Here is a 72,089-nt window from a genome sequence, read left to right on the forward strand (position 1 = left end):
GTCCATCCAGCACTGCTGTGATTGGTTCATCCAGCACCGCTCAGCCAATCATAGCTGTCATAGAGGCGGGATTTTTGAACTGAATTGTCCCTTCAGCACCATCCCTCTCCTTCAGCATCACCCTTCTCTTTCAGCATTGCCCGCTGTCCCTACAGCGCCACCCACTCTCCTTCAGCGCCGCCCGCTCTCCTTTCAGCACTGCCCGCTGTTTCTTCAGTACCCCCCCTCTCTTTCAGCATCACCCTGCTGTCCCTTCAGCACCACCCGCTCTCCTTCAGCACCAGCCTGCTGTCCCTTCAGCACCGCCCGCTGTTTCTTCAGGACTTCCCCGTCACTTTCAGCGTCACCCTGCTGTCCCTTCAGCACCACCACTCTCTTTTAGCACTGCCCTGCTGTCCTTTCAGCACGACATGCTCTCCTTCAGCACCGCCCTGCTATCCCTTGAGCGCCGCCCGCTGTCCCTTCAGCACCGCTCCTCTCTTTCAGCATCACCCTGCTGTCACTTCAGCGTCACCCTGCTGTCCGTTCGGCATCGCCCTGCTGTCCCTTCAGCACCGCCCCTCTCTTTCAGTGTCGCCCTGCTGTCCCTTCAGCGTTGCCTTGCTGTCCCTTCGACACCGTCCCACTGTCTCTTCTGCGCCACCCCGCTGTCTCTTCAGTGCTGCCCCGCTGTCTATTAGTACCACCCACTGCCCTTCAGTAGCGACCGTCCCTCGTCAGCACCGGCGGCTGTTATTCAGTATCGGCCACTCTGCTTCAGTACCGCCCACTCGCACTCACCTAGCAATGGTTCACTGTCCCCAAGCACGAGCCGATAGACTTAACATAGGAAGTTTAGGCTGCCCTCATAGGTCACTCACTGTACCAATCTCAAATTTTAGGATTTTACGGCGCTTGTGAGGATGTCAAAGTGTGGTGCAGGAAAAAACCTGTAGGCTTATTTATATTAGATGTGCAGGAGAGAGTATATGAAGGAGATTACTCAAAGTTCTATGCTGAAATGCTGAAATATCATGTGAGAATAAATGTTTGCATTAAATGGTATGTCTGAGTGAATCTAGTCAGGAGGTCTAGGTACTACACTCTACTTAAATCCAATTACTCCAGTGTTAGTCATGTGTCTTATCTGTTCCAGGGGACACAGCCTCATTATCACACAGTAAGCTCGGTTGGGGGTATTGACTTACCACCACCATTAAGCTACCACCCACTATGAGTAAGAGGAAAGTGAGGTAAATGCCACTTGTCCTTAATTCAAAATCTGCCAGTCAGCCTTTTCTATCTGTGTGTTAGCTTACAGTGATGTATCTCAATTTCAGGCTTTGTGGAGAAGAATTATGATGGGCCCCATAGCGGTTCTAGTGAATCCTGAGTTCTGCTCCACCTAGCAGTAATGTTCTAGTGACTGGCCAGTCCATTTCTCTACATGCTGTCATGTATTACAGTTGCACACCAGAAGTGAGATCCCAGGTAGTCTGAGAACACCGGAATGAATTAACTCTGAGTAGTAACCAAAGGGGGGAAACTTAGTGTAACAGTTCTGCCTTACACTCTCCTAGACTGAGATAGTTCTACAGTGATAGTGGGATAAAACGCTGAGGAATTCCGATCCCGGATTTGTACTTTGTTTTAAGGAGATGCAGAGGTTGGCTTTTCTTAAGTAGGGGGAGGACTGTAGTGGCCCAGAGTTTGGGGTCCCCTCCAGCACCTTAGAATACATGTTTTATGTCTGTCTTGTGTTATCATCTTGTTTGTGGAATGCATCAGATATGTGTATTAGCACCTGCAGGCATGAAAGTGTTGGTGTCTGATCATGTCTGCAAAATGTATCAATTTGTGTGTGTCAAATGTATGCACGTGATGCAGAGAGATATAGGTCTGTAAGAGTGTCGGTAGGAGAGAAGTTGGGGTCAGTAGTAGTGAGTAGGAGGTGGTAGAAGTCAGAAAGAGTCTGCTAATGGGAGTCGAGTGACCAAAAGTCAGAAGTCAGTTGGTGAGTGGAGAGATAAAAGAAGCCGAGCAATGGTCTGCCGCTTATGTTTGGGCCCAGCCATTCTAGGGACCCTCCACATGGCCGCTGACCTTGAAGAGAGTGAAAGCCCAGACATGGTGGAAATGCGTGGGTGTACAGCGCAGGTACCACATGTATCCGGAGAAATAGAAACCGCTTCTTAGTGAGGGAAAAAGTGAGTGTATGAGACTAGAGAGAGAGTTTTGCCGGTTGAAAGATCCGACACATAACTTAGACTGTGGATTATAACAATGCCCCGAGAATCCTCACTGCTTCAACACTATATATTGTTTATGCGCAAAGACTGTTTGATTGACCCTAATTTCAAGAGTTTAAGCAAACAGACAGGACCGAACATACCGGGTTCTCGTTAAAAAAAAATACACTGTGTGTGGACTACTTTATTACATCTGAAAGATCCGCCGCAGAGGACGGAACATTGGCATCACGAGTGACAAAGAGAACGTAAGGTAACCACGGTTACTCATTGTGATCTCCCCCAGGGTTAACGAGGTTGGTTTCCTAGCCACCTATAGAGAGGAGACGGTAGAGCCCCGTGACAAGGTTATCCCTCTACCCTGCTGTACCCTCGGCTGAGGGCCTACTACTCGGATGCTGCACTATCAGTGTAATTTATTGTTTTTTGCTTATGATGAAGGGGGGCGGTAAAAGAAATTCTGCACAGGGTGCGGTCAAACCTTAGGCTTCTCTTCCCTCTCTCTGGCAGTCACAGTGATATAAGTCCCCTCCTCCTCCTTTCTGTAGATGTTTCTGCTTTGCCTCTGTGATCACCTGAAATTCTCTTTCTCCATTGCTCTAAGCCTTAGAGTCTAAGGGAAGTCAACAATTTTTGACCTTCTACAGTGATGCAACTCCTACCATCATGTCTCCATGCACACCACCCCAGCTTTGTATAACACAGTGCCCTTATAATATATCTTCTTCCCAGAATATTAATGACAATTAGAAAAAAATAAAAATTGTGTCTTCTAATATCCATTACTACAGGGAACACTGGTTCTCATTGAAGAGATACAGCTGGTGCAGTGTTCCATGGGAAAAAAATATGCAAATTACCCAAATTACCTTATATCAGCCAAACCAGAGACTCCCCCAGAAATAAAAATTCCCATGTGCAGACAGCTATTTCAGGTTTTTTTTTATCTTCATCAGTACACATCAGGCTATTGTTTGCATGGATGAGGTCCCTTAGCTACAGCAAGGTACTGCTTCTCATTGAAGAGACGCAGCTGGTGTATGGAGATGTATTTTCAGGCAATGCTCCATGGGAAAAAAATGTATGCAAATTAGTTGTCCTCCAAAAGAAAGAAAACTACCAAACCGGAGACACCTCATATACTTCATAGTAATGGACAGAGCACCAACAGTTGGTTTCCAGGGACATGGGCCCCATGGGCGCTATGCTAATTAATGCATTGAAAGGCGGCTCGCTGGTTGTGTGACTCATATAACATGCAGGGGATGCGCAGCACTCTGCTCTACTGGTCTGGGAAAATTAATTTTATAATAATTGCTCCAAAAGCTCCAGCGTTCTACACCTTTTTTTTTTCTGATGCGTGATTGACTTCTTCGACGAGGAAATAATTTTGGCCTTTCATTTGGAAAAAAGTAATTAACTGCATGGGTATGCTTAGTTGAGAAAGTCATTACAATCTCTTACTGATGCAAATGAGGTTGTTTGGGCAGACGCTCGGAGCTGGATCACTGTGCCACATACAGTTTCCATTTCCTCGGGTCCAGGAAAATATATGATGGCAAATAAAAGCTGTTTATGCCTAATTTACAGCTCATGAGTGAACGGCTGCACCGATTCCAAAAAAGGTAGAACAACGGTGATTATTAACAATAGACAGCTATGGCCGGGTCTGAGAATGAACAGTCAGTGATATCCTGTACTGTGTCCACGACGATGGACAGGAGGTAGGAAATGAGCTGACAAGGAGAAGAAAAGCAACTACATACAATACCAGCAATGCACCCCATAACTATGTGAGGGGAGTCGTATAGAGCAAACTACAATAAACAAGTGTAACGTTTTAGGAAGTATTATATTAATTATATTCCAGTACATAGGGGGCGGTATTATAGTAGTTATATTCTTGTACATAGGAGGCAGTATTATAGTAGTTATATTCCTGTACATAGAGGGCAGTATTATAGTAGTTATATTCTTGTACATAGGGGGCAGTATTATAGTAGTTATATTCTTGTACATAGGAGGCAGTATTATAGTAGTTATATTCTTGTACAAAGAGGCAGTATTATAGTAGTTATATTCTTGTACAAAGGGAGCAGTATTATAGTAGTTATATTCTTGTACATAGGGGGCAGTATTATAGTAGTTATATTCTTGTACATAAGGGGCAGTATTATAGTAGTTATATTCTTGTACATAGGAGCAGTATTATAGTAGTTATATTCTTGTACAAAGAGGCTCTATTATAGTAGTTATATTCTTGTACATAGGAGGCAGTATTATAGTAGTTATATTATTGTACACAGAGGGCAGTATAATAGTAGTTATATTCTTGTACATAGGAGGCAGTATTATAGTAGTTATATTCTTGTACATAGGGGACAGTATTATAGTAGTTATATTCTTGTACATAGGGGACAGTATTATAGTAGTTATATTCTTGTACATAGGAGGCAGTATTATAGTAGTTATATTCTTGTACATAGGGGCAGTATTATAGTAGTTATATTCTTGTACATAGGGGGCAGTATTATAGTAGTTATATTCTTGTACATAGGAGGCAGTATTATAGTAGTTATATTCTTGTACAAAGAGGCAGTATTATAGTAGTTATATTCTTGTACATTGCAGTCTGTATTATAGTAGTTATATTCCTGTACATAGGGGGCAGTATTATAGTAGTTCTATTCTTGTACATAGGGGGCAGTATTATAGTAGTTATATTCTTGTACATAGGATGCAGTATTATAGTAGTTATATTCTTGTACATAGGGGCAGTATTATAATAGTTATATTCTTGTACATAGGGGGCAGTATTATAGTAGTTATATTCTTGTACGTAGGGGCAGTATTATAGTAGTTATATTCTTGTACATAGGGGCAGTATTATAGTAGTTATATTATTGTACATAGGGGGCAGTATTATAGTAGTTATATTCTTGTACATAGGAGGCAGTATTATAGTAGTTATACTCTTGTACATAGGGGGCAGTATTATAGTAGTTATATTCTTGTACATAGGAGGCAGTATTATAGTAGTTATATTCTTGTACATAGGGGCAGTATTATAGTAGTTATATTATTGTACATAGAGGGCAGTATTATAGTAGTTATATTCTTGTACATAGGGGGCAGTATTATAGTAGTTATATTCTTGTACATAGGGGGCAGTATTATAGTAGTTATATTCTTGTACATAGGGGGCAGTATTATAGTAGTTATATTCTTGTACATAGGAGGCAGTATTATAGTAGTTATACTCTTGTACATTAGGGGCAGTATTATAGTAGTTATATTCTTGTACATAGGAGACAGTATTATAGTAGTTATATTCTTGTACATAGGAGGCAGTATTATAGTAGTTATCTTCTTGTACATAGGGGGCAGTATTATAATAGTTATATTCTTGTACGTAGGGGCAGTATCATAGTGGTTATATTCCTGGACAAACGAGCAGTATTATAGTAGTTATATTCTTGTACATAGGGAGCAGTATTATAGTAGTTATATTCTTGTACATAGGAGGCAGTATTATAGTAGTTATACTCTTGTACATAGGGGGCAGTATTATAGTAGTTATATTCTTGTACATAGGAGGCAGTATTATAGTAGTTATATTCTTGTACATAGGGGCAGTATTATAGTAGTTATATTATTGTACATAGGGGGCAGTATTATAGTAGTTATATTCTTGTACATAGGAGGCAGTATTATAGTAGTTATACTCTTGTACATAGGGGGCAGTATTATAGTAGTTATATTCTTGTACATAGGAGACAGTATTATAGTAGTTATATTCTTGTACATAGGAGGCAGTATTATAGTAGTTATCTTCTTGTACATAGGGGGCAATATTATAATAGTTATATTCTTGTACGTAGGGGCAGTATCATAGTGGTTATATTCCTGGACAAACGAGCAGTATTATAGTAGTTCTATTCTTGTACATAGGGAGCAGTATTATAGTAGTTATATTCTTGTACATAGGGGGCAGTATTATAGTAGTTATATAATTGTATATAGGGAGCAGTATTATAGTAGTTATATTCTTGTACATAGGGATCAGTATTATAGTAGTTATATTCTTGCACATAGGAGCAGTATTATAGTAGTTATATTCTTGTACATAGGGGACAGTATTATAGTAGTTATACTCTTGTACATAGGGGTCAGTATTATAGTAGTTATATTCTTGTACACAGTGGGTACTAATTTAGTAGTTATATTCTTGTACATAGGAGCAGTATTATGGTAGTTATATTCTTGTACATAGGGGGCAGTATTATTGTAGTTATATTCTTGTACATAGGGGACAGTATTATAGTAGTTCTATTCTTGTACATACGAGCAGTATTATAGTAGTTATATTCTTGTACATAGGAGTTAGTATTATAGTACTTATATTCTTGTACATAGGGTGCAGTATTATAGTAGTTATATTCTTGTACATACGAGCAGTATTATAGTAGTTATATTCTTGTACATAGGGAGCAGTATTATAGTAGTTATAGTCTTGTACATAGGGAGCAGTATTATAGTAGTTATAGTCTTGTACATAGGGAGGAGTATTATAGTAGTTATATTCTTGTACATAGGGGCAGTATTATAGTAGTTATATTCTTGTACATACGAGCAGTATTATAGTAGTTATATTCTTGTACATAGGAGTTAGTATTATAGTACTTATATTCTTGTACATAGGAGGCAGTATTATAGTAGTTATAGTCTTGTACATAGGGAGGAGTATTATAGTAGTTATATTCTTGTACATAGGGGCAGTATTATAGTAGTTATATTCTTGTACATACGAGCAGTATTATAGTAGTTATATTCTTGTACATAGGAGTTAGTATTATAGTACTTATATTCTTGTACATAGGAGGCAGTATTATAGTAGTTATAGTCTTGTACATAGGGAGGTGTATTATAGTAGTTATATTCTTGTACATAGAGAGCAGTGTTATAGTAGTTATATTCTTGTACATAGGGGGCACTATTATAGTAGTTATATTCTTGTACATAGGAGGCAGTATTATAGTAGATACATAGGAGTGTGAAGGTATGTGTATATATTGCCATATGTTTTTTATGCTTTTATACCTGTATGCAATGCTAAAATGAGAAAAAAACTTAATATGTAGCCTTAAAAATCATATCAGATATGCCAAGGCTGAGAGAGATGTGTCCAGAAATTCAGAGATGATACAGAACCGGATACGAAGGCCGCGTGCTTGGCTATTTTTGCAGTATCTAGATAACGACTGTTTAACTACGTATCTGACTAGCACTGCCTCAGGCGGAAATGCGGACTGCACATATATGGTTATGCGGTGGATTTGAGCCAATGAGACCATTACACATTCCTAGTGACATGACCAAAGAGTATAAGACCCCATGTAATCTGTAATAAAGTGCGCATTTGGCAGTATTATAGTAGTTATATTCTTGTACATAGGGGGCTGTATTATAGTAGATATATTCTTGTACATAGGGGGCAGTATTATAATAGTTATATTCTTGTGCATAGGGGGCAGTATAATAGTAGTTATATTCTTGTACATAGGAGGCAGTATTATAGTAGTTATATTCTTGTGCATAGGGGGCAGTATAATAGTAGTTATATTCTTGTACATAGGGGACAGTATTATAGTAGTTATATTCGTGTACATAGGGGACAGAATTATAGTAGTTATATTCTTGTATATAGGGGGCTGTATTATAGTAGATATATTCTTGTACATAGGGGGCAGTATTATAATAGTTATATTCTTGTGCATAGGGGGCAGTATTATAGTAGATATATTCTTGTACATAGGGGGCAGTATTATAATAGTTATATTCTTGTGCATAGGGGGCAGTATAATAGTAGTTATATTCTTGTACATAGGGGACAGTATTATAGTAGTTATATTCTTGTACATAAGGGGCAGTATTATAGTAGTTATATTCTTGTACATAGGAGCAGTATTATAGTAGTTCTATACTTGTACATAGGGGGCAGTATTATAGTAGTTATATTTTTGTACATAGCAGGAAAGTATTATCGTAGTTATATTCTTGTATATAGGAGGCAGTATTATAGTAGTTATATTCTTGTACATAGGGGCAGTATTATAGTAGTTATATTCTTGTACATAGGGGCAGTATTATAGTAGTTATATTCTTGTACATAGGGGCAGTATTATAGTAGTTATATTTATGTACATAGGAGACAGTATTATAGTAATTATATTCTTGTACATAGGGGGTAGTATTATAGTAGTTACATTCTTGTACATAGGAGGCAGTATTATAGTGGTTATATTCTTGTACATAGGGGGCAGTATTATAGTAGTTATATTCTTGTACATAGGGGGCAGTATTATAGTGGTTATATTCTTGTACATAGGTGCAGTATTATAGTAATTATATTCTTGTACATAGGAGGCAGTATTATAGTAGGTTTATTCTTGTACATTGGAGCAGTATTATAGTAGTTATATTCTTGTACATAGGGGGCAGTATTATGGTAGTTATATTCTTGTACATAGGAGGCAGTATTATAGTAGTTATATTCTTGTACATAGGGGGCAGTATTATAGTAGTGATATTCTTGTACATAGGGGGCAGTATTATAGTAGTGATATTCTTGAACTTAGTGGGCAATATTATTTTTGTATAAAGGGGCAAACTCTATAATGCTCAGAGGAATCTTCACTCTTCTCCTGAAGTCCGTGTTAGTCAGCAGATGGTGTCACGGATCTGTCTGGGTAGTACAAAAATCATATTAAGATAAATGTTCATTGTGGTAAGGATCTGTTCAGTGGCTAAGGGTGTATCTGAAGGGGCCTGAAATGTTCAGCACTGAGATCTCGTCCTGATGAATATGCTTCTGACTCTGTACGATAATCACAGGGTTTTACAATGTGACAATTACGATGAGCCAGAATTGAGGTACCGACTTGTTATTTCATATTCACCCTCTGTTTTACAATGTATTTAAAGCTTAGTTGGGCTCAACACTTCAGCGCTGCCTGATAACGGGCTGCAGGGTATTAAGGGATCAGTCAATTACTGTTATTAAACTTTAATCTGTGTGGCAATGGTCTATTGAACGGATTTCTCTGTAAATTTGAGATTGTTAAAGTCGTTTTCGGTGCCTCAATTTCATTATTTATTTTTACCACACAGAATTAATCGTTTCCCCCCAAAACATGCATGATAGACTTGTCAATATGTTTAATAGGGTAGAGAGATAAATGGCTGCCAAACCCTTTTGATGCCTCTTATCTTTCAAAAAGTCAAGGGATCAGACAAGTTTAAATCCAATCCTTGTGTCCAACTACCCAATTCACATAATATCGCCCTCTGACAAACCGCTACTGCATAATCCTAAATTTATGCTAATTAGTGAAACATTCTGCAACTTTTCAATAGCCTTTTTTTAAAAAAAAAAAATTCCTCACTATTTCCAAGATCTTTGGTACATGCAAAAGCTTTGAGCCCGTCCTATTACTTCTGAAGGCTCTCTCACACAAGTGTGTTTTGCAGCGCATCTCCCACACATACTTGCTGCATGCCGACAATCCCAATACACTATCTTGGCGTGTATTCTCATGTTATACGCACCAGTATAATACGTGCTGCAATCTATTTTGTGTTTGCAATCTGCGCGCTGTGTATGATAGGGATAATTGAAAGTGAATGTGAGGTCGGTACTGCGTAGTATGTGGTAGCATCCGCTCGTGTGAGAGCCCTTCCTGCTGAAGATTTGTTACATAAGGGTTATAATAATGTTACTCCAGATAAACGCTACAATCCCTGATGCTTAGTACATAACTGCTAATGTGTACAATGCAAATGTACAGCTCCTGCTCCTTCCCCATAAAGCTCTAGCGTCTGGGCCGCTCTGAACTACAGTCCAATGGGAGACTTTGAAGTGCTGCGAGCGCCAAAGTTTAGGTTTATCCCTGCCACCGGAAATGTGCATGGTGCGCTGGAGGAAGGCTTCCGCCTCCTCTCACAATCACGCCTTCATACAACATCCAACCACAGCTTTCATTGTTGGCGTAGTCAGCCGGATGTTTCAAACCCCTCGTGGGCTGTGTATGGACTCCGCTGGGTTACCAAGGAATGCAACCAAATATTTACAGGAAAATGTAAGAAGGCGGAAAGAAATCCTCCGGGATGAAACTCTAGTAGTAAGCCCTGCCGGTGACATGGCATCAGGACAGGATATCAGGTGCTGCAAACGCCAAATTGTATGCCTATCCCTGTGATCAGAGATGCACATGGAACATTGGAGGAAGACCTCTACCTCTGTCTGTCACCATCATGCCATCATACAAAATGCATATTACCAAGAGGAGCAGGCATGGCATGTATGTCTTCTCACTCACCTTCTAGGTGTCTCCTTAAGTAGTGATCTTACCTCTCCCGACCCACATCACAGGCCTCTCACTAGCCAAGCCAGGATCCTACTGCCCACTGATGAGGGGCAAAAACCCCGAAACAGCTGTCTATGTATGGATTCTGGCTTGGCTTTCAATTCCCAATCATTGCTCCACAGACCGATATAAAGAGTAAAGCATTGATTTGATGGTATGCTGCCATCCAATAGGTGGCGCTGCAGAGGAATTATTTCATCTTCCTTATTTGCATATTACCCAGAAGAGCATGGATGGCCTTGTAAGTCTCCTCACTCACTTTCTTGGTGCTCTCCCTAAGGACAGATGTTACCTCTCCCGACAAAATCCACCAACATTGTACATAATTGAGACTGTTTTAGCCCTGGACCTAGTGGTTTCCATCTCAGGATGATGGTCCCTTTTACGTTTCTGTCACCATGCTGGGTGGGGCATCTGTTAAAGGAATGCCCTGCAAGATGTACAGGGGGTGGACAAAAATATGGAAAAACCATACAAATTGCATAGGATTTTAATGATAATCACTGAGGTGCTCCTTTGACCTCTGCTTGGCTGAGAGCTTTCCTGAAAAATTTGTGTTTATTTCACCTCTTGCCTTGCTCTGGGTGGTTTTGGGAGCCAGCTGATAACAGCAGCTGAGTGGCTCAATGGATCTTTGTTGTTCTGGCAGATGTTCACATGTGTGTCATATTAGATCCACTTAAAGTCGGTCGCTACACGTCTTATTGAAATATGATTCATAATTCCATGCAATTTAAGACATACATTTTGTATGCTGTTTCCATATTTTTGTCCACCCCTATACTTGTGTCAGGTATAAATGGCGGTGTGTGGCATACAGGCCAACTCATTCAGCCGGGTGCAGAAGATCAGCCCTAATGCCTACCCCGTTCCCCTGAAAATAAGACATACCCTGAAAATAAGCCCTAGCATGATTTTCCAGAATTTTTGAGGATGCAAAATGATTTTTCAGGCTTTTTGAGGATGCTTGAAATATAAGCGCTACTCCAAAATTAAGCCCTGCTAACAATTAATTAAAAAAGTCAATTTAAATAGTGTCCAGGCAGCTATACATGTAAAAAAGTTTATCTTTTTTGAACAAAAAATAATATAAGACACTGTCTTATTTTGGGGGAAACACGGTAGAAGGAGGGCTGTTTCTGAGGGTATATTGGGGAGGTATCACATTTTCTCTGGTACATTGGGCGAATTCTAATGGTAGCAATCATACTCCCTAGTTCATCTCTGATAGGACATTATGCAGATGCCCTCCTCTATAGAGAACTCTGCTTGCTGAAAACTTCCCTTTAATTCAATTCTAAATCTATGCAACTTTCCTGCCAAGTTCTCTGTTTGTGTCCCACGCCAAGGTCAGCGTAACGCAGTCCGCTCCCCTCCGATAAACACATCTGATTGCCTGGTATTACGTCCCTGGTAACAGCGAGCCTCTGACAAGTGCTCTTAGGCAATCGCTGCTGACACATTGAGCGACTGCAGATCAGACATGGAAAATAATGAACAATAGGAGAGATTAACAGCTTGTTGTGGATTGGAGGGGTCTCCATATGAATGCGAGGCCATCATTTGTAATGTGCTAATGGAAACTCGTATACACGAGAAGGCGGCGGAACTGGACGGGAGTCAGCGGAGTCATTACATCGCTCATTACAGTCAATGGGATACAATTCTGGGAGGACAGAGTGGGAGTTAATGGCTGCAGTGAGTGCGGTATTACAAAGACTGCAAAATTGTCACCATGATTCCTCGACTCCGTCGTCTTGGTCACTTTTTGGCATCTCCTCCGTTCATCGGGAGTTGGAAAGATGCATAAAGCGACAGCTTGTGGTGAGGAGTTTCGGTAATGGTTCGCAACAAGCAGGAGGTCCTGATGGATCTCTCTGGAAGTCCCCTAAAGGGGCAAAAATTTTCAAAAAAGTTAAAAAAAAAAAAAGTTTAAAAATTATAAAAAAAATAAAAATAAAAACCCTTTTCTCCGTTTACTTTGTAAAAAATTAAAAACAAAATGACACATGTGGTAGCCCTGTGTTCGTAATGACCCAGAGAAGGACGTTAGTACATTATGTAAGCCCTAATGACACGGCTCCTTTCCCCCTACCCAACTTTTCGTCTTTTCCTCCCCCTTTTAAAAAAAATCATAACTCCTTTATTTATCTATCGACGTCGCTGTATGAGGGCTTGTTGTTTTTTGCGGAACGAGTTGTACTTTTCAATGGTGCTATTTAATGTACCATATAATGGACTGAAAAAATTTTACCAAAATTGCAAGTGGAGTAAAATGAAAAAAAAATGACATTCTGCCATCTTTCAGTGCGTTTTGTTTCTACGGCGCCCAAACTGCAACAGAAATGACATGATAACTTTATTGTATGGGTCACTACGATTACTACAATACCAAACTTGTGTAGTCTTTTTTTTGCTGTAGTACTTGTATTTTTTTCAAAGATATTTAATTAAAAAAAAAAAATTTCTGCTGCATCTTCTGCGCGCAATAACTTTTTTATTTTTCCGTCGACGTACTTGAGCGAGGGCTCATTTTTTGCGGGATGTCCCGTAGCTTACATTAGTGAAGAAAAAAGAAAAAAATGATACAGCTCACCGTTAGATGTTCACATGTAATGATCAAATGTCCTTGTAGAGTAATCCACAGGTGCGCGGATGTAACAGGCCGAGTCCAGTCCCGGAGTAGAGCTGAATAGTACGAAGGTTTGATCCAGCACCAATGGGTTTTTTTAATAAAAAAATCACTTCTTTATTGGGTACATATTTAAAAAATTCCCATGCGCATTAAAAAAACCCACTGGTGCTGGATCAAACCTTCGTACTTTTCAGCTTACATTAGTACCATTTCGGAATACATACAACTTTTGATGGATTTTTATTGCATTTTTCCTGAGAGACAGGGTGCCTGAAAAAATGCATTTCTGTCGTTCTTCCTTTTTTTTTTGGACGACTTTTACCATATGGGGTAAATAATGCACTAATTTGACAGATAGGACTTTTACGGACGCAGCGATACTAAATCTGTATTTTTCTATAATGATTTAGATTTTTTTTATTATAGATATGGCAAAAGGAGGGGGATTTAAACTTTTAAGACTTTCTTTTTTTAAACTGTGAAGTCGCAAAAAAGAAAAAAAAACTATTACAATTTGGTATTGGCATAATCGTACCGGCCTGTAGAATTACTTTAATATATTATATATACTGCACAGAGAATGCAGTGAAAAATAAAAATAAAAAACATGCCAGAATTACAGATTTTGTTAATCTTGCTACTAGAAAAAATGGAATAAAAATTTTAGATTTTCCAAAAAATTAGATAAATGAAGACTAGAGTTCATCCTGCAAAAAACAAGGCCTTCTAGGGCTCTGGCAATGGAAAAATAAAATGAATACGGCTCTTGGAATGTGGCGACACAAAAGCAAACTTTTAAGAAAAACAAATGTTTTAAATGTACAAAAATAGCAAAACATAAAAAAAAAACTGTATAAACTCGGTATCGTCGGAATCGTGTGACTCAGAGAATAATGATATCGCACTATTTATTCTGCACGCTGAACGCCGTAAAAATGAAATCCAAAAAACAAATGGCAGGATTTCTTTTTTTTCCCCCAGTCTCCCTACAAATTTTTTATACAAAAGTTATGCAATACATTATTTATACCCAAAAATGAAGCCAGCAAAAAGTACAACTTGTCCCGCAAAAAACAAGCCCTCACATGGCTGTGTCAATGGAAAAATGAAAAAGTTATGGCTCTTGGAACGTGACTGGAAAATTAGTTGAAATTAAATGATTTGCCCCTTTTAAAAAACCTGCTATGGTGGGTCTGACAGGGTGAAAAAAAACCCACCACTGAAGGAGTTAAAAGGCAATAATGATTCCCCGACCCAGCCCAACTCCATCAAGAGGCATTTTTGAGTAGGAAATTACATACTGTGACCTCCTTTAAGGTAGAGCTCTGTAGCGAGACCACTCTTACATTAGACCTCCATAGTGTGACCGCTCTTACAGTAGAACTCCATAGTATGACCGCTCTTAGAGTAGATCTCCATAGTATGACCGCTCTTACAGTAGATCTCCATAGTGTGACCGCTCTTAGAGTAGATCTCCATAGTATGACAGCTCTTACAGTGCATCTCCATAGTGTGACCGCTCTTACAGTAGATCTCCATAGTGTGACCGCTCTTACAGTGCATCTCCATAATGTGACTGCTCTTACAGTAGATCTCCATAGTATGACCGCTCTTACAGTGCATCTCCATAGTGTGACCGCTCTTACAGTAGATCTCCATAGTGTGACCGCTCTTACAGTAGATCTCCATAGTGTGCCCGCTCTTACAGTAGAGGCTCCATAGTGTGACCGCTCTTACAGTGGAGGCTCCATAGTGTGACCGCTCTTACAGTAGAGCTCCATAGTATGACAGCTCTTACAGTAGATGCTCCATAGTGTGACCGCTCTTACAGTAGAGCTCCATAGTATGACAGCTCTCACACTAAAGTGCTCCCTAGTGTGACTGGTATTACAATAGACGCACCATAATGTGACTGCTCTTACAGTAGAGAGCTCCATAGTGTTACCGCTCTTACAGTGGAGACTCCATAGTGTTACAGTAAAGGCTTCATAGTGTGACCACTCTTACAGTAGAGTCTCCATAGTGTGACCGCTCTTACAGTAGAGTCTCCATAGTGTGACCACTCTTACAGTAGAGCTCCATAGTATGACCACTCTTACAGTAGAGCTCCATAGTATGACAGCTCTCACAGTAAAGTGCTCCCTACTGTGACTGCTATTTTAATAGACGCACCATAATGTGACTGCTCTTACAGTAGATGCTCCATAGTGTGACTGCTCTTACAGTAGATCTCCATAGTGTGACTGCTCTTACAGTAGAGCTCCATAGTGTGACCGCTCTTACAGTAGAGGCTCTATAGTGTGACCGCTCTTACAGTAGAGCTCCATAGTGTGACCGCTCTTACAGTAGAGGCTCTATAGTGTGACCGCTCTTACAGTAGAGGCTCCATAGTGTGACCGCTCTTACAGTAGAGCTCCATAATGTGGCTGCTCTTACAGTAGAGGCTCCATAGTGTGACCACTCTAACAGTAGAGGCTCCATAGTGTGACCGCTCTTACAGTAGAGGCTCCATAGTGTGACCGCTCTTACAGTAGGGCTCCATAGTGTGACTGCTCTTACAGTAGAGGCTCCATAGTGTGACCGCTCTTACAGTAGAGCTCCATAGTGTGACCGCTCTTACAGTAGAGGCTCCATAGTGTGACCGCTCTTACAGTGGAGGCTCCATAGTGTGACCGCTCTTACAGTAGAGGCTCCATAGTGTGACCGCTCTTACAGTAGAGGCTCCATAGTGTGACCGCTCTTACAGTAGAGAGCTCCATAGTGTGACCGCTCTTACAGTAGAGCTCCATAGTGTGACCACTCCTATAGTAGAGGCTCTATAGTGTGATCGCTCTTACAGTAGAGGCTCCATAGTGTGACCGCTCTTACAGTAGAGCTCCATAGTGTGACCGCTCTTACAGTAGAGCTCCATAGTGTGACCGCTCTTACAGTAGAGGCTCCATAGTGTGACCGCTCTTACAGTAGAGGCTCCATAGTGTGACCGCTCTTACAGTAGAGCTCCATAGTATGACAGCTCTCACACTAAAGTGCTCCCTAGTGTGACTGGTATTACAATAGACGCACCATAATGTGACTGCTCTTACAGTAGAGAGCTCCATAGTGTGACCGCTCTTACAGTGGAGACTCCATAGTGTTACCGCTCTTACAGTGGAGACTCCATAGTGTTACAGTAAAGGCTTCATAGTGTGACCACTCTTAGAGTGGAGCTCCATAGTGTGACCACTCTTACAGTAGAGCTCCATAGTATGACCACTCTTACAGTAGAGCTCCATAGTATGACAGCTCTCACAGTAAAGTGCTCCCTACTGTGACTGCTATTTTAATAGACGCACCATAATGTGACTGCTCTTACAGTAGATGCTCCATAGTGTGACCGCTGTTACAGTAGAGCTCCATAGTGTGACCGCTCTTACAGTAGAGCTCCATAGTGTGACCGCTCTTACAGTAGATGCTCCATAGTGTGACCGCTCTTATTATAGAGACTCTATAGTGTGACCGCTCTTATAGTAGAAACTCCATAGTGTAGCCGCTATTACAGTGGAGGTTACATTGTGTGGCCGCTCTTACAGTAAAGGCTCCATAGTGTGACCGCTCTTACAGTAGAGGTTCCATAGTGTGACCGCTCTTACAGTAGAGGCTCCATAGTGTGACCGCTCTGACAGTAGAGCTCCATAGTGTGACCGCTCTTACAGTAGAGGCTCCATAGTGTGACCGCTCTTACAATAGATCTCCATAGTGTGACCACTCTTATAATAGAGACTCCATAGTGTGACCGCTCTTACAGTAGAGGCTGCATAGTGTGACTGCTCTTACAGTAGAGCTCCATAGTGTGACCGCTCTTACAGTAGAGGCTATGTAGTGTGACCGCTCTTACAGTAGAGGCTCCATAGTGTGACCGCTCTTACAGTAGATGCTCCATAGTGTGACCGCTCTTATTATAGAGACTCTATAGTGTGACCGCTCTTATAGTAGAAACTCCATAGTGTAGCCGCTATTACAGTGGAGGTTACATTGTGTGGCCGCTCTTACAGTAAAGGCTCCATAGTGTGACCGCTCTTACAGTAGAGGTTCCATAGTGTGACCACTCTTACAGTAGAGGCTCCATAGTGTGGCCGCTCTTACAGTAAAGGCTCCATAGTGTGACCGCTCTTACAGTAGAGGTTCCATAGTGTGACCGCTCTTACAGTAGAGGCTCCATAGTGTGACCGCTCTTACAGTAGAGGCTATGTAGTGTGACCGCTCTGACAGTAGAGCTCCATAGTGTGACCGCTCTTACAGTAGAGGCTATGTAGTGTGACCGCTCTTACAGTAGAGGCTCCATAGTGTGACCGCTCTTACAATAGATCTCCATAGTGTGACCACTCTTATAATAGAGACTCTATAGTGTGACCGCTCTTACAGTAGAGGCTGCATAGTGTGACCGCTCTTACAGTAGAGGCTCCATAGTGTGACTGCTCTTACAGTAGAGCTCCATAGTGTGACCGCTCTTACAGTAGAGGCTATGTAGTGTGACCGCTCTTACAGTAGATGCTCCATAGTGTGACCTCTCTTACAGTAGATGCTCCATAGTGTGACCGCTCTTACAGTAGAGGCTCCATAGTGTGACCGCTCTTACAGTAGAGCTCCATAGTGTGACCGCTCTTACAGTAGAGGCTCCATAGTGTGACCGCTCTTACAGTTGAGGCTGCATAGTGTGACCGCTCTTACAGTAGAGGCTCCATAGTGTGACTGCTATTATAGTAGAAACTCCATAGTGTGACTGCTCTTATAGTAGAAACTCCATAGTGTGACTGCTCTTATAGTAGAAACTCCATAGTGTAGCCGCTATTACAGTGGAGGTTACATTGTGTGGCCGCTCTTACAGTAAAGGCTCCATAATGTGACCACTCTTACAGTAGAGGCTCTATAGTGTGACCGCTCTTACAGTAGAGGCTATGTAGTGTGACCGCTCTTACAGTAGAGGCTCTATAGTGTGACCGCTCTTACAGTGGAGGTTCCATAGTATGACCGCTCTTACAGTAGAGCTCCATAGTGTGACCGCTCTTACAGTAGAGTTCAATAGTGTGACCTCTCTTACAGTAGAGCTCCATAGTGTGGCCGCTCTCAAAGTAGATGCTCCATAGTGTAACCGCTCTTACAGTAGAGGCTCCATAGTGTGACCACTCCTATAGTAGAGGCTCCATAGTGTGACCGCTCTTACAGTAGATGCTCCATAGTGTGACCGCTCTTACAGTAGAGCTCTATAGTATGACCGCTTTTACAGTGGAGGCTCCATAGTGTGACCGCTCTTACAGTAGAGGCTCCATAGTGTGACCGCTCTTACAGTAGAGGCTCCATAGTGTGACCGCTCTTACAGTAGAGGCTCCATAGTGTGACCGCTCTTACAGTAGAGCTCTATAGTATGACCGCTTTTACAGTGGAGGCTCCATAGTGTGGCCGCTCTTACAGTAAAGGCTCCATAGTGTGGCTGATCTTACAGTAGAGCTCCATAGTGTGACCGCTCTTACAGTAGATGCTCCATAGTGTGACAGTTCTTACAGTAGAGGCCCCATAGTGTGACCGCTCTTACAGTAGATGCTCCATAGTGTGACAGTTCTTATAGTAGAGAGCTCCATAATGTGACCCCTCTTACAGTGGAGGTTCCACAGTGGGACCGCTCTTACAGTGAAGGTTCCATAGTGGGACCGCTCTTACAGTGAAGGTTCCATAGTGTGACCGCTCTTACAGTGAAGGTTCCATAGTGGGACCTCTCTTACAGTGAAGGTTCCATAGTGTGACCGCTCTTACAGTAGAGAGCTCCATAATGTGACCCCTCTTACAGTGAAGGTTCCATAGTGTGACTGCTCTTACAGTGAAGGTTCCATAGTGGGACCGCTCTTACAGTGAAGGTTCCATAGTGTGACCGCTCTTACAGTGAAGGTTCCATAGTGGGACCGCTCTTACAGTGAAGGTTCCATAGTGTGACCGCTCTTACAGTAGAGACTCCATAGTGTGGCCGCTCACATTTCACAGTGTTATCCTAAGGGTAACCTGACACTACAATTAGACCATTGAACCCTGTAGCTACTGATACGTGACACTCAGCTTCACCCTCTAAGCTTTGATTGATGAACAGATCATCTTCATGACACAAGTCGCAGCGTCTTACATTCATGAAAAACAAAATGATTTACAAAGTGTTCAATTTTTGAAAATGTCCCAGCTTTAATCAGCGGAGGCCTGGTAATGCCACAACAACAGCAGACAGCCGGACAATTCATCAAGGGTTTGGAGCTGATGACAGCAGCGGAGATAAGTCATTAAGGAGGGAGTTTGAGAAATTGCTGGTGAATGGGTTCTGAGGTTCGGAGTCAAATGACGGTAATGAGAGGGAAAAAAATTAACAGAAATGATAAAATGGGAAAGTGACGGCTAAAAAATGTGGAGTGGAGTTCAGAGCGAGACTCGGGCCGGAGAGGTGACTCCATGATGAATCACTACCACACTGAGGGGAAGTCATTCACTTGGAAAATGACTACTTTCATACTTCATGGGGATGTCTCAGAACTGTCATCATGGAGAGGGTCTCCTTTTATTACTTGCGGCTTTTATAATTTGCCTCAAAATCATCAAGAAAAAAAAACGGATGTGAGCAGCGAGACGGTGGAAGCATTCATCAGCCAAGGTAGCTGGACCAGCACTGTGGCTGCTGCTGAGGTTATAGATACAGTTTTACAGAAAGCTACATTTTATTAATTCTTGTATAATTGCATTTATATATTATTATTAATACTACGGTAAAGTGCTCCGTGCAAATAAATGCCCGTGAGCTAGAAAACTGTTGTCATCTCTATAATTTTTCTCGAGATATAACATAAAAAATGCAGAAGGATTTGCAAGATGATAATCCACCCAGTGCAGGAGATATAGAAGTGGCTGCAGGGTGATAATCCACCCAGGGCAGGAGATATACTGTAGAAGTGTCTGCAGGGTGATAATCCTCCCAGTGCAGGAGATATAGAAGTGTCTGCAGGGTGATAATCCACCCAGTGCAGGAGATATAGAAGTGGCTGCAGGGTGATAATTCTCCCACTGCAGGAGATAGAGGGGTATCTGCAGGGTGATAATCCTCCCAGTGCAGGAGACATAAAAGTGTCTGCAGGGTGCTAATCCACCAGTGCAGGAGATATAGAAGTGTCTGCAGGGTGATCATCTACCCAGGGCAGGAGATATAGTAGTGGCTGCAGGGTGATAATCCTGCCAGTGCAGGAGACATAGAAGTGTCTGCAGGGTGATAATTTTCCCAGTGCAGGAGACATAGAAGTATCTACAGGGTGATAATCCTCCCAGTGCAGGAGATATAGAAGTGTCTGTAGGGTGATAATCCTCCCAGGGCAAGAGACATAGGAGTGTCTGTAGGGTGGTAATCCTCCCAGGGCAGGAGACATAGAAGTGTCTGCAGGGTGATAATCTTCCCAGTGCAGGAGACATAGAAGTATCTACAGGGTGATAATCCTCCCAGTGCAGGAGATATAGAAGTGTCTGTAGGGTGATAATCCTCCCAGGGCAAGAGACATAGAAGTGTCTGTAGGGTGATAATCCTCCCAGTGCAGGAGATATAGAAGTGTCTGTAGGGTGATAATCCTCCCAGTGCAAGAGACATAGAAGTGTCTGTAGGGTGATAATCCTCCCAGTGCAGGAGATATAGAAGTGTCTGACGGGTGATAATCCTCCCAGTGCAGGAGACATAGAAGTGTCGGTATTAGTATATCTTGACGCCACCAGGAAGTGCTGGTGGACCCAAGATTGACAGAGGGGTGATGCCCCCTGTAGTTGATTGGCTGCACATCTGGTTGGGCTGTAGGCCCTGGCAGCCCACAAAGGAAGTTTTCTTTAGACGAGCATACAGCGGCCGCCGCTACAGTCACGCTGCCCAAGTTTAAAGGCTGTTCCCCGGCAACGTGATACCAGAAAGGGCCCCCCCACCCCCGCGATGTAATTGTAAAATAGCGTCTGTAAGCAGAGGCAAGGCGGCCCGCTTCCCCCCATGTAATATTGTGCTCTCAGATGGCAGCAGGTAGTGCACAGCGGTGGGGGTTGGTGGTGGGGAAACAGTGTTGGCTGCCGCCGGCAGACTGCAGCAGTACTGCAGGGATAGCAGATAGCTGTGGCACACCATCTGGAGCGTTAGCGGCGGCGGGACATGGGCAGCAAGTCTGCGCGGGGGACCGGTCGTGACGGAACTTACAGGTGCGGTAGCAGCCACCGGGCGTCCGTGACAAAACACACTGCTGGCGGCTGGGACTGAAGCCTCATCCTCCGCTAGGCTAGGAGGCTTCGCAGAGAAGTGCTGCCGGAACGATCGGTGAGTCACGTGTGCAGTGTGTGCATTGCTTTTAGGGTGACGGTTCCTTTTCTTCTTAGGCTAAGCCCAAGTGGAGAAGGAACCCTCAGCCTAAACCAGCAAGGCAGGCTGAAAGCAATGGAGACGCTGCTAGGACCTTTGCTTTTTTACCCTATCAGGAGCTAGGGGTGTGAGAGGGGCGTTCCTCCTGTGAAACCCCTAGTTTCTGGTGGCGTGAAGATACCAGAAGTGTCTGCAGGGTGATTATCCTCCCAGTGCAGGAGACATAGAAGTGGCTGCAGGGTAATAATCCTCCCAGGGCAGAAGATATAGAAGTGTCTGCAGGGTGATGATCCTCCCAGTGCAGGAGACATAGGAGTGGCTGTAGGGTGATAATCCTCCCAGTGCAGGAGACATAGAAGTGGCTGCAGGGTGATAATCCTCCCAGTGCAGGAGACATACGAGTGGCTGCAGGGTGATAATCTTCCCAGTGCAGGAGATATAGAAGTGTCTGCAGGGTGATAATCCTCTCAGTGCAGGAGATATAGAAGTGTCTGCAGGGTGATAATCCTCCCAGTGCAGGAGATATAGAAGTGTCTGCAGGGTGATGATCCTCCCATTGCAGGAGACATAGAAGTGTCTGCGGGGTGATGATCCTCCTAATGCAGGAGACATAGGAGTGGCTGCAGGGTGATAATCTTCCCAGTGCAGGAGATATAGAAGTGGCTGCAGGGTGATAATCTCCAAGTTTATAGTTTTCATAGATTTTAGTATTTTTATTCTTTTGGGGTTTTATTTGTTACAAGATGTAATACAGGCGGGCATAAGGCTCTAGTACACTGTTGTATCGCCTCTAACTTGGATACAAGATGTGATACAGTTGGGCATGGAGGCTCTAGTACCCTTTTGGGCCATCTCTAGCTTTGATACAAGATATGGTAATGGTGAGTATGGAGGCATACAGGCTCTTTATGGTATCCTGCGGCATACGGCTGCACATTTTCTTTAATTGAGTCTCTCGATTGTGCAAACTCGTAGTCTGTTAAAGTTAGCATCCCAGATGGTCCCATGCATGTTTTATTGGTTATAAATCTGCTGACTGGGCAGCCACCGAAATGTGACAATGTTGTGGGGGCTTCCTGTGACCCCTTGTGTGTGCGGCTGAGCATTATCCTGCTGCCTCTTGGAAACCACCATTAGAGGAACACATGTGGCTGCAGGATGTCCTGAACATATTGTTGAGCTGTCATTGTCCTTCGTACCACTACTAGGGGTGACCGACTGTTGTATGCGATGACCCCCCAGACCACCACACCAGCAGGGGGCAGTGTGCTGCTCTACAGCAAAGGCAGGATTGAGGCGCTCACCCTGAGGTCTCCAGACACGAACACGGCCGTCGTCAGCGCCCAAACTAAACCTGGATTATTCACTGAAGACAAACCGGTTCCGCTCCGTAATGTCCAGTTCCATCGTTCCCGAAACCACTGCAAACGGAGGCGACAGTGGATGTCAGAGGCCGTACATGTAATGGGCACTGTGAGCACAAATGTCCTTAAGCCAAGTGCCTGGAAATGGTTCTAATGGACACAGAAGCCTGTAACAATGGCGCCACCTGTCTCTGGATGGCAGACAATGAAACAGTAGGAGCTGCTAGTGCTTGTCGGACGATCTGGTGATTCTCTCTACTGGTGGTCTGTCAGGGGTCCTGAGCCTGGCTGCCTTATGTGCTCTCACACATTCACTGGTCCGAACATCACCTAAGAGTCTCGTCAGAACAGCCCGGTGGAGGACAATTCGCTGATTCGACTATCTAGCTTCTCACCTCCCAATAATGCGCCCCTCTCAGACTCTGGTAACGGGGTGAAATCTCTTCTCTGCGTCGTAGAGGCGTCTAGTGGTCAACAACCTCTACACAAGCGGAAGAAGAGGTCACTACACACAAGGAGCCTCCGAGAGCCTCTTATAGGCCAAGGAGGAAGCACTTTTAGGGCCTCCGGTGACAAGACCGTCCATCTAATCACCACAACTCTCATCATTTGTATATCTGCCTGAGATTTAACTGCATGCCAAGGTTTGCAGCAAAATGACAACTCCTTCTAGATGCTGGAATTTTTTTGTAATAGAGTATGTATACTAGGGGGACAACTGGAAAAGGGATGATTTAAAAAAAATCACTGCAGTGGGACTTTAAGAATTGTTCCACCTTCTTTTGCCATCCTCAATCAGATTGCGTAAAAAAAATTGAACACCCATTCACACATTGTATCACTGGGTAATTCGGGGGTTTTATCTTTCTCTACAAAGTCGCAGGAAGGTCCTGAGACGATTGATTCTCAATAACCTGTTACCTAGTTTTGCAACATTGTAAACCACCTGAATCCTGTACTAAATCTGTTCCATTAAATGTAGTACAATATGTTACTTACAGAAAACTAATTTTCCCCCAAGTTCCCATTTTCTTCTTCTTCAGACCTAGATCAGCCCTTACAAAAGATGCGAGGGAAACAAACGAGCCATCTATTGGCTTTTCCCATCTCATGTGTCATTACTTCAATACGTCGTCCTGTGTACCGCTCCTCTAATACATTGTCCAAAGAGCATTACCGTCCCCATAATAAAACGGGACTATCGATTCTCCATCCCCGCTAAGTGCATCTTGTAACTGTTTATTAGATAGACAGTGGGCAGGAGATCAGCGTCAGATAAACGGCTTTATAAAAGTCAGAACAACCAGGATCCCGAACAATTCTTATTTGTTTTACAGACAGCTCTGTCTTATGAGGATAAAGAGGATGAAACTTGTGAAGTAATAACAGGTCTGTTTTGACTGATGGCCCAACTCATGTTTCATGGCTCTTTAAGGTGTCAGACATTGACCAGTAGGTGGGGATGCTGAGACAGTTTTCTTCCTTTGGGAGCAGAACTGTTTTCACATATCCAGTAGCTTCGGCATCACTAAAAATGTAATTGTCACGTCTGGTACTACCAATTTACGGAATCAAAGTCAACTCATGGTAGCAAAACCAAAAGTTATTAAGTACAGAAGACTGCAAGCATCAGAGTGCCAGAATTGTCCGACCTGGACTGGTCTCTGAAGTGGAGCTTCTGCCCTGAAAAGGACAACCCCACTATAAGAGAGAGACCAGTACCAAACCTATCTGGCTACTACAGCACTACCACTAAATCCCTAAAGTTAATAAAGCAGACTGAAACTAGAGTCCTAACACAGCCTATGGCCAGCACACAATCAGTAAAACCAGCTTGAAGTGTCTCATCTAGCACCAGAATTAATCTGATTGACTGGCTGAGCTATCAATCATCCCAGCCAGTCCAATAGCAAAACAAAACTAATAAATTAACTGACTGACTGGTGGCGCTATCAATCATCTCAGACAGCCCAGTAGCTAAACAATAGAGGGAATGATTAACCCACCACTGCCCAGACTGTGTGACACATACCTGTGCCAGCAGGTGCAATACGAATTGGAAGTCATGGCACAATTGTCGCTGTGACAAAAATGTTTTACAGAAGGTGCTGAACATATCATCTATGAATTTACAGCTCAGTGCTAATTTACACTTACAAACGCTTTCATGCAACTTGCATGAAACAGTGATCTTAAAATTGCAAGTTATTCCCTATCCACGGGATAGGTCCTGTGTCCCACGTCTTCATCACTGTAGGTTTACTGCACCCCCACAGTGAGGAGGAGACTGAATGGAGCACTGGTTACACAAGCACATCGCAGCTCTATTCGCTGTCAGTGGGACTGCGGAGGTACCTAAGCGGCACCCCCACTGTAATAGGAGAGCGGGACACAGGAGTCCCATTCTTGAGATCAGTGAGGGTTACTTGGTTTCTCCTGCTGAGAACAATCACACAATGCTGTAAATCAAGTTATTACAATGTACCTGTCATATTAATGATTGCCACTTCTGTACAATAGAAAATTCTAATGAGGGCTCAGTAGTCATGTGGGCGTGTCCAGACCCTGAAGTTTCCTGAAGGGTTCTTTGAAACCACTCTCCTCTTGCCTTTGATTGTCTGATATGTTATTCACATTTCCCTCCCGATATTGCCTATGCGGACTGGGTGCTGGAGGTTGTCAGGTGCGTCCACAGATCTTGCTCAATATTTATGCTTCTACACTAGAATCTCATGGGCCACAAATGAAATTTCTACCCAGGCCTTCAATTTATTTCCTGGAATGCCATCTTAAACATAGGATTCCCATCTTATACCCAGGTTTCCATTTATACCAAGGTCACCATTTTATTACCTAGTCTCCCAGTTTATAACCAGGTCTATCTTCTTACACCTAGGATTCTAGGATTTCCATCTTATTCTTAGGCCTCCTATCTTATACTCAAGCTTTCCATCTCATACCCAGGACTCCCATCTTATAGCCAGGGCTTTCATCTTATATCCAGGCCTTCCATTTATACCCGGATTTCTATCTTATATCTAGGTCTGTCACTTTATTCCCTAGTCCCCTAGTTTATAACCAGGCCTACCATGTTATACACAGGCCTCCAATCTTACACCTCAGCCTCACATTTTACACCTAGGCTTCCTATTTTATACTTAGGCCTCCTATCTTATACCCAGGCCTCCCATCTTATATCCAGACCTTTCATTTTATCAGCCGGTCTACCACCTTATATCTATGTCTCCCATGTTAGAGCCAAGTCTCCAATTTTATTCCCAGGTCTCATATCTTATCAGCCGGCCTACCATCTTATACTCAGGACTCCCATCTTACACCTTGGTCTCCCACTTTATTTCTAGGTTCCCAATCTTATACTTAGGCCACCTATTTTATACTTAAGCTTCACATCTAATACCCAAGTCTCCCATTTTATACTCAGGTCTCCCATCTTATACCCAGGACTACCATCTTATACCCAGGACTTCCATTTTATACCCAGGTCTGCCTTTTTTTACTCAGTTCTCCCATTTTATATCCAGGACTCCCATCTTATACCCAGGAATTTCATCTTATACCCAGGACTTTCATCTTATTGCCAGGAGTTCCAAATTTACTCAGGTCTCCCATCTCATTTCCAAGTCTGTCATTTTATTCCCTAGTTTCTCTGTTTATACCCAGGCCTACCATCTAATACTCAGGACTTCCATCTTATGCCCAGGCCTTCTATGTTATATACAGACCATCTGTTTTATCAGCCAGCCTACCATCTTATACCTATGTTACCCATTTTAAAGCCAAGCCTTCCATCTTATGCCCAGGTCTCCTATCTTATCAGCCGGCCTACAATATTATACTCAGTTCTCCAATTTTATTCCCTAGTTTCCCAGTTTATACCCAGGCCTACAATCTTATATACAGTCCCTCCATCTTACACACTGGTCTTCCATTTTATATCTAGGCCTCCCATCTTATACCTACGCATCCGTCTTATACTCAAGCCTCCTATCTAATATTCAAGCCTTACATTTTATCAGCTGGCCTCCTATCTTATAGTCAAACCTCCTATCTTATACCCAGGTCTCCTATCTTATCAGCTACCCTAACATGTTATACTCCTATATTAAACCAAGACATCTTGCACCCAGGTCACCAACTGCCAAAAGATAATTTTCCATATGCTACCATATATGAAATGTCAATGTTGTAAAGGATCTGCATAAATGGTAATATACAAAGTATTCATTTGTGTATTGCTTTGATTGGCAGTTGTGTAATGCTTCAATTACCCTGTGGTGGCGCTACAGGAAAACTTAACACTTAGTATTGAAACCCTCACTAATTACAGCTAAACAGTGGGGATCATAGTAGCTGGTTTACTTGTAATCAGCTTATTGTCAGGGACCTTTCTAAAGGCCCATTTACACAGAGCGATGATCTCTCAAAGATCGCTCAAACGACAGTTTGAGTGACAGCATTGAGCAATCATTTTGCATAAACTATAAAGTAGCTACTCCGCTACTTAAGAGCAATTAAGTGTGCAAATGAAGCCTTAGCTGAAAGCAGTTAATAGCCCCAGGGCTCTTATCAGCTTTCAGTTCTCTTGTTCTCCAGCGGGAAACCATGCTATCAGCACTCCCCGTGGAGAACAGCTGATAAGGCTGAAGGACGACTTTTAGGTTGGACTGAATTTAACGATCAGCTAGCAGTGCACGAAAAGTGCACGATGGGCGCGCATTTAGATGCAACGATTATTGCTCAAACGATCGCTTTTTAGCGATTTTTGAGCGATTATCGCTCCGTGTAAATAGGCCTTAACTACAAAGGCTTTTTTATTCCCCTGGTGACATAGCCACAGAAGGGCTTGTTGTAATTTTCAGTTATACCTTTTGAAGTAGCAAATAATGTATTTCTAAGTGGGGCAAAAGGGAAAAAAAGCAATTGTGCCATTTTGGGGAGGGTGTTTTTACATCATTCATGGTGCAGTAAAGATGACGTCCATGCTATGTTTTTTCTAGTGTAGTATTGCTTAAGAAAAATAAAAGTGCCCGTTAAAAACAATTTGCCTTCTGTTGCCATCTTTTGAACCTCAGAACTTTTTTATTTTTCATCGAAGGCGTTGTGTTAAAGTCTTGTTTTTAGCTGGAAGACTTATGGATTTTATTGGTACCATTTTAGAGTGTAAACTCCTTTTTGCTTGCTTTTAATTCAGTTTTTTCTTGGAGATGGGGAGACCAAAGGAGCGAGGTCCTGGCATTGCATATATTTTTTTTCTGACAGCATTTACCGAGTTTAATAATGTGATATTTGGATAATTTGAATTTATACAGCAGCAGCGCTACCACTCTTTTTTTTCCATTAAATAACTTTATTACAATTTTTCTTAATAACAAACAAACAAGTAGATTTACATGAAAAACACATAATGTCTACATTAAATCAAAATTAAGACAAGATTTTGTTATAACAATGTAGAGTATAAAACAGAAATGAAGGAAAGAGTAAAATTCTGGAAATAATAGGAGGAAAGGTAACTAGTAAGTATAATAAAATCTATAGAGAACAGTGATGTAACCAAGGGTTCCGCATTAAGTAATATTTATGAAGATTATAGTTTCAAAGGGCAAAGTTTTTAGAAGCAGGGATTTCCGAAATTCCAGAGATTACATCTTTAACAGAGGGAGACGTGGGAGACCGCTAATTTCTGGCCAGAAACAGTTTGGCAGAAAGGAGAATGTGACACATCAATGTTCTGTGGGGTGGTGGGACTGAAGCGATATCTAGTAGCAAAAGCTTTAGCAGGGTCTCCAGTGATATTTCTTATACAGGAAAGCATCTTCAAGGAGTGAAGAGCTTTGTGAGGATTTGTTGGCCCAACCCAGTGCCCAGAACCACTGAGGTAAGGCGAAACAAATAGTCAGATCTCTCTCCCAATTCAAAAAGTTAGCTTTCTTGGAGACTCCCATGTCTCCCGATTACATGTTATCAAACGTACACATGAGCGGTTCCAGGTATGAAAGTGAACAAAACTGTGTGATGTTTAGAAGAGATCTTGACTTCGTGGGTGTGAAGGGTTTTAAGAAAAGAACAAATTTGGGAATATTTAAAGAAATCTCCGCGAGGGATCTCAAATTGTTTCTAAGGCTGGAAACGATTTAACTTTATCATCACTTATGAGATTGGAGATAAAAGAGATGCCGTTCTTCACCCAACATTTGATATGTAAATCAGGTATAAAATATTCAAGAGTTTCTAGCGGTAGCTTAACAGAAACTTTTTCCACGTTGAGTGGATTTTCAATAAGACAAAAATTCCAAGCTTGTAACGAGGCTATCATGGGAGGGGATGGCCATGGAGGATTAGAGGGGAGATGTATACGTATTCATGGTGTAGCAAGGGGGGTACTCTTGCCTCGGGATTGCTGACCTCTCATAACAGAAATGGGGCACCACACGGGTAAACACAGCTCAGGAATAGTGTATCTCTTTGTCTGGCTCCTGCCAGCATTTATTTTTCACAGCACGTCACAGTACAGCAAATCACATCAATGTCCATAAACACCCCAACTTGGGTGGGAGTCCAGGGGCGTCCCCTGTCGGACTCTTGCCTTTTCTGGCCATCAGCCTGCAGCACCTTTCTATGCGGCGCTGGTCCTCTCTCTCTCTGCATACCACAGGAGTTCCTTTTCAATTGCAGTCTGTCTCTCCCAGACACACACACACCTCTCTCAGGTGTTGAGGTTAGGGGCGTCACCCTGTCAACCTCTGGCCTTCTTAGTCTGCACCAGACCCTGGGCTAGCAGCCCTCCCAGCTCCACTGAGCTGTCTTATTGGCTCTCTCAGCCAAACACTCTCCCTCAGGTCTTTGGCAGGAATCGGCTTTTATCTGGTTCCTGCTCCACCCCTTGGTTAACCCTCGCACCAAAAGTCCTATCTCTGGCCCTCTACAGGCCCTTCTGTGTACTGTACTACTACAATGGATATATCAAAGTAGAAGCTAGTAGACACGATCATAATGATCTATTACAATTTAACTGAAGTTCTATAAAAGGCCAACTAGAATCTGAAGATCTCAAACCCAGTATGCAGTTGATTGATAACAATCGAATAATAGTAAGACCGAGGATTTGGTACGCCAAATGTCCCATTAAGCTGGGACGAGAGTTGTCTAAACGACTGCACAAGTGGATGACGTCACCACTAAATTTATCAGCACTCGGGCAGAGTGTGTAGACAGGCGGACCTCAGCACTGGATCGCGGGCTTCTCATTGGCTTCCCACTCAGCGCTTCACATTCTATATTCACACTCAGCAAGAAGCCCTGATCCAAGGATTGTTATGCTGACTGAAAGTTATCGATAACGGAAAGTGAACGAATAGTAAACAATTTTTTGCATTTACAGGGGATGATTATCGGTAATTTTCGTTCGTTTAATTAATTTTGAGTGATAATCATTCCGCTTAAATGGCCTTTAAGTCTTCCTGTTTGTGATGAAGATAAATAATAGATGAGGCAGCCCTGGGTCTTTTCTATTCCAAATAAGGCCATTTTCACACAAATCTCACATGAATATGAACCCCATTGTTTTGAATTGAGTCATACACATGAGCGATCTTTTTTTTTTTTTTCTTACCAGCATCGCATAGGGAAACAAATCGCGGCATGTGCTATCTTTGAGCAAGCCCTCGCATCGCCCATTATTTTCAACAGATCTAGCTGCAGCATTACTGTTACCATGCAGGGCGGCGCTGGGTAACCGCGACCGGCGTTCGCCGCTCCGATGTCGGCTCCGGCGTCCCGGAGCTCGGCAGTCGGGGCTCTCCTGGCGGCGTGGGGCAGCCAGTGTGCGGCGGCGTGGGCGTGTCCGCCCGCTCTCCACCACCTTCCATATGCAACAGTGGGGGAGTCGGTCTCTCCCACTCTCCGCCCCTGGGCGGAGGCTTGAAGTTAAAAAGCTGGCAGTGACCTGAGCTCACTGCCAGTTATTGGTTCTGTTAGCCTCTAGTCAGGTCTGTCTCAGTCTGTTCTAGTTGCTAGTCAGTGTCCTTCCAGTTTTCCTGTGAGCTCCATCTCCAGCCTTGCTCTGCCTTGTAAGTTCTGTTGATCTGTTCCACCTGCCTTTTCTGTCGGCACTCTGTCCCCCGTTAGTTAGTTCCACCTAGGTAGTCGCCAGGTCCCTTGCCAGAGCAGGGACCGCCGCTCAGTTGTCTGCCTGGGGTTAGCCAGGGCCGAGGCAAGTAGGCAGGGACAGTGGGGTGCGGGAAGTTCAGGGCATCCCACCCGGCACTCGGGGGGCAGAGTGCCATAACAATTACACTATGTGCTAGATGCACAAGGTGAGATGCAAGGTTTCCCCATTGAAAGCAAAGGGAAATACTCTGCGATCCTGAGCTGCGGATTGCTACCTCCCTGAAGTGATACGATACAAGGCTTGAATTGCCTTAAGGATGCTGCCATGAAAACCTGAGGAAGAAGCCTGAGTAGGTTAAAAAGCTCACTATAACATCATGTATTTTTGTTAGCCATAAAAGGTATCAGATCTACAAGATCACTTGGTTTCTCTTGTTGGGAACGATCGCATTTTGTTGGCTCACCTCTTCTCTTCCCCCCTCAGACTGTTTGCAATGGGAGGGGGCAGATGGAGCTACGCTCCTGCCCCTTCCACGACCCTCGTCCACAGCCATCAATGGGAGGAGGCGGGATAGGGCAGTGCTTAGCTCCGTCCCCTCCAATTGCAAACAGCCGGAGGGGAGGAGAGAAGGGGGAGGGAGTTTAGCAGTCACGCTGCTAAACTTCCTCCACGTCCCTTCTTTGGCCCCTGTCATTGGCTCCCATAAGAGTCAATGCAGTGGCCGACGTATTTCAGGCCGAAAGATAGTTCCGGGACTATCTTTTCTGCCCAACATAAAAGTGCCCGGCGCTTTATTGGCCGGCTGGGTGCTTTTACGTTGCGGGAATATGCCTGTGTGATCTGATGCATTGGAATCCAATCCATCAGATCATAGCATATATCGGCCGTGAAAACGGTGGACGATATACGCTTGTGTGAAAGAGCCCTAAGATTTATAATTCTCCTAGTGGCATCTGAGGCTTATCTCCCTTTCATAAATCCGTCCTGATTGTTATGAATTATATTAGGAAGATCAGCACTAGATCTTTGTGATAACAATTTAGAGTAGATTTTAGTATCACATTTGAGCAGGAAGACCGGTCTAAAATTTGCAGGAGAGTCCAATAGCTTTCCAGATTTAGGGATCGTGATGATAATTGCATGAAGCATTTCCTCCGGTGATCAGCCAGCTCTATTAAATGTACTAGCCAAATGTGGCAATAATAAGATAAAGTCAAAAAGTTTATAATACTCATTGGCAAAACTGTCTTGACCTTGTGTTTTGTGGGATTTGACAGATTTGATTATCTTTCAGACCTCAAGAGGAAGAATAGGAACATTAAGATTATTAAATTGTGTCGAAGAAATGGATGGGAGCTTGTTTTTTTGATAAAAGTTGGTTATTAGAGCAAGAGTGGTCTGGGGAGTAGAAAAATCAGCTTTGAAGTTGTATAATTTGGAGTAAAAAGAGCTGAATTGGTCCACTGTGTGCTGGGAATGGGTAATTTTGGTACCAGAACTGTTCAGTTTGATTAGATATGGGATCTTTGCTTTAGGTTGTTGTTTTTTTTTTTTTTTTTACAAAGGTAGCCATTCATTTCAAGGGTTCATTAAAAGATGAATTGAATGTTGCGCGGGAGAGTTTTAAGCCTTTTTTGTAGTCTTCAAGAAGCTTAAGTCTCAGCTCGTTTCTTAATTTGAGAAGGTCATTGTGAGAATCTGAGGAGGAGAGGCGTATTAGTTTCTCCAGCTTAGTAATTTGTATGAGACGATCATTAATACGTGCTTCTTTTCATAGAACTCCACGTATAAGTGTTCCATGGGCATTCCAAACAAAAACACATCAATGCATTAAAGAGGAAATAGTCATTAAGTTTTGATCATATAAGCTTTTTATAATTAGGAGACTCCATAAAAAAATATATTGTTTCTCCAGGATGTGACATTATTTGAGCGAGTGTCTAGAGAAAGGGTCACTGAACTAGGAGAATGATCAGACCGAGTAATGGTCCTGATTAGTGAGGATATAACCGAGGGGAGTGTCCACTTATCTACAAGAAATAAATCTATTCAAGAAAAGAATCCGTGGCGGGAAGAACAGAAAGTGAACTCTTTGGAAGAGGCGTTTAAAGATCTAAAAGTGTCTTAAAGAACTTCCTTATGTAACCAGGGAGTCATAGTGGGGGAGATTCTGTTGGAATGGCCTGTGGAATCTAAAATTTTAAAATGTCCCATGGAATCATAAAAAATGTCCACCATAATGACGCTTGTGGATTCTTTAATGGCTTTATTTAGAAATCTAATTTGGGCAGAATTTGGAGAGTATCGGTTGACTAGACTGATAGGTACGTTTTGAATAGAACCAGATAAGATAATAAATCTACCCTTGGGGTCAGTATGTGAATTATTGAGAACAAAATCTACATTCTCATGAAACAAGAGCAAAACCCGGCTCATTTCTTATTAAAAGAAGCAATAAAAATTATTTGGTATTTTTTGTGAGAAAGCTTAGGGCAAGAAAGAGTAGAAAAATGTGTCCCCTAGAGGCATATAATATCAGCCTTATTTCCTAGGAGCAAAAACCTAAAACAAAGAAAACAGGTGAACCATCGATACTGCGGGAATCACAGCCTACTTTTTTTCTTTTGGGGGGAAAGTTTGCCTGGGAAGTTTTAATTCCCCTCATTTAGGTAGAAGGAAGTCTGTACCTCAGTGGGTGGAAGTCTTTTGGGTCCAGTCTTGTGGTGTTTTGGATGGTTTTCTTGAAAATGAGTTGGATTGAGGTTCTGGAAGTTGTATGCCTCATGAAGATGGTAGCTATAGGCTTTCTCCCCATCTAGTGATGACGATTGTAAGGCCTTCTTTTTGAATTAAGAGTTTGATGGTAAAACCCCATTTGTAAGGGATGTGAGATTCATGAAGGATGAAGGTAATGTTAGAAAAGGTCCTTCAAGCCCGTATGGTTGCTGGTGAGAGAGAAAAGGAGAATTCCTATATAAAGGCGAGCAAGATTAGGGCTTTTTTGATATGGAAAACATTTATTCTGGCCATGACATCACGTGGTACATTACCTGACAGACATTTTTTGGCAGTCTATGGGCTCTATCAGTGGTTAGTTAATGGAGTGGGTTAGCTGGTAGTAGCATTTTCATCAGTTGAAGTAAATAATCTTTGAGTTTTGAAAGAGTAATCTTTTGTGAGATTCTGCAAAATTTCACATTGTTTCTTCTCCTACGATCCTCAAGATCCACCAATTTATTTTTAAAAAGATTCACATCCTCAGCTAAAGAATAATGGGAATCAATATGATCATTATGTGATTTAGTTAGTTCACCAATTTTGGTTTTAGTGTGGCTCCATCTATCACCAAGCTCATTAATAGCAGAATTAAAAGTGGTAGATAAGCAGTTAAAGCCATTTTCAACAGACCCTTTCAGGGTCAGTATTATCTCCTTTATAAAGGTTTCTGAAGCTGGATGATTAGAAGAAGGCATATCAAAAAGGGAATCCACAGAATTAGCTGGTGTAGGAAGGAAGTACAAGCCTCAGCCTCAGAGTCTTGATGGCAAAAAAGTTTGTCAGGCGCTGTAACTGCACCTTAGAGCTCCCTGGAAAGCTGCCATCTCAGTCTGCATCCAGGCTCTCTATTACATCTTTAATTTTTTTCTTAATGCGATGACTGTGAAACAGATTTTTTTTACTTTTAATATTTTTTATTCTTTTCATAGCAATTAAAAGACTCCATCACAGACTGAACATGAGTCAACAGTGTGATGCAGCAGCAGAAAAAGGCAAACACAATTCTGGGATGTATTAAGAGAAGCATAGAGTCTAGATCACGTGAGGTCATTATCCCCATCTACTCTTCCTTAGTCAGACGTCATCTGGAATACTGTGTCCAGTTCTGGGCACCCCACTTTAAAAAAGACGTAGAAAAACTGGAACAAGTTCAGAGAAGAGTTACCAGGATGGTGAGCGGTCTGCAAATCATGTCCTATTAGGAACGGTTAAAGGATCTGGAAATGTTTAGCTTGCAAAAAAGAAGGCTGAGAGGAGCCTTAATAGCTGTCTACAAATATCTGAAGGGCTGTCACAGTGCAGAGGGATCAGCCCTATTCTCATCTGCACAAGGAAAGACTAGAAGCAATGGGATGAAACTGAAAGGGAGGGGCCACAGATTAGATATTAGACAGTGAGGGGGGTCAATGAGTGGAACAGGTTACCACAGGAGGTGGTGAGTTCTCCTTCAATGGAAATGTTCAAACAAAGGCTGGACAAATATCTGTCTGGGATGATTTAGTGAATCCTGCACTGAATGGGGGTTGGACCCGATGACCCTGGAGGTCCCTTCCAACTCTACCAATCTAGGATTCCATGATCTGTACGGCTACCCATGATCTCATTGCATGAGTGTTGGATATTCAGGATAACTGCCAATCAGGACATTTAAATCAGAATTGACAATGTTATTTAAAGGATTAATTGCCGTTATTGGTGTCATCCCGGATCCCAATTCTTGCAGGCAGGTGTCAACAGTCAAAGATGGCCAACACCTGCCATGTGTGTAGTGGGCTTGGCTCCTGAGCCAGCTCCATACCAGACGTTTGCCATACATGTATGGCGAATGTTAGGAAGGGGTTAAATGCTTTGCTCAAAAATTCTAGAATTTGGTAAAAATATAACACCTACGCGTTTTTGCTTGTGTTGAGGTAGACAGTCTTCTGAAGCTCTCGCACTCTATGAAGTAAAGGAACCCACTGAGTACAAAGAACAAGTTCTTCTCTAATGTTTTTCTGGTGACAAGAGATCCCCAGCGGAGAGATGCAATTTCCCATTCTTTCATCACCTACCAGGATCACGAAGAGATCTCCAGAATGGCGCTGCAGATTCTATTGTATCCTTCCGCTATTAGAACCTTCTATGATAATATTTTCCGAAGAGGTGATCAGAAGATTTGAGCTTTGAAAGTAAAAGTCACACGTCTGGGATGCTGAGAGTTGTTAAGAAAATTGGTTTCCTTGAGAGTAGGAAGTGGGAGATCTTTGAATTACGAGAGCACTTGAGGAACAGCATGGGACGGTACCAGCGTGAGCGGCACTTGACTATTCCTGCAGTAATTATTGCAATCTGACAGAACAGGTTGGAGGCAGCGCATCCTGAATGATTCTCTCCAATCAATAGAGCTTAGCGATTGAAGGATCAGAGCGACTCAGCGGGACGGTAAGGAATATCTGTAATAGGAGCTTCCTGCTCAATGAATTCCAAAGTAAGACAAAGTTATACCGCCAAATATGTATTTATGCCGAATGTCAGCGATGTGGTACAAGGGCACAGCAAACACGTAATAAAAACATTACACATAACACGCTGGGCTGATGGGAGACGCGGTAAAATATTGTGCTATTTACTAACTGATGACTGGAATTAGCGCATAAACAAACCTCTGCGTCTTGTTCTTGGAGGACGGAGGAGGAATCGGCAACAATGGGAAAGGATGTCGCCCCTTGGGAAAGGATGTACGGAGCTTATGTGCACGTTTTAGCTTCTGCTCAGAATCTGAAGAGAACTGTTGTTTTTTTTCACAGTAGATACAAATAGTTTGGACAGCTGATCCACACAATTTATTATTTTAATATCCTTTTTTCTGTCTGTCCAACAATCCAGTATATGTGATAATCCAGTATCTATCTGGTCCCACTGATACAGAGTTAAATATAAACCCTATACAAGTAATAATAGGCCAAAAGTCTTTACATCTTATTGCCTAAATAACACTGCTACACCGCACTGACACTACCATACAAAGCAAAAATATGTACTGCACAGTGCCAGGTAGCAGTATAAAGCAAGGCCCTAGTGAATACCACCAAACAGTGTTCAAATAACACTAAAATATGGTGACCAAACTATATGCATAATAATCTAATAACAGCACTACACACAGTCTAAAATAATAAGTACAGTCTCTTCCTATTATTGATGTAGGTACAGATAGTGCTACCTCCCTGTCTCTTCCTGTTAATGATGTAGGTATAGATAGTGCTATCTCCCTGTCTCTCCCTGTAAATGATGCAGGCGCAGATAGCATTGCCTCCATGTATCTCCCTGTAAATGATGTAGGTACAGATAGTACTGCTTCCCAGTCTCTCTGTAAATAATGCAGGTGAAGTTAGTTCTGCTTCCCTGTCTCTCCCTATAAATGATGTAGGTACAAATAGTACTGCTTCCCCGTCTCTCCCTGCTAATGATGTAGGTACAGATAGTACTGCTTCCCTGTCTCTCCCTGTTAATGATGTAGGTACAGATAGTACTGCCTTCCTGTCTCTTACTGTATATGATGTAGGTACAGATAGTACTGCTTCCCTGTCTCTCCCTATTAATGATGTAGGTACAGATAGTACTGCCTTCCTGTCTCTTACTGTATATGATGTAGGTACAGATAGTACTGCTTCCCTGTCTCTCCCTGTTAATGATGTAGGTACAGATAGTACTGCCTTCCTGTCTCTTACTGTATATGATGTAGGTACAGATAGTACTGCTTCCCTGTCTCTCCCTATTAATGATGTAGGTACAGATAGTACTGCCTTCCTTTCTCTCCCTGTAAATAGGTGATATAAGTACAGATATTACTGCTCCCTTGTCTCTACTTGTAAATGATGAATAAAGGCAGTGAGTTCCCACACCTACTGTAGTTAGGCCAGGCAGTCAGAATTATAGGGGTCAGTTACCTCAGGACGTTCTCACATTGCAAGAATAGTGTAAAAATCACTTACTGTACCACACTACAGCACAGCATAGAGACATCTGGAGAAGAGACTTAAAGGGCTAACACAAGTTAAAAAGTTGCCCCCTATCTGCAGGAGACAGAAGATAACTTTTGATCTTGGCTCAACCCTAATTAATTTCAGTGAGGGCCCTGGATATTGCTAAGTATGCCACACATAACCATGGCTTGTGTCTGGCATTGCAGCTCAACTCCATTAAAGTGAAGGGGGCTGAGTCGCAATACTATACAGAAACTGAGGACAGTGGTGGCACTGTTTTTGGGAGAAAGAAGCCATGTTTTCCAAATACTCCAGTCCCATCCAGAGCTGCATTGAACATTGCTGCTGTTATCAGAGAGCTGTGCCCTGGGGAAGCTCAATAGTAAGTTGCACAGTCAAGTCACAGGACTGTGGCGTGTAGATAATCTGCCGCTGCTTTAGTTTTGCTTTGGATGTGACTGGAGTATAAAATAGGACATAGACAATCTAAAATGAATACATCATTTGCAGAGCTATTCAAGCTAAGATGTGAGAATCTGTTAATTGGCAGAGCATTACCCAGAATTCTTAGATTCGTTCTTCTTCTGTATCTCCTGCAATCTGCAGCTTCTCTTTTACGGCGTCATCTATATCGAGCGGATGCCCCCCCCCCCATCGCCGTCTGCATTCATCACGCATAATCCAGCGGCAGGAGTTAAACGCTGGTTAAGGTCATATCAATTAAGTGGAATCATTTACCTCTAGTAGTGAATCATTAAAATGCAATAAGGCCTCTCAGCGTCTAATGTGAAATATTTCATTAGCGCAATGACAAATGTATCGATGTTGGTTGTGTATCCCCCGGAGGACGGGCTGATTGTTCCATCAAACATGGATATTGTTATGCTGTATCTCCGGCTGCTCGTTGCTTTCATTGGACCTTTCATAATTATCTTAATTAGGACTAAATTGGGATATTGTTCGAAATTAACAAGTGGATCTTTTTTCTCTTTGTGTGATGTTCTGTACGGAGCAGAGAGCTCAGAGGTGACTGCAAGAACTGAGGAACAGAGACCTCAGATGGTGCCGGGATCCTTGGAGTGTCGGATTGTCAGCTTTTCTGGACCACTGGAAGTTTTGGTTAACCCCTTAAGGGCTCTTTCACACGAGCGTATATTGGCCCGATGTTTTCACGGTTGGCCGATATACACTGTGATCTGATGCATTGGATTCCGATGCATCAGATCACATGGCCGTATTCTCGTGACGTAAAAGCGCCCGGCCGGCCAATATGTGTGCCAGGCATTTTTACAGCAGGCCCAGAAGATAGTCCTGGACCTATCTTTTGGCCCATAATATGTCGACCACTGCATAGGCTACTATGGGAGCCAATGACAGCGGCAAGAGAGGGGAGGTGGGAGGGAGTTTAGCAGCTCTTATTTTTCTATTGCCGCGGCTGTCTGAGGGCTCGTTCTTTGCAGGATGTAGTTTGGAATTGTACTATTAACCCCTTGAGTGGCACGCCCGTAAATTTTCCGGGACGAGCTCCACTGCCGATAGTGTTATAGCCTGGAAGATTTCCGGGGTATCTTTCGCTATGTTAGCTGCAGAGCACAATGCCATAAGCTGTGGCAGTGTGCTCTGCCTGCACAGACCCACACAGAGCAGTGCAGGACTTTGAAAAACAGAAGCAGGAAGATATTGCCGATCTGCCGGCAATCTCTCGCTTCTCTTTTCAAAGTCCTGCACTGCTTTGTTTACAGGTTGCCATAGAGACCATCGGCTTGTCAGAAGCCAGCAGATGGTCTCTGTGGCAGGGAGAGCTGGTGCTTGGCTGTCAGAGGACAGATAGGTACCAGCTCTTACAGCAGAGAATGGAGAAAACCTACGATCTTTGCTGTGTTAACTGTTTACATGCCGTGGTCTATGCACATGTGAATACTTATTGTACTCACCTGGTGCACGGTGGAACTCCCTGCCTAGAGAGTCCACCGGCACCTTCTATCCTTGTTGGCTTGTCACAAATTCCTGGGTCTTTTTTATGATTTAGATTTTTTTTTATTAGAGATATGGCAAAAGGAGAGTGATTTAAACTTTTATTACTTTTTTTTTTTTTTTAAACTCTGAAAAAGTTGCGAAAAAGAAAAAAAACGATTACAATTTGGTATTGGCATAATCGTACTGGCCTGTAGATTTACTTTTATACATTATTTATACTGCTCAGAGAATGCAGTGAAAAATAAAAATAAAAAACATGCCAGAATTACAGATTTTGTTAATCTTGCCACTGGAAAAAAATGGAATAAAAAGAGATCAAAATTTTACATGTTCCTAAAAAATAAATAAATGAAGACTAGAGTTTATCCCGCAAAAAACACGGCCTTCTAGAGCTCCGGCGATGGAAAAATAAAATAAATCCGGCTCTTGGAATGTGGCGACACAAAAGCAAACCTTTAAGAAAAAAAAATGTTTTAAATGTACAAAAATAGCAAAACATAAAAGCTGTATAAACGGTATCGCCGGAATCGTGTGACTCAGAGAATAACATTATCACATTCATTATTCTGCACGCTGAACGCCGTAAAAATGAAATCCAAAACAAAAAATGGCAGAATTTCATTTTTTCCCCTGATCTCCCTACAAATTTTACAAAAGTTATGCAATACATTATATATACCCCAAAATGATGCCATCAAAAAGTACAACTTGTCCCGCAAGAAACAAGCCCTCATACGGCCGTGTAAGTGGAAAAATGAAAAAGTTATGGCTCTTGAAACGCGACTGCAAAGTTAGTTGAAATTAAATGATTGGACTATTTAAAAAACCTGCCCTGGTGGGTCTGACAGGGGGGTAAGAAACCCACCACTCAAGGGGTTAAGGGTTCCTTCACACTGGCGATCGCAATTTTGCCGCGAGAAAATCTTGGCAAAATCGCGTCTTTGTTCCCGTGATTTTTGAGCGTCAGCGGTGGTTTTTCCTGAGAATAATCTTGTATCACCACCGCCCATGATTTTTTCGCACGCTAAAATCTCCCGAAAGTCAAAAGGAGCTTCTAATGTTAAGAACACAGGGGAGTTGTAAAAAAAGTTAGGAAAGGACTTGCTGCGACATCACAGGAGCGAAAACCTCTCAAATAAGAATGAAACCATTGAAAATCATTGGTTTCGTAATTCTGCATTTTCGCTTACTCTTGATTCATTCAAAAAACACGTGTTTTCCTCGCACCCGAAGGGACCTCTCGCATGGGACGGTATTACGCCGCAGTAAGCTGCCCGGTCTGCAGCTGCGGATTTCCACACCAAAATCTTCGAGTCTAAGGCTTTATTCACACAAGCGTTTTATCGCAGCTATTTGGCCGTGATAAAATGCCGGTTGAAAATCGCGACCATCTGAAGCATTGGATTCCATTGCACTTGTTCAGATGGGAAATGATAGCGAACATGGTGCACATTCCGTCTGGCCGCTTTAATGCTGTCCGGAAAAGATAGGGCTGGGCCTATCTTTTGCCAGAATACATCATCCGGTCCCATAGACTCTATGGAAGCTGTCGGAAAAGGGAGGTGGGAGGAAGTTTAGCAGCGGCTTTGCTAAAATTCCTCCCCCTTCCCTTCCACTCTCTGCACCTGCCAACTGCCGGAAAAGGAAGGGGGCGGTACAGGGCGGAGCTAGTGTGTTAAACTCACACCCCCTCTCTGCCCCATTCTGGCTGCTAGCAAAGGGAGGGGGCAGGACGAGGCGGTAGATAGGCACACTAGCTCTGCTAAGCTTCCGCGCAGTTTCGCCCCTCCCTTTGCCGGCAGCTGACAAGGGGCAGGAGTTTAACACACTAGCTCTGCCCCGCCCCCTCCCTTTTATTGGGAACAGGCAAGGTATGGAGAGTGGGAGGGAAGGGGAGGGAGTTTAGCAGAGCTTAACTCCCTCCCCCTGCCTGACGGTATTCTTTTTTTCACGGCGTACACACTGCTGCACAAATGACATGATAACTTTTTCTCTGCGTGACGGTACAATTACTACGATACAAAATTTATCTAGTTTTTTTTTTTCTGCTCTACTGTTAAAAAATAAAATATCTTTGGAAGAAAAAATAATAATTTTCTGCCGCCATCTTCTAACAGCCATAACTTTATTTTTCCGTTGATATAGCTCTGTAGGGGCTCATTTTTGCGGGTCGTCCTGTAGTTCCTATTGGTACCATTTTGAAGTTATTGTGATTTGTTAATTGATTTTTATTATATTTTTTTCTTGGAAATGTGGTGACCCAAAAAGTGCAATTCTGACATTGTGTATTTTTTTTCTGACCACTTCCACCTTGTCGGATAAATAATGTTTTGCTTTGATAGATTGGACTTTTGTGGACGCAGTGATACCAAATATGTTTTTACAATTAATAAAAGTTTTTTAAAACTTTTACATTTTCTTTTTTTGTCCCCACAGGGGACTTGAACTTGTGATGGTTTGATTGCTCATACAGTATAGTGTAATACCACAGTATTAGATTATACTGCTTTTTGACGGGCCGTCTATGAAGGGATGCCACAGGCACGCCTTAATTGTGTAAATTAATACCTCCATGCAGCACAAGCTGTGCCTAAATACAACAAGACTGTATCCAAATACTACACATTAACATTGTACAGTACCCTTATAATACCACCACATGGTGTAAAAAATGCCGCCAAACAGTGCTATTATATAAGCCATAACAATATTCTGTTGATGAATACTCGTGCGGTGACTTTTCTGGTGGTTCAGGGAGTAAAAGAGTTACTAATCCAATTTCTGTTGATGTAGAACAGACAGAGCTACTGTATAAATGGCGCAGCTGGCACTGTTTATAGTGGCACTCGGGTAGTCACTGATGTGTGTGTTTGGCGCTATGTAACTGGGGTTGCAGCACGCCCCTGCAATCAATTATAATGAGCCTCGTGTGGTGCAGAGTGTAAGCTCTTGCCTACAACCTGAAGGTTGCAAGTTTGATCCCCGCATGATTCAGGTAGCCAGCTCAAGGTTGACGCAGCCTTCCATCCAGCCCTCTGAGGTCAGTAAAATGAGAACCCAGCTTGGTGGGGGATACTAAGTAATAATTACCTGAAAGCGCTGCGGAATAAGTTGGTGCTAAACAAATACCAAGATTTATATTAGTATATTATAGCAGTCTTATTTATGTAACATGCGTATCTGCTGCGTATGCTAAATCCCCATACCCTATATTTGCATGTAATCCGCACCAATATAGGACATGCTGAGCTTTTTTTTACACGCGGATGAAAGAAACGTAGGTGTGAGCTGTGCAATAGAAACTAATGGGTTTTAACACCACATATTACGTGCGTGAAAGATATGTGCATAATACGCGGCCACGTATGCCCGTATGAGTGAGCGCTAATCCTGGCTGTGTCGCTGAGGTCCATATCCCTACTTCCTTAGACCCTTCCGAGTCCGGTCCTACATCTGCTACCTACAATCTATTCCGCGTGGCGCTGTCCCCTGGATACACATAATTGTTGCATTTTACAGCCACGTTTATGTTAATTACTTTATGATCAATAATAAAACAACCCAAAACGCGTCCCAGATCTGCAATGATTTCCGGAGCGCTCGCTCCCTGATTGTCCCGCTGTAGTGTCATTCTTTATGGGAGCGGCAGCATCATTTGTTTTATGCCTCCATGTTTCAGCAGTCGGAGAGTGCAGCTGTACAACGATACTTTATCAAGGAGCTGTCACATCGTGCTTAATTACCTGGTAAAAAATAGCCAGACAGGAACATTGCGTGGCGCACGCTGGATGCTATTTCTGTAATTTAAAGCCGCTGATGCTTACAGTACATTTAAAGGGGAACACACGGAAAATCTGGGGAGTCTGCGGAGTCTGATATAGAAGTTGTACATGAGCAGGGCAAATGCCGAAGTTTTAGAAAGTTGGATTTTCAAATATGTTGGACCCACAGAAGAAATATACTGTAGGTCAGCAAACCCTCCTGATGTGAACAGACCCTTTAGGTGGGGAAACCTTTAACAAGAGGGCATTGGAGAAAGTTTGTCCTCAGCGGAGAGGCATTCCGGATATTGAGATTGTAAACCAGTGGGATAAAATATTAAAAATGATTTGCTGTATATTTATTAATGAGGAAGGGAGAAGGAAAAAGAAAAAGGAAGGGAAATTTTTTTTTTTTTTGGCTTTGGGTGTTGCAATCAAGCTTGTGGGAATGGGCACACATGATTTAAATGAAAACGATTGGTCCGTAATTGATTTTAAGGGGGAGTACCGCGTGAGTTTGTTAGCTGTGATCAAGAATGAAGTGTCTTTCGAAACGCGTCTGAGCGTAAACATGGCGTTACACGGTACAGACCGCTCGTAATTGTATGGATTTTCTGGGATAAAAGGAGAATAAAAGAAGTGTTTTTAAAGAGCCGGCTTTGCTCCTTTGTTGTTACGATTTAAGCCATTTGACACAGTCAGCCTGAAAACCTTCACACTAAACCGCGGAAAATACTACCTACTAACCAGATGAAGATACCGCTGTATTATGTGGTTTGGTCTTGTGGTAATTACTTTACGTAGTTTTGTGTCATCTGCAAATATTGAAACTTTAATGTTTGCAATCCTTCTACCAGGTCATTACTAAATATATTAAGATCAATAAGGCCCAATTCTGCCCCCTGTGGTACCCCACTAGTAACACCTCCAATATTGCTCCCAGTGGTACCCCACTAGTAACACCTCCAATATTGCCCCCAGTGGTACCCCACTAGTAACACCTCCAATACTGCCCCCTGTGGTACCCTACTAGTAACACCTCCAATATTGCCCCCAGTGGTACCCCACTAGTAACACCTCCAATATTGCCCCCAGTGGTACCCCACTAGTAACACCTCCAATATTGCCCCCAGTGGTACCCCACTAGTAACACCTCCAATACTGCCCCCTGTGGTACCCTACTAGTAACACCTCCAATATTGCCCCCAGTGGTACCCCACTAGTAACACCTCCAATATTGCTCCCAGTGGTACCCCACTAGTAACACCTCCAATATTGCCCCCAGTGGTACCCCACTAGTAACACCTCCAATATTGCTCCCAGTGGTACCCCACTAGTAACACCTCCAATATTGCCCCCAGTGGTACCCCACTAGTAACACCTCCAATATTGCTCCCAGTGGTACCCCACTAGTAACACCTCCAATATTGCCCCCAGTGGTACCCCACTAGTAACACCTCCAATATTGCCCCCAGTGGTACCCTAATAGTAACACCTCCAATATTGCCCTCTGTGGTATCCTACTAGTAACACCTCCAATACTGCTACCTGTGGTACCCCACTGGTAACGGTGACCCCTCTAATACTGCCCCCTGTGGTACCCCACTAGTAACACCTCCAATACTGCCACCTGTGGTACCCTACTAGTAACACCTCCAGTACTGCCCCCTGTGGTACCCCACTGGTAACGGTGACCCCTCCAATACTGCCCCCCTGTGGCACACCACTAGTAACATCTCCAATACTGCCCCCATGATGTCCAATAGTAACACCTCCAATACTGCCACCTGTGGAACCCTACTAGTAACACCTCCAGTACTGCCCCCTGTGGTATCCCACTGGTAACGGTGACCCCTCCAATACTGCCCCCCTGTGGCACACCACTAGTAACACCTCCAATACTGCCCCCATGATCTCCAATAGTAACACCTCCAATACTGCCACCTGTGGTACCCTACTAGTAACACCTCCAATACTGCCCCTGTGGTACCCAACTAGTAATGGTGACCCCTCCAATACTGCCCCCTGTAGTACCCTACTAGTAACACCTCCAACATTTCCCCCTGTGGTACCCTACTAGTAACACCTCCAATACTGCCCCTGTTGTACCCCATTAGTAACGGTGACCCCTCCAATACTGACCCCTGTGGTATCACACTAGTAATACCTCCAATACTGCCCCCTGTGTTACCTCACTAGTAATGGTGACCCCTCCAATACTGCCCCCTGTGGTATCCCAGTAGTAACGGTGACCCAATCAGAGTATGTACCATTTATAACCCCCCTCTACTTTCTATCACTGAGCCAGTTATTTACCCCTTTACACACATTCTCACCCAGACCAAGCATTCTCATTTTATAAAGCAACGTTTTACACGGCCCAGTATCAAATGCTTTGGAAACGTCCAGATACACAAGATGCAGTGACTCCCTGGTCCAGTCTAGAACTTACCTCCTCGTAGAAGCTGATCAGGTTGGTGTGACAGGAGTGGTCTTCAATAAACCCATTCTGATATGGAGTTATACAGCCATTTCCTTGAAGTCCTCCAGGATGGCATCTCTTAGAAACCCTTCAATATTTTACCCACAATAGAAGTAAGGCTGGGTTCACACGGGGAGGAATTGCAGCGGAATTTCTGTGCGGACCTTCCGCCAATAATCTTAAGCCCAAGACTAACCAGCAAAGTGGACAACATTTGCAAAAATCTCATCCACACACTGCGGAGAAGCCATTGGGGCTAAGCTGCACTAAAGCTGACATACCGCGTGGAATTCAAAGCCACGGCCCGTCAATTGTATCACCGTTTCCGCGGCAGACCCTCTCCTCTCTATAGGGAGAGATAGCCATAGCGGAATACAGGTGGTGAAGCGCTTCACAATCAGCCGAACGGCGCAGGTTTTGAAGCTGCATTTCTACTACAAACATCTTGTGGTATTCCCGTGTGGGCCTGCTGCGGTAATACCGTAGGATTTACGCCCCGTGTGACCGCAGTCTAAGACTTACCGGCCTGTAGTTTCCAGGTTCACTTTTCGATGCCTAAGATGATGGCGCTATTGCATCACCCCAATAATGTCATACCAAGGTCAGACTCCTGTTACTTGGTACATTGGTCCTTCCTCTTTACTATGAGATATTTAACACTGTCGTCATATGTCTTGTCTAGAAATTATTTTGATTTTAAAACTTTCATGTTTTTGTAGCACTCACGGCCCGAGTACGGTTCCTGAAACTATAGCCATATTTAATGTGAAAAACAATATAGCTAGGGGCGTGGCTAAACGGCCATGAAGTGCAGTCGTACCTAGAGGAAGCTCTGTGGAGACCCGCTAATCCTGTCATATCCTTCCCTGAGGCACTAAACTCCTGTACGGGCACTCGGCGACTGCACTGGTGCCGGTGGCCAAGACAGAGCCGTCCTTGCTACAACTCCGGACTGGATTTAAACGTTAGGCGGGAGGCCCGGGTCCGGGACCTACACTCTCTACTTGCCGCGTGCCGCGAGACAAGCGCACGTCAAGGACGGTGGCAGAAGAGAGAGCGCTGAAGACCGCGGCTCCCTACCTCTTGGACAGCCTTGAAGCTCCTGGCGGGTGAGACCCGCAATACCAGCTGGGCACCTCCCCCACCTTTACCTGAGAGGCTGCGGAAAAATGCGGCACATACCAGTGGGTGAGACTGATACTGCCAGTGGAGGACTGGCGCGGTAGCTGTGGGGTGAGCGGCAGCGGGACCGGGACTTTCCTAAGGATTCCCTTGCTGTTGGGGAGGCCGGTGAGCGGGTGCCGAGACTGGAGGGACGGCCCCTCCTCCATCTTGTCGGGGCGGCTGCTGCGTGGGTAAAGCAAAAACTGTTACTGCACACAGCGGGGGACTTAGAATCCCGGGTGGGCCCTCTCTGGCTGCAGACAGGGCAGTTTGTGGTCATTTACTTTACTACTACTACCATTCTAAAAGGTCATATCACAGATGGAGATAGTTACTCTACTACTACTACTCCCGGTGGCCACAACCCAACTGGAGACAGTGATACTCTCTACTAAAAAGAACTGTGTATGCTTATAGTACACCCCAGTGGAGTGGGTGATTTCAGACTTAGTAGGTGAGCCCCTGCTGACCGCAATCATATCGACACCGGTGCCCTGCCGGTGAGGGAGCCACAGAACCTCTAAAATGAGCCGCAAATAGAATATACCAATAGCGGAGCGACTGTGTGAATTTGCTCCCGAACAACCTGATGATGCTGGACACACATCCTCTGATCCAATGAAGCAACCACCCTCGGCGCCAGGCTCTAGCCCGCCTCTACCTGCTGACTCCGAACCTACATTACGGCAGGTTACGGTCCAACTGCTGGATGCCATTAAATGCTCTACTACTTCATTAACAGGCAAAATCGAGGAAGTTAAATTTGACTTGGGCCTTCTGCGACAGGATATATAGAACCTTAGGGAGCGGGTCGGAGAGACTGAGGCCCGCATCTCACAGGTGGAAGATACTTTAACTCCAATACCAGCTAAATTAACTGAACTGGAGAAAATGGCCAGTCTGTGGTCTCAGCGAGCTGATGACCTCGAAAACAGACTAAGAAGAAACAATCTTCGAATCTTAGGTCTGCCGGAGCGTGCTGAGGGACAAAATCCATGTACATTTATGGAGGAGTGGCTGAAAGACCTTCTTCCAGAGGCAGACTTCTCTCCAGCATTTGCTATTGAACAGGCCCATAGAGTTCCGTCTCGGCCCCTGCCTCCGGATGCCCCACCACGGCCGATGCTGGCACGACTACTCAGTAGCAAAGATAGAGACACCGCCCTACAAGCTGCTAAACGTAAAGGGACACTTAAATTTAACAACACCACCGTCTCCATCTTTTCCGACTTCTCGGCCCCTCTTCAAAAAACGAGGGCATCCTTTATGAGCGTCAAGCGTCGGCTGAGAGAAGCTGCTATCCAATATTCCATGATGTACCCTGCCCGCCTGCGTGTCATTCATGGCGACCGCGCCATCTTCTTCTCTACACCTGCGGAGGCTAAGACCTGGTTGGAGCGACTTCCAAGATCACCCAGACGTTGACCTGGAACCCCAGGAGTTCAAGTTTATATTCAAGAACTGTTAAGCTAAGTGTTGTGACACTGTTGAGAGTCTGACCTCTCTATCCTGTGTATAACCCCTCAACCCACTCCCCCCCTCTTTTCCGCCTCAGAGAATTATTATTATAATGTTTATATATGTCCTTTTGGGATCCACGGACTTTATGTTTGGTGCGAAATTTGAGACTGTGCCCTATATATATTGCCATCAGATAGGTGCACTCTCTCCCCCTACAGCTTTTATGTTGCATCTACTAAATACGAATGTTCTTCTCATTCTAAGTAATCGGGCACACATGCAACTTCAAGTTTGGTTTACAATGTTTAGTTATGGTTTCTTTCAAGTTTTACAGGGACTGGTGCGGTACGACATGTGGATATGTGATTGGGAGGAATGAGTAGAGGTTCGAGTGTTTGTGGGCCACTGCCGGGAGTCCACTCCCATTGACCCAATGATTATCCTATTACTACATGTAAAGTATAATACATATGTCTAATTTCACTCTGCTGTCCTGAAATGTCCGGGGGCTCTCTCAGAAAAAGCTCTATGATATTTTCAGAGGTGAAGCGCTGTAACCCACATATTGTGTGTCTCCAGGAGACTCATCTGAGGGCAGAGTCCATATCGTGGTTGTGCAAACCATGGGTTCAGTGGTCCATTCACGCTACCCACACTTAATACAACACTAGCTACATTTACACAGGAGGTGGGCTGGCAGGAGATCTGGAGAGCTAAACATCCGAAGGATTGGGAGTGCTCATGCTACTCAGCTGGTAGCAACTCTCTGTCACGTATCAATTATATCTTTGGTAACGCCCATGCTTGTAGAACAGTAGAGAAAGTACAATACCTTCCTAAGGGGGTGTCGGAGCATTCTCCGCTTTGGGCTGAATTTGGTATGACAAGTGGCAAAACCAATAGGCACGGGTGGAGAATACATCCCTTCTGGCTAAGCCTATTTGACCCCCGTGACCATATACCCAACCAACTTGCCTTCTTTCTTGAAATAAATAGCCCTGATACTGATCCAGCACTTCTCTGGGAGACCCTTAAGGCCTTCCTCAGGTGCTGCCTGCGTTCCTCTATACTTTTCATTAAACGTAATACTTCCCGATGCGAGCAGGAGATGGCATCTGAATGCTCCAAATTGGAGGCAACTTATGTCGCAGACCCCTCAGATGACAATAGAACAAGGTGGTTGAGCCAAGGAAGACAATACCTTCTATATCTGCAGGAGAAGGCTCATAGGTCCACCTTCTTTGCTAAACAAAAATATTATGAACAAGGAAATCAATCTGGTAGCTTGTTGGCCCCTTTAGTTCATCAGAATTCAGCGTCCCCCTCTATACTACGTATCAAATCTGAGTCAGGTTTCAACAGTCCTACACTAAGTTATATGATACCAAATTCCATCACTCTCAAGACGCTCTGAACGACTTTCTAAATAAGTCTACATTCCCGACACTTACACAAGACCAACAGGCATTTATAGATGCGCCCTTTACTCTGACCGAATTAACGGAAGCGCTTTCAGGCATGTCCAGCGGTAGATCACCAGGTCCTGATGGCATCCCAATCGAGGTATATGCCAAATACTAAGATATATTGCTCCCTACATTACTTGCCACATATAATGCAGCCTATGAGAAGGGAGATCTCCCTTCATCCTTCTACGAAGCAACAATAGTACTTATTCTAAAGCCGGATAAAGACCCCCTGGACTGTGGTTCCTACAGGACGATTTCCCTACTCAATACTGATTACAAACTTCTGACTAAAATGCTGGCCAACCATCTCAATACCATAATACTGGATCTAATCCACGCAGATCAAACTGGGTTTATGCCCGGAAAGTCCACCAGAGATAATTTACGGAGGGCGCAAGTGGCGACGCAGGTAGGGGCTGCCGGAGGAGAGGACTGGGCCTTGGCTTTCTTAGAAGCGGCAAAGGCATTAGATTCAATTGAATGGCCCTTTCTTTTTCAAGTTTTACAGAGATTCAGTTTTGGGGAGGCCTTCATTCGTTGGATCATGCTTCTGTACAAATCCCCCTAGCTGCTATCTCCATTAATGGGACCTGCTCTCCCTATTTCCGACTACATAGAGGAACTAGACAGGGGTGTCCCCTGTCCCTGATACTATTTGCTCTGGCCATTGAACCGCTAGCTATGATGCTACAAGAAACCCAGCTATACAGGGGTGTCATGGTTGGGGACAGGGAAGATCGGGTGGCTTTATATGCCGATGATCTTTTGCTTTTCTTGGCGGACCCTGAGGCAGCCCTCCCCCACGTGATGAATCTTATTAATATATTTGGTGATTTTTCGGGTCTTCAAATCAACTGGACTAAATCGGCCCTGATGTCTGTTACCGGTGGGAGTCATTTGGGAGATATCAACTCACTCTGCGGCCTCCGGATCTCCAATCAGTTTAAATACCTGGGGTTACAGTTAACTAACGATGTAAGAGGGTCTTTAGCGCTAAATGTATACCCCCTAATAGATCTATTTAAAGGGGTTGTCTCGCGGGAAACCTCAAAATTTTACCTTACCCCATTCCCCCTGTCACCCCCCCCCTGGCATAAAATAGCAAATTAAAGCGGTTTTTAAACCGCTTGCTACTCACCGATCAGATGAAATAAGGACTTTAAAAAATCTTCTCCCAAAGATGGCCGCCGGTCCTTTCCCAGGGATGCACTGCGGTTTTCTCCCATAGTGCACCGCGGGTCTTCTCCCATGGTGCACCATGGGCTCTGTGTGTTCCATTGCCGATTCCAGCCTCCTGATTGGCTGGAATCGGCACACGTGACGGGGCGGAGATACGATGATGACGCGGTGACCAGCTCTCCGGCACGAGCGGCCCCATTCACCAGGCAGAAGACCGCACAGCGCAAGCGCGTCTAAAAAAGCAAGACGACATCAGAATTAGATGGATCCATGTCGACGGGGACGCTAGCAACGGAGCAGGTAAGTGAATAACTTCTGTATGGCTCATATTTAATGCACGATGTATATTACAAAGTGCATTAATATGGCCATACAGAAGTGTATACCCCCACTTGCTTTCGCGAGACAACCCCTTTAAGTCTAAATTTAAAATAATGGGCTCCCCGCCGCTTTCAGTGGTGGGGTGCATTAATCTTATCAAACTAATTGTACTACCAAAGTGCCTATATATTATGCAGAATGTGTCGGTACATATCCCGACCTGCTTCTTTAAATCCATGCAGTCTCTGATGTCGTCCTTTATATGGGGAAATTCCCACTCCAAGCTACGAATCTCTACGCTCCAGAGGCCGAAGCGTGGCGCGGGCGCTGCCTTGCCTGATTTGTTCCTTTATTATGTGGCCAGTCAGTTAATTCACTTGAGAAGCTGGCTAAGTGATGACCCCCTCCCCAACTCTGAGGCGCATCTGGCAAATTACCTTAAAATCCCTAGATTGTGGCCCCTGGTGGAATCTCCTTCTGTTCTAACAGGGAAAATGTTACCAATTTATAGGTTAGCCTCCCAGGTCTGGCGGCAGGCCAAATTAATTGGTCGTTTCACGGACATAATAGCTGACACTCCCCTTTGGCGTAATCCTGGGCTCCCGGAGATGCTCTGGCTGGGGGACGCCCGGGTCTGGGAACAATATGGCATCCGGACCCTGGCAGACCTCTATCCACAGAACACCCTGTCCTCATTTGAGAAACTACAGAAAAAATATGATCTCCACGCACACACTTCTATAGCTTTCGCCAGGTCAGACATGCGTTACAGGCGCAATTCCCACCACCCAGTCCAGCTATTTCCCATTACCCCTTAGTAGGCATCCTTTGCTCCCAGGGCCTCATATCGGCACTGTACTCCCACCTTATCTCAATACGAGCCTCTCATGATATACCCTCTGCCCTAATAAAATGGAAGACGCTGGTACCGACACTAATCGAGGATACGTTCCAGGAGCTTCTGGAATCTCCTCTGTATGTATCCCCAGCAGCCAATAATAAAATGATCCAGCTGTATATAGTATATCAGTGCTGTCTCACTCTAGCAAGATTGTATAAAATGGGCAGAATACAGTCTACAAACTGCATTAGGTGCTCTTATGAGTATTCTGATTTTTGGAACATGATGTGGGAATGCCCTGTTATTGAAAGTATCTGGAGGGAGGTCACGGATTTCCTCTCCAAACTTGTGGAAGTCCCTGTTCCACTGAGTCCCGAGATTTGCCTATTTGGAATATTAGATGAAGAAAGTTGGCAACACCATAAAAAAGGCTTTCTGAAGGAATCCTTGTTCCTTGCTTGGAAAACAATTGCACTTCGATGGATGGATCGTAAGAACCCCTCACTTGCAATGTGGAGAAAGCTGGTCAATTCGGTGGTGCCATATAATTATATAGTCCACAAGGAACGTAAGTGTCCTGGAAAATTTGACAAAGTGTGGGGTCTGTGGTGTGATCCCCCCTCACGTTATATTCACCACAATTATTGTCTACATCTATTCTAGTTGTATGGAGTAAACCAGGCAGCATCTGATGAGTTTCAACAAGTAAATTCCTTTTATTCCTCCATAATACAAAAAGATGGTGACGTTTCGGCTTAAACTGAAGCCTTTCTCAGCTGGGCTTGAGAAAGGCTTCAGTTGAAGCCGAAACGTCACCATCTTTTTGTATTATGGAGGAATAAAAGGAATTTACTTGTTAAAAATCATCAGATGCTGCCTGGTTTACTCCATACATCCTGTCTACTATTTCTGGCTTTGATCCGGGCCTTGCTGGGCTGGTGCATTTTCCACCTTAGATTGGTCATATCCTTATTGAGTGCTGCGTTGCCATACATTACTTTCATCTATTCTGGGGCTCAGACGTCCTCCTTAGTGGATACATGTTCTGGAGCAGGACCTGGTGGTTTATTGCCTGGTCTAAGGTGGTTTATTGCCTCCCCTTCATCTTCCAACTTAGAGCGCCTGGTCTATTCCCGCCTTACAAGCTATCTCTCAGAAAACTCTCTTCTTGACCCCCTACAGTCCAGCTTCCGCCCTCTGCGCTCAACAGAAACTGCCCTGACTAAAGTGTCAAACGACCTCCTAGTGGATAAATCGAGGGGTGACTACTCCCTACTGGTCCTCCTTGATCTTTCTGCAGCATTCGACACTGTTGATCACAAACTCCTCCTGAGTATACTTCGCTCCATCAGTTAAAGCACACTGCTCTATCCTGGTTCTCCTCCTACCTGTTTAAACCACTCCTTCAGCGTCTCCCTTGCTGGCTCTACCTCCCCTCCTCTTCCTCTTGCTGTTGGGGACCCACAGGGCTTGGTCCTCAGCCCCCTTCTCTTCCCTTTGCTGTTTGGATCCCCAGGGCTCGGTCCTCGGCCCTCTCCTCTTCTCCATCTACACAGCCCCAATTGGACAAGCCATCAGGAGTTTTGGCTTTGAGTATCATCTCTATGCTGATGACACCCAGTTATACACCTCTTCTTGTGACATAACAACGACGGTCCTTCTGAGCGCCAATGACTGTCTGTCCGCTGTCTCTAACACTATGTCCTCTCTCTACCTAAAACTGAACTTCTCAAAAACAGACCTACAGGTGTTTCCGCTCTCTGCTAACTGACCTCATCCTGACATCTCCATCTCAGTGTGTGGCACCACCATAACTCCCAGACAGCATGCCCGCTGCCTTGGGGTTATATTCGACTCCGATCTCTCCTTCACCCCATACATCCAATCTCTCGCCCGAATATGGCAGCTGCACCTCAAGAACATCACCAGAATCCACCCTTTCCTTACTGTGGACACAGTAAAAACGCTCACCTTTGCCCTCATCCACTCTCGGCTCAATTATTGCAACTCGCTGCTGATTGGCCTTCACAGCGCCAGATTCTCCCCTCTCCAATCTATTCTGAATGTGTCAGCCACAGAGGGTTTAAGCAGGGACGTAGTTAGGGAGTTAGCCGGGGTTCGGCACACAGAGATGACAATCCACTTGTAAGAAAGCCAGATAAGCAGAAAGAGTACATCCAATTAGTGCAGGGTGGAACAGTCCAGAAGGCTGAATGCCTCACCAGGTAGAGTTTTGGCAAAGACTCAATATTTAGTGTTGACCTTTATTCTTCAAGACTTCTGAAGTTCCCCATGGCTTGCATGATAACAGCTTCTGGGCCAAATCCTTACTGATGACAGACCATTTTCCCTAATCATTGCTTGGAGCTTATCACAATTTTTGAGTTTTTGTTTGTCCACTCAATTTTTGACCACAGGTTCTCAATGGGATGGAGATTGGGGGAGTTTTCTGGCCATGGACCCAAAATGTCAATGTTTTATTCATCGAGCCACTTATTTATCACTTTTATCTTGTGACATGGTGCTCTATCCTGCTGGAGAAAGCATTGATCATCACAGCTTTGCTCCTGGTTAGGAGACGTTCTGACACTTGCTAAAATTTCGTGGGCGTCCTGAAGCCTTCACAGCAACTGAAGCTCTCTACTTGAAGTTATAAATGATTTGACAAATGGTTGATTCAGGGGCGATCTTAGAATCAGCAATGTCCTTGCCTGTAAAGCCCTTTGATGCAAAGCAATGATGACTGCAGGCGTCTCCTTGGAGGTAACCATGGTTAACAGAAGAAGACAATGGCTTCAAGCTGCCGCCCCCTCCTAAAGCAACCGGTCTGTTCTTATAATTCAATTGGCATTACATAGGGATATCTGCTGCCTTGTCCTCATTAACACTTCCTTCTGAGCCAACAGGAACATCAATGGAGTGATGTTAGAAAGTCTTTTTGTGGCAGGGCTGAAAATCAGTGGAAAGGGGGTTTTGTTGTTAGGTTAATTTTCAAGGCAAGGAATGGCTTTCTAATTTATTACAATTCATCTGAGCTCTGTCCATAACAATCTAGAGGTAAGGGGAATTGCTACTATAAAAACTGAAGCAGAAAACGGTGAAAACCAAAATTTGTGTTGGTCTCAAAACGTTTGGTTCTGACTGTACACAACCTCTACTAGGGGGAACTTACTACATACAGATTATACAGTCACTGTTAGGAGAGTTCACTACATACAGACTATAAAACCACTACTAGAGCTAGTTTATTGTGTACAGAGGTCACTGTGTACAGATTGTGTAGCCACCACTAGGGGGAACTCAGTACATACCAATTTATACAGCCACCACTAGGGGAGCTCACTGCAGGCTAATTTATATGGTTCCCCTTTAACTCATTCATCTGGGTGCAGAGGATTAGCTCTAATGCCTAGAAGGAGAAACACAAAATGTGTGAATAAACCAGGCTGGTTAGCATGTAGAATGGATGCTATGCCTGGCCTTGCCACTTCCCACTTGGGAAAAGTACGATTTGTGTGTAGGTTCAAATCCCGCATGGTGAAGGAGGATGACTAATAGGAGTTTGGGCCTTTTCTATGTGCCTCTTAATACCTACTGGGGTTACTACTATGATACGTCCTTGGTATAATGAAGATGATTGAGCAGACGCTCATAAGGAGCCTTGGTGTCTTGTGTGTGATAAGAACATTGGATCTACAGCTCCTCAGTAGACAGTCAATGGCCGACTCTTCCATGAATTACGGTCTTAGTCTCAGTCCTTGTGATCAAGCAGAATAATACCTTCATCCAGGGAGAGGAGACGAAATTGACTTGAGTGAATGATAGTGGATAGTGCAGACTTGACGGATGGGACAGTGCACCCGTGTTGACATGTTTGCCCTTTGGAATGACGTCTTTTTATCAAGATTATTTATAGAATGTATATAAAGATTTACAAAAAATAAAAAATCGCCATCCTCGTAAACTCAAAGCGACCGTGAATTATTGATGCATAACAAAGGGATGATATTGTCTACGGAAGGAAATAAAACACCGTTTCGCTAAAACGCACAGTGATGTACGGTTTTTGTAAACTTTTTTGTCAGTATTGACTTTTGCAAAAAGAAGATTGAAAATGATATAGAGGGACAGATCACCCAGAGGCTGCCTGACAGATACAGCCCCTCGCTGCTCGGCTGCCAAGATTTACATGTACACTGTATCCGCGGCTCCGCGGCTACAAATATGGGACTATTTTGTTGCAGATCACATTTATTTCTGTGCTATAAAACGAAAATAACTTGTGATATGTCAACAGAGAACTTTTTAGATGAAACCCTAAGGCATCTGGTATGAACTCGATACAGAATATCTATGCCTAATTTATCTATCTAATCTATCTATGCAGACTGCATGGAATACCAGATGATGAAGCTTCTGATAAATACTTCGCTGATCACCAGTTTTGCAGTACACTCCACTGTTTTGATCCCTTCGGTGGGGACGAAATGGGCCATATTAGTAAGCCGGTCTACCACCACTAGAATGGTGGTCATCTCTTTTGACAGATGCAGGTCCACAATAAAGTCCATAGATATGGATCCCCACAGTCTAGATGGGACTGGAAGTGGCTGTAATAGTCAAAGCAGACAAGCTTGAGGTATTTTATTTTGTGCACATATATCACAGGAGTTGACATTCTCCTTCACATTGTCCTTGCAATTGGGCCACCAGAAGAAGCGAAACAGGAGCTCCAAGGTCTTTGCGATCCTAGGATGGCCAGCAGGTCTGGGGTCATGGATCTGTTTTAGGACTTCTAATTGGCCCACTGCTGAATCGGAGGTGTCAACTTCGATGACAAAGGGCAATTCTGGATTTGGGTGGACCACTACTGGTGCTGACGTACAGAGGGTCTTTAATCTTGCAAAGGCATCCTGTGCCTCTGGGGACCATGAAAACACTTGTGTTTTCTTTGTGAGAGTGGTGATAGGCAGGATGTTTTTGAAAAGTCCTTTATGAATGTCCTGTAAAAATTTGCAGGGCGGATCTGTACCAGATTATATGCCCCTCTGAGTTCTGATTTAGTAAACACTTTGGCTGTACAGAGACTCTCCAGGAGTGCCAGAATTAAAAGGAAAGGGTAGCGATTCTTGATAGTAATTTTATTTAGTTCCTGGTAGTCAATATATGGTCAAAGAGTAGTCTCTTTCTTTTCAGTAAAGAATATTGGTGCTCCAGTCGGGGAAAAAGAGGGCCAGATGAAGCCCTTTTTTAGATTTTCATCCAAATTTTCCTGAAGGACTTTTAACTCTGTCTCCGAAAGGTTGTAGATACGGATAGATAAGGGAATAGAGAATCCAGGAAGCAGCTCAATAGGACAGTCATACAGCCGATGAGGGAGTAGTTGATCTGTGTTCTTTTTGCTGCAGATGTCGTTGAACGACGGGTATTGTGGTGGCAAATTCTCCTCTTCTACAGAAACACTCTCGGAGTCTTGCCCCTGACTGGAAGTGGGCAGCTTGGATTGGCAATTACTCTTGCAATGCTCTGAGGGGAAGGTGATAGTTCTTGATTTCCAGTTGATGGCCGGCTTGTGAGTAGAGAACTAAGGGATTCCTAGGATGACTGGAAATTTCGGAGAGGAGGTGAAAACTGATCACTCATGATGTTCTGGCTCTATGTGAATTTCCAGTTCACTTGTCTCCTGAGTGACAGGCCCAGAAACCAGAGGGGGCTCATCCACCATTTCCATGTCAACGGGTTCAGGGTGGAGGGTTTAAGGCCAGGTTTATATAATTCTCTAATTAGAGCAGAGTGGAGCCAATTCTGGAACTGGGGACAGGAACAAGATACTGGAATACGGTTTATACATTGGACTGTCCAACAGGCTGGATGGCTCAATAAGAATGGCTACTGTTTGGAGTGCATGTGGTCGAATCCTGACACTCTGATTAGCTATTGCTAATGACATGAGCAGCTCTGGCCAATCAGAGAGCAGATATAGTGCAACTCTACGTAGTCTGAAGACTGTGTGGGCCATCTTGGATGACCAAAAGCAGGACCGGAACCAGAGATGAAAGAATGTAGGCAATATTCACCTCTTCCCTATTAGATTATGGGACAGATTTCTGTCGGAAACCGGAGAGTCACTTTAAGCTGCCTAATGTGACTCTCCAGTTTTGGATAGATACCTGCATCAATGTACTGGTGGCTAGATAAGATGTCAGCCAATATCAATGTTACTGTGATGTCTGTGTGGTGTGTATGGAGCCTTATGTATGGAGAACATTGCACATCCAGCCATCAGGTTTGTCCTTCAGAGTGAGGACCGAGGCTGCATGTTGACTAATGATGTGACCATCAGGGCTAAATGTAATTATTACACTGGTGGTCTGTGAATAAGGGGTGATGATAGTGGAGCAGCCCCTCAGCTACCGGGGTCATGCAGCCACCTGAGAAGAGTGCAGCAACTCATGATGGATGAAATTCATTCATAGAGAGACAACATTATTGCATTAGGTGTCTCCCTCTCATAGTGCCCCATACATCAGTGAGCGGTATACAACCCCCTCCAGGATAATGTCAGTCTATAGAAAGCAACTTTACTGAAGATCTATTTGTTATCAGTGACAACTGAAATACTCCCAGGAGTGGAGTCAGAGAACATTTCACAATGGTGTCACATCACACGCTGTGTGATAAACGGCTTTAGCACTATCCACTGTTACGGATATGGTTTATAGAAGGTGTGCAAAGGAATATTCCAGTTTGATGTAAATAAAGTGAATGTCCATCCCAGAACATCATATTGTGTGCTGATTCTGTGCACAACTACTGCAAGGGAGTTCCTGAGCATACTATTACTGTGAGGGGGCCACTAAAGAGCACTATTACTGTGAGGGGGCCACTAAAGAGCACTATTATCGTGAGAATGACATTAAGGAGCACTATTACTGTGAGGAGGTTCCTGATGGGCACTATTACTGTGAGAGGGACACTATTACTGTGAGGAGGTTCCTGATGGGCACTATTACTGTGAGAGGGACACTATTACTGTGAGGAGGTTCCTGATGGGCACTATTACTGTGAGAGGGACACTATTACTGTGAGGAGGTCCCTGATGGGCACTATTACTGTGAGAAGATCACTGAGGGGCACTATTAGTGTGAGGAGGTCACTGAGGGGCACTATTAGTGTGAGGAATTCATTTGTGGGAACTATTACTGTGAGGAGGTCCCTGATGGGTACTATTACTGTGAGAGGGACACTAAAGAGCACTATTACTGTGAGAAGATCACTGAGGGGCACTATTAGTGTGAGGAATTGATTTGGGGGAACTATTACTGTGAGGAGGTCCCTGATGGGCACTATTACTGTGAGAAGATCACTGAGGGGCACTATTAGTTTGAGGAAGTCATTTGCAGGAACTATTAATGTGAGGACGTGTCTGAGCAGCTTTATTACTGTGAGGAGTCACTGATAGGAAATATTATTGTGACGGGGCCACTAAGGAGCACTGTTACTGTGAGGGAATCACTGAGGGGTGCTATTTTCGTGAGAAGGTCACTGAGGGGCATTATTGCTGTGAGAAGATCCCTGAGGAACACTATTGATGTGAGGGGGTCATTAAGGGACACTAATAATGTGAAGGGGTCACTGAGGGGCACTATTAGTTTGAGGGGTTCACTTTGAGGCATTTAGTGTTCTTCCCATAGTAATAGTTCCGCTCATTGACCTCCTCACACGAAGGAGCACTATTACTGTGAGGAGACTCTGAGGGCACTATTAGTATAAGAAGGTCACTTAGTGTGAAGGGGTCACTGAGCGGCATTACTACTGTGAGGAGTCACTGATGGGTATTATTAGTATGAGGGGGCCACCTGGGAGCACTATTACTGTCAGTGGGACACTAAGGATCACTATTACAACGAGGTGCGCACACGGATAGGGACGGTACGTTAGCAGACCAGCTAGAGCAAGGACTAATACGAACACTAACGTTGTGCAATCTTTTGATTCTCAAATCTGGGCCATGGATGTCATGAACTGTTGTATATACAGAGACACTGTACAAGTATATGGGAATCAGCTTTCCGAAAAGACTGCATTGAGGCGGTTATCATAAAAGTGAAAGTTGAGCGCTGTATTCTGCTATTTACAATTATTCGTTAATTATTGAATTTAATTGACATTGTCCACAAAGTGTTACTGTTATACTGTAATTCTTGTGTTTTAGCTAGCAGTGGTCAACGTCTAGGAAGTCAAAAATATAGAGTCAATCGCTTGCTTGTTATCATACTATTATTTTTGCCTTACTTTGTTCTTCAGCAAATATTCTCTACTTTTGTTACTTCTTCTGCAGCATCTTACCCTGAATCTGTGCTATGATACTACCGCGACTACTGTGAGTAGAAACAACAGACGTGGCTTAGTAAATGGTCTACTCTACATAAATTGCTGCAGTTTGTCCCTCTTCCTTTTTTAAAAGTTGGGAGGTGATACACACAAAAAAACACACATATGCATAGAATTGAATTAACCAGTTATAGCGTGAAGCACAAATGGTATGAAAAAATGTTAAAAAATACAGCAATTAATTTTTTCTATATCTATGTTTCAAATTTTAAACAAATTTCATAAACTTCAGTCTATAATAGTATATATGTTTTCGCAAAAAGCACCAAAAAATGCCAATCTTCTCTTTATATCATTATTTATATACCACTGTATGCCTATAGGCCAGCCTTTAGCCCCTGTGTCATTGTAAGAGAGCAGAGCTGCTTTTCTTCCCGTTACAGAGCAGCGGCTTTCAGCCACTTGTGGTAGCGGCCTGGAAGCCACAGCAGTTAAAGGGGTTGTCCCGCGCCGAAACTGGTTTTTTTTTTTTAACCCCCCCCCCCCCCCCCCCCGTTCGGCGCGAGACAACCCCGATGCAGGGGTTAAAAAAACAACCCGCACAGCGCTTACCTGAATCCCGGCGGTCCGGCGTCTTCATACTTACCTGCTGAAGATGGCCGCCGGGATCCTCTGTCTCCGTGGACCGCAGGGCTTCTGTGCGGTCCATTGCCGATTCCAGCCTCCTGATTGGCTGGAATCGGCACGTGACGGGGCGGAGCTACACGGAGCCGGCATTCTGCACCAGCGGCCCCATAGAAGACTGCAGAAGACCCGGACTGCGCAAGCGCGGCTAATTTGGCCATCGGAGGGCGAAAATTAGTTGGCTCCATGGGAACGAGGACGCCAGCAACGGAGCAGGTAAGTATAAAACTTTTTATAACTTCTGTATGGCTCATAATTAATGCACAATGTACATTACAAAGTGCATTATTATGGCCATACAGAAGTGTATAGACCCACTTGCTGCCGCGGGACAACCCCTTTAAGTCCTGCTCCCCCCGGCCTGGGACTCAGCTGGCACTTCAACGGTCCTCCTGATTTCCCCTGTCCCACCTCCCAACTTAGTCTGAGCACTGAAGCGGGGGCACACAGAGCCAGTTCAAGTCCCCGCTCCCCTGCTTGACCAGACATAGGAAGTGGAGGAGGACTGAATCAGGAGGCACCATGTTAAAACTCTCAGAGGTGCTGTTAGGGGTCAGCCCCTTAGTGATACGGGCGGTAATGTGGCAAGCACGTCACAGCCCAGAAGATCAGGTGATTGGTAAGTGAGTGTGAGAGGGAAGGAGGTCCTGCCTCTACCCTCAGGAATATTTGAGATGCTTCTGGTGTCCTAGATAAGGAAATGTAGCTGCATCACTAGAGAGTTTAGTGTACACAGTTACAGAGCAAGAGACAGCATAGCAGGGCAGCACCAGGCATACTATTGAAGTGGCAGAAGTGCAATAGAGAAGCAGTGCAGGAGAGTTGACTGAAAAGGACCCTGATGACTGCTGGCTGAGACTGAAGTCAGCAAAGGGGCCTGACGACCTGGTGCTGAAAATGACATCACACTGTGTGGAGGGAGAGGGAGTTTCCCTTCCCGTAGGGGTCTTGTAGTGACACGGAGAGTTCCACAGGGTAGGCATAGGGTTAATAGGTCCTAGTGTTATGTCTTAAAGATGCTGGATTGGACCTGCAGGTGTAGTAGCCGTGCCGGTCACTGGAGAGTAGTCAAGGAAGCTGGAAGTCGTTATTAGGAAGTCACGGAATGCAGTACTATGGGATGAAACAGAAGAATAGTCAAACGTAAGCCAGGAGTCAGCAGCAGTAGATATTGGTAGGCAGTACAATTGCAGATGAGCAGGAGGCAGAGGAGCTTTATCAAGGTGGTGGAGCACAATAATCATGCACTGGATCTGAGGCATGGTCAGGCTTTTATAGGAAGTTTCAATTAGTAGCAGGCCGGAGCCAGGACAGAGAGACAGGAAGTGGACTTAGCAAGAGCAAGGAAACATAGAACAAGTCTGGGTCTCAGGAAGGCATTTTCCAAATCCTTGATAGTCCAGGGGAGAGAGCTGCTGACTGGAGCGCAAGAGGTCCTGGGTTCGAGTCCTGACACCTAGTGACCTTGCTATGAGCCCTTAGGGGGACATAAGAGGCTCCGTTCAGGAGAAAACACCTGTTTTTTTTCTCTGCTTAATGGGTTAAATTTAATCTACCGAGCAACAAAGCCCCTTGGCTGCCTGCAGCTAATTTCTTGGTTGGTCAGTTCCTACTTCCTTACTGGAGGAAACTGGCCATAGGACCTGTGAGAGCAGAGATTGTGAGAGCCCCGGTGATAGAAGGAGTGGGAGAAGTCTGAGGAGCCCAAGTGTTGAAGCTGGTGGGGGAAGGGAAGGGTGTCAGCAGAAGCCAAGGGCAGGGTAAGAAAAGGAGCTAGCATGTGCTAGAGGAGTGCAGGAGCCGGAAGCCTAGAGCAGACCGAGCCTGGAGCGGAAGCAGAGTATTTTTATCAACCCTGCAAGGAGACACCTGAACCAGTGCAGACCCCCGTGTAAGCTGGAAGGAAACCAGACACCGCAGCTGTGATTGTAACTTGTCCCTGCATAGTCAGAAGTCAATGTGTCCACAAGAGAGTCTGCCCTGTTCCCCCCATTTCTGTATCAATAACCTCTTAGTTCAGCAATCCCTTTACTTAGCCTGGCTGCCTCATCCCATTCTTCAGTAGAGGGTGAAGGAATTACTGTATGTCATTTGAAGTGTTCAAGAAATTGCTGGAGACTTTACTGTTTGCTATAAGGTAAGTGTGAACATTGTACTCAGTTCTCAAGTCTAAGTAAACTGTATGCCTTCGGTTTTACTGCTACATCTATGGACTTGTCTCTTCATTTCACCACAAAAACGCATTTATCCTAAGGCACTGGCGTCACGAAGAATTTACAATTATTACTAATTGCTTTCGCCAAGAACCCCTTTGCAATCCCACTTACAGTTCAAGCTATCCATCCAGGCAGAGTAGCCACCACTGTGACAAGGTTAGAAGTGTTACAACCAATCGAGTTACTCCCCAACCATTTCTGCTCGCTGCAGACTCGGCCCTGAAGAAGCAAACAGCACCATGGACCCGGAAGAGACGTCAGTGCCCTGGACCCAGAAGTGACCAAACGGCTAGACATGTTAGAGCGGTCCAACAAGATGTGGAAGTGTGCACACATGAGGGACTTAGACAGATGAGTATGGACTGGGGAAGAACCTCCCTGCGGGGACTGTAGTCAATTAGGAATACGAGATAGTTTATCGTTAATATGTAAAATCTTGTATAACGGGGGTTATTCAATAAATGACGATTTTAAGGGGCGACCAGCCAGTTAGAGTAGGGATTATGAGAGTATGTGGGAGATGTACGTTGGCAGCTATGGTGCGGTGAGTCTACAATGGCACGGGACTCCTGAAATATAAATGTACTCTGGCACCTACGGTGCATTGAGGCCGTAATGCTGCCACACAACGGACCTTCGAGAATATTGTACGGAGTACTAGCAGAACAGCCGTTAGTCACCAGTGAGGTTTGAAGTGCCTTTTCTCCTAGGATGTACCCTATTTGGACATGAAGATGTATCATCGGCGCAGGCAAATGTCCATCGATGTTACCTGCAGTCCTATGCAAAAACCTTAGATAACAGGATGTCATAAGCATTGGTGGCAAATGACGAACTCAGCTCTGCTACATCCGTACAGTCTTGTCTGTGCTCCAAATGTAAGCAAAAAGTTGAATGTCCCATTAATTTGCTGTGACAATGAATTTGGCTCCGAAATAATTAAAATAATTGAATCTTTTAAAAAGTTGGGTCCTAATGAGTATGCAAATGACACAAACTGCAAATTGCAAGCATATGGTACAGTTGTAAAAATGAGAGAAAGCTGCCGCATCCTGCACAGACGCATTTATTAATTCCACTTTCTATTACTGTGAAAACATATGTGATTGCAGCGTAATAACTGAGCCGTCATGATCATTACTTTTACTGGCAGCTTCTCTCACCCCATTGTCTCCTTTTTGGTGTAATTGACCATCAAGGTCATAAATAAACTATCTACGGATGTAGCAGAGCTGGATCTGTCATTGGACTACTTCTTTTCTGCATTGTGATAATAACCATGATAGTTGTGTAAGTTTGGCGCTAGTTCTGTGTAACACCCCAGATGAGGGCATCTTCACACTTTGGCGCAAGTGCTGTGAAACTCCTTACGGAAAATGTGCAGCGTTTACAGTACAAATCATGCGGATGAGATTTTAAGAAAGGTGAGGAATAAATATGCGCGAACTGAGCTACAGCGCGGATTTAATATCTGCAACCAGTGAGTTTATGCTACAGATTTCCAGCGTGGACGTCACGTCTTCACGTTAGCAGATGCATTCTGCATCAAAATCCGCGCCAAAATCTACTGTAGAGCGCAGATTTTTGTTGCAAATCGTATGGTTAACATGTCTTTCCGTGGGATGCAGAAAGGGACTGAGCGCGCCTAAACCTCTCTGGACTGCGATGGCGGCAGATGGGAGCGGTTTCTGCACTTACAGCCTGACACCACTAGCCATGACATAGGCTCCAATATGGTGTCGGCGACTTCTTCTCATTGCAACGCTAGCGCCAGATAACAGTCTCTTTCTGGCCGGCGAAAGAATGCAATTCCCTGCCATTACCATGGATACATTCAATAAAAACCAATCGCAATTTCATCGAACGAGGGCAATCCATTTTTTTAACCCCTTAGTGACACGGACAGTTTTGGCCATGAGGACGCTACAAATTTTTGGTGATTTTCATCTTTCCCTTTCAAAAGCCATACCTTCTTTAGTTTTCCGTCAACGCGGCCGTGGGAGAGCTTGTTTTTTACGTGACGTTTTTACTCGTACCATTGTGGCGTACATATGGTGTATTGTAAAACTTTTATTATTTTTTTTTTGGAGGGCAGAAAGAAAACAATCACTTCTAGTTTATGTTTTTATAGAGTTAATCATACAGCATAAGGGCTCATTCACACGGGCGTATTGTCACCACGTATTACCTATTTCCATAAGACACGGTGAAGGAAGGCAATGAAAATCTATGGACTTCCATTCTTCCATTTACACCTGCGTTGGAATCGAGAGGGGACACTGCATATAAAATGCAGCATGTTCTATTTCTCCGCGTTTCATGCGCAGCCAGCTCTGCACAAAAAAAAGTCACACTGCGCATGTCTGTGATGTCATAGTCCCATTTTTGGGGGGGATCAAATCATATTTTTATCACTTTTATTGCATTTTTTGGGGGGAGTCAAAAGGAACAAAATAAGCTTTCTGCCTTCGTTTTTTAGTTTTTTGTTATTTTTATGTTTTTGCCGCGTAGGATAAATAGTCTGTTTATTTTACAGGTTGTTATGGATACGATGATAGCAAATATATGTTTTTTATTTTATTTTTTTTTTTTTTATATACAGAGGGGAAAGTGCGCAAAAGTGAGTGTTTTTGTTATTTTCTTATGTGGCAACCCATTGGCCTTTCGTGATTACATGTGGAGGGCTGGTAACATCACAGAAGGAGCATTCTCCCTCCGTGAACCCTTTAACATTGGGGATCGGTGTTCTCACTTCTGCACCCGTACCATCCACAAGACGGATTTTGACATCTAGTTTCTTTAACTATCACCTGCCAGAATGCCTGTGGCATTTAAGGGTTAAAAGCGCCCAACGAATCTATACTGGAGCAAAAAAAAGAGCAAGATTGCATAAGTATCCACACCCTCTGAGCTTCAGTGACATAAAAGAAAATATCGCCAGAAAGCACCTGTCCTCTTATCATCTCTCCTATAGGAGCTGCCACCCTGCTTTCCAGCAGTCATGAATGGCGGATCTACTTGTATATACGCGTGTACTAGGGGCAGGGAATGGACTGCCGCATAACTCCGAAGATTTGTCACTCAGGAGTCTGGGAAAGCTGGGTGTAAATGCGCTTATATTCGTCCCGCTGTGCGGCTCTACGTAATTGTCTGCTGTTCCCTCCGGATAAATATACATTATGACGGGAACACGGGATTAGCGGCTGAATTCTATTGATTGTCACCATGGAAACTGAGGAGCTTGTCTCCCCGTAAATGGCTGCACAATAAGAGATACAAAGAGAGGAGCGGGCTACAAAGTGTGACATGTAACGCAATTATCTCAAGGTCATCACTTCCCAAGAGTCGACTGGAGTGAATGAAGGAGAGTGCGGCGAACGTTACATAGTCTGCCATTGTCACACTTACAGGCAACATTGTGTCACACTCAGGTGGAGCACAAATACAACGGCATGTGTGCTGACGATACTACACTGCAAGAACAGACAACCCGGCATGCGGTTCCATCTCAGGCAGTTCTATAAATGATGAGACTTGTGGGGTGATTAGCTGAACCGGAGGCCCTAAAACTGGTTCCCCCCTTGGCCTATAAGAGGCTCTCAGGGGCTCCTTGTGTGTAGTCACCTCTTCTTCTGCTTGTGTAGAGCTTGTTGTCCACTAGACGCCTCTACGATGCAGAGAAGAGATGTCACCCCGTTACCAGAGTCTGAGAGGGGCGCATTATTGGGATGGGAGAAGCTGGATGGTCGTATCAATGAATTGTCTCCACCCACCGGCCATTCTGACCAGACTGTTAGAAGTTGTTGGGACCAGTGGATATGTAAGGGCACACAAGGTGACCGGCCTCAGGACGCCTCCAACAGACCACCAGTAGAGAGCAGTGTTTGACCAGACTGTTAGGAGGTGTTGGGACCAGTGGATGTGTGAGGGCACACAAGGTGACCGGGCTCAGGATGCCCCCTACAGACCACCAGTAGAGAAGAGCATCTGACCAGACTGTTAGGAGGTGTTGGGACCAGTGGATGGGGGCACACAAGGTGACCGGGCTCAGAACGCCCCCTACAGACCACCAGTAGAGAAGAGCATCTGACCAGACTGTTAGGAGGTAATGGGACCAGTGGATGTGTGAGGGCACACAAGGTGACTGGTCCGACAAGTACTAGCAGCTCGAACTGTTTCATTGTCCACCACTGAGAAACAGGTGGCGCCATCGTTACACCCCTGTGTCTGTCGGAACCATTTCCAGACACTTAACTGAAGGACATTTAGTCTCACGGCCTCTATTATATATACGGCTTCTGGCACTCGCAGTTTCACTGGGAAACTGATCAAATTTGCAGACGACACAAAGCTAGGAGGGATAGCTAACACTAGGGAAGAGAGAGAGAGTATTCAGAAAGATCTGGAAAAGCTTGCACAGTGGGCGGCGACTAACAGAATGGTATTTAACAAGGAGAAATGCAAAGTCCTACATCTGGGCAAGAAAAATGAAAAAAAAACCCATCAAAATGGGAAGAATTGGGCTAAGCAGCAGCACATGTGAAAAAGACTTGGGTATACTAATAGATCATACACTGAGCATGAGTCAACAATGTGATGCAGCAGCCAAAAGGGCAAACACAATTCTGGGATGTCTTAAGAGAAGCATAGAGTCTAGATCACACGAGGTCATTATCCCCCTTTACTCTTCCTTAGTCAGACCTCATCTGGAATACTGTGTCCAGTTCTGGGCACCCCACTATAAAAAAGACATCGACAAACTGGAGCAAGTTCAGAGAAGAGTTAGCAGGATGGTGAGCGTTCTGCAAATCATGTCCTATGAGGAACGGTTAAAGGATCTGGGAATGTTTAGCTTGCAGAACAGAAGGCTGAGAGGAGACATAATAGCTATCTACAAATATCTGAAGTGCTGTCACAGCGCAGAGGGATCAGCCCTATTCTCATATGCACAAGGAAAGACTAGAAGCAATGGGATGAAACTGAAAGGCAGGAGACACAGATTAGATATTAGACAGTGAGGGGGATCAATGAGTGGAACAGGTTACCACGGGAGGTGGCGAGTTCTCCTTCAATGGAAGTCTTCAAACAAAGGCAGACAAATATCTGTCTGGGATGATTTAGTGATCCTGCACTGAGCAGGGGGTTGGACCCGATGACCCTGGAGGTCCCTTCCAACTCTACCCTTCTATGATTCCTCCGTTTGCAGTGATGTCGTGAACGATTAAACTGAATGCTACAGAGTGGAACCAGGTATTCTTCAGCGATGAATCCAGGTTTAGTTTGGGCGCCGCCGACGGCCGTTTACCTGTCTAGAGACCTCGGGGTGAGCGCATCTATCCTGCCTTTGCTGTGGAGCATCACACTGCCCCCTGCTGGTGTTATGGTCTGGGGGGGCCATCACATATGACAGTTGGCCCCCCTAGTAGTGGTACAAGGGACAATGACAGCTCAGCGATATGTTCTGGACATCCTGCAGCCACATGTCCTCTCATGGCGGCTTCCAGCAGGATAATGCTCGGCCGCACACACAAGGGGGTCACAGGAAGCCCCCACAACATTGTCACACTTCTGTGGCTGCTCAGTCACCAGATTTATCACCAGTAGAACATGTATGGGGCCATCTGGGACGCCAGCTTCAACAGCCTACGAGTTTGCACGATCTAGAGGCTCAGTGACAGTGAATGGGTATATTACTATCTGCACACTATGTAGACACTATGGGGCAGAATTATGAAGCTAACTAAAATAAAAAAATATTTTCTTTTCCCAAAGCAACTAATCGCAGAGCAAGCCTTAAAGGAGATGTCTCGAGGAAGCAGTGAATTTTTTTTTTTTGCCCAGTCCCCCTAATTAAGTATACATTATTAAGCCCTCCTGTAAATGACTTTTCTAGCTGGTTCGTACTTACCGTTCCAGCGTTTCAGCAACTTATAAAAGTTTCCCCAAGATGGCCGCCGGCTCTTTTCCCGTCGCTTGCTGCAGCCCGACGTGCGCGCTCCCGAGATGCTGCCGGCTGTGTCTCCATGGTAACCAGACGCCCCGCAGCCGCCGACCGGACCCACCGCAGCCGCCGACCAGTCACCCACCGCAAGGCAGCAGGTAACCGGCGCTAGCCCCCGGCTCCCCAGCGCTACGCTCCTGGCTCCCCAGCTCTACGCTCCCGGCTCCCCAGCGCTAGACCCTGACAACAGACGAAGGCCCCGGAGCCCAGCGCTAGGTTCCGGAGCCCAGGTGAAGGCCCCGGAGCCCAGCGCTAGGCCCCGGAGCCCAGCGCTAGGTTCCGGAGCCCAGCGCTAGGTTCCGGAGCCTAGCGCTAGGTTCCGTAGCCCAGGTGAAGGCCCCGGAGCCCAGCGCTAGGTTCCGGAGCCCAGGTGAAGGCCCCGGAGCCCAGCGCTAGGTTCCGGAGCCCAGGTGAAGGCCCCGGAGCCCAGCGCTAGGTTCCGGAGCCCAGGTGAAGGCCCCGGAGCCCAGCGCTAGGCCCCGGAGCCCAGCGCTAGGTTCTGGGGCCTTCACCTGGGCTCCGGAACCTAGCGCTGGGCTCCGGAACCTAGCGCTGTGGTCCGGGACCTTCACCTGTTAGAGAAGATCACCCCCCGACCCATCACTTACCTGGGCGGCTTCTCGGGGCTGCTGGGCTGGGCTGGGCTTCTCCGCTGGGCAGCTCCAGTTTCTGCACCTTCCTCTAACAGAGGAAGGTACAGAATGGCCGCTCCAGCGCGCTCCCGAGCAGTGACAGCTCGTCTGCGCATGCGCAGAAGAGCTGTAGCGGGGAGCACACTGAAGCGGCTCGTGCTGAAAGGAGAAGACCGGACTGCGCAAGCGCGTCTAAAAAAGCAAGCTGCCAGCGAATTTAGACGGAACCATGGAGACGGGGACGCTAGCAACGGAGCAGGTAAGTGAATAACTTCTGTATGGCTCATATTTAATGCACGATGTATATTACAAAGTGCATTAATATGGCCATACAGAAGTGTATAACCCCACTTGGTTTCGCGAGACCACCCCTTTAATATTGTACTTGGCTGTGATTGGTTGATTTAGTCCTCATGTCCACTGGACAATTATAATTATAAAATCCACCTGGGTGTCCCACACTCGTTTTCCGCAGCCATACGGATGCACTGGACACCCGCAGGTAAGTAAATACCCGTGGATGTCCTTTTTCCCTGCCGCGCGGATCGCACGTGCGGGAAATCACCCACAGCATGCTCCATTTTCTGCAGGTGTCCCGCGTGGACGGCTCCCGCGGACTTCCATAGGAGCCTATGGAAGCCGTCCGTATCCGCGGCACACCCGCAGCTGAATTTTTGCTCTCTGGCGCAGGAGCACGGGAGAGCAGGAGTTAAAAAAGAGGAGTGCACGGCGCATGTGCGCGGCATGCTTCTGGCGTGCCGAGCACATCCGCCAGGCAGAAGAAAGAAGATCTGGCCGCGACAGAGGGAAGATCCGCTGCATCCGGACAGGTAAGAAAAATCTATTTCCAGGCCTCATGTCCGCGGGAAAGGAGGGACCTGCTGCGGGATTCTGCATGGAGAATCCGTGCGAGCCCGAATTTCCTAGTGGACATGAGGCCTTAGGCCTCCCTCACACAGCGCGTTTTGTACAGCATTTAGCGCTGCCTTTTCAGCCCAGCGCTAAACGTTGTACAACACTCCCATTCATTTCAATGGGGCTGCTCACACAGGGCTGAAAACGCAGCGCCGTCCAATGCTGTGCTTTGACAGCGATGCAAGTTCTATTTTTGGGCGTTTTCAGCCCTGCGTCGCCCATTAAAATGAATGGGCAGCGGTTTTAGCACTGCTTAGTGCCGCGTTTTTGGCAGCGTTGACCGCTCGCCGATTTTCGGGGTGAGGGCTTGCAATAGAAGCCCTACCCCGAAAATCTGCCCCAGCTAGGTAGAGAGAAAAAAAAAAGCAATACTCACCTAGCTGCTGCAGTCCGGGTCGCGGCCGCTGGTCTCTGCCGCTGATTCGGGCTTCCTCTGCACTCACAAGTCTATTGCCATAGGCCAGGTTTGAGAACCCCGCCTCCAGCAATAGAGTGCTGTGATTGGTTATCGGTGCGCTCGATGTCCAATCATAGCCCTTCATTGACTGTCTCAGCCAATCAGCGCCGGCGAGCTAAAAACGCAGCCAAAATGCTGGCATAAAGTATGCCAGCGCTGCTGAAATGGGGCGGGATCTGCAGTAAACGCAGCGTTGAAAAACGCTGCGTTTCTGCAAACGCCCTGTGTGAGGGAGGCCTTCGGCAACAAAGACAGTTTTTCTTTTAGACAGTTTCATAAATC

This window comes from Eleutherodactylus coqui, chromosome 9, assembly GCF_035609145.1.
Source record: "Eleutherodactylus coqui strain aEleCoq1 chromosome 9, aEleCoq1.hap1, whole genome shotgun sequence".
Classification (NCBI taxonomy): Eukaryota; Metazoa; Chordata; class Amphibia; order Anura; family Eleutherodactylidae; genus Eleutherodactylus; species Eleutherodactylus coqui.